The sequence below is a fragment of the Xyrauchen texanus genome, chromosome 11, assembly GCF_025860055.1.
Source record: "Xyrauchen texanus isolate HMW12.3.18 chromosome 11, RBS_HiC_50CHRs, whole genome shotgun sequence".
Classification (NCBI taxonomy): Eukaryota; Metazoa; Chordata; class Actinopteri; order Cypriniformes; family Catostomidae; genus Xyrauchen; species Xyrauchen texanus.
In genome coordinates, this window is record NC_068286.1 from 23,813,165 (window position 1) to 23,885,253 (window position 72,089).

At 39.8% G+C, this 72,089-nt stretch overlaps 2 protein-coding genes and 1 long non-coding RNA gene across 7 annotated transcripts in view; 1 reads left to right on the plus strand and 2 right to left on the minus strand.

Moving 5' to 3' along the window:
• LOC127651613 (patatin-like phospholipase domain-containing protein 4) overlaps positions 1–9,906 on the plus strand; it is a 14,353-nt gene extending 4,447 nt beyond the window's left edge. Inside the window, exons 5-8 of one of the 3 annotated variants that reach the window (XM_052137534.1) lie at positions 137–202; positions 592–744; positions 5,163–5,219; positions 7,128–9,906. In XM_052137534.1, the coding sequence (XP_051993494.1) occupies positions 137–202; positions 592–744; positions 5,163–5,219; positions 7,128–7,259 (408 nt within the window). In that variant the 3' untranslated portion in view covers positions 7,260–9,906. The remainder of the gene's footprint in view (positions 1–136; positions 203–591; positions 745–5,162; positions 5,220–7,127) is intronic. The other 2 variants (XM_052137532.1, XM_052137533.1) reach the window with 2 other exon arrangements.
• Positions 9,907–19,008: 9,102 nt separating this feature from the next.
• On the minus strand, positions 19,009–41,708 carry LOC127651708 (steryl-sulfatase-like). Of its 2 annotated transcripts, none has more exons than XM_052137667.1 (10): positions 41,570–41,708; positions 41,181–41,337; positions 40,698–40,819; positions 40,247–40,369; positions 35,540–35,954; positions 34,428–34,564; positions 26,306–26,443; positions 23,849–24,008; positions 23,225–23,346; positions 19,009–20,103 (listed from the first exon to the last, which is right to left on the minus strand). In XM_052137667.1, the coding sequence occupies exons 2-10, from the start codon at positions 41,327–41,329 to the stop codon at positions 19,721–19,723; spliced, it is 1,749 nt and encodes a 582-aa protein (XP_051993627.1). In that variant the 5' UTR covers positions 41,330–41,337; positions 41,570–41,708; the 3' UTR covers positions 19,009–19,720. The 2 variants fall into 2 exon arrangements, with proteins under 2 accessions (XP_051993627.1, XP_051993628.1); XM_052137668.1 differs by having other exon boundaries at positions 41,437–41,579.
• Positions 41,709–70,632: 28,924 nt separating this feature from the next.
• Positions 70,633–72,089, minus strand: part of LOC127652123 (uncharacterized) — a 2,277-nt gene continuing 820 nt past the window's right edge. For both annotated transcript variants that reach the window (XR_007971666.1, XR_007971665.1), the window contains 2 exons: positions 71,752–71,831; positions 70,633–71,446 (listed from right to left, as the gene is read on the minus strand). This is a non-coding gene — a long non-coding RNA (uncharacterized LOC127652123). The remainder of the gene's footprint in view (positions 71,447–71,751; positions 71,832–72,089) is intronic.

The window sequence follows — 72,089 nt, forward strand, 5'->3', positions numbered from 1 at the left end:
TGTTGACAACAACAGCATTTATTTTATTTCTTTGCACTCTCTCATCTTTTTTTTATCCTCATCTTGTTTATTTATACCACTTTTTTTTATCATCTGTCCATTCTACCTATGTATTATGACTGTGTTGTCATTAAAGGTGCTCTTGGCCAGCTGCTTTGTGCCTGTCTATGCTGGAGTGAAGCCAGTGGAGTTCCAAGGTCAGGTAATATTGTCTAATGCAACCAACTCTCTGCTCTAATACTGTCTCTAAACCCTGTTGGATTCATAGTCTGTGGCTCTGCTAAGAGCTGCTTTGTGCTGTTTATATTTATTTAGATTAATGAGTTACCCACTTCTCTGGTTCTGCTTGTCCTCTCCACTGACAGAGGTCTGATAGAACTACATTAGAGACAGAGTGCCATGTTATTTTCAGCCAAAACTATTTAGTAAAGTTCATGTGTTGAGTTGTGGGAAACAGCTACTTGCTCTATTCTATTAGCATGACAAATGCTTTTAAACTCCTGACATAAACTATACTTGGTGTTTCCCACAGTGATTTTCATATGTATGTTTTGATATCTGCATGATATTTTAGAATGTAATTTTTCTCAGAAATGGATAGATGGAGGATTCACAGACAGTCTTCCTATTCTTCCAATGGGACGCACAATCACAGTGTCACCATTTAGTGGCCCTCAGGATATTTCCCCGGCTCATAAGGGCATGAGTAAACTTCACCTCAGACTGGCCAACATGAGAATAGTGGTAATTATTTTTTTAATATAATATTTTTTTTTTAAGTATAAGGCAATCTAGATCTACACAACTGGCATTTACTTAGCATTTAAATACTAGTGCTAATTTATGATGTTTTTTTACTGCCACATTAATAGAAAAAATCATAATGTTTGGAGAAGAATGTTATAATAGGCCTTTTACTAAAAATTAAATCATAAAAGTTTCAAGATTCAATTAGTAACATTTTAAGAATAGAGTCAAAATTACAAGAATATAGTCTGAGCTTTATGAGAAAGTCAAAGCATCATGAGATTAACCCTGTAAAGCCTGATATATGAAAGAATTGTCATCAAATAATTTTTTTTGAGTCCCACTGTTTTTAGTACCACTCACAAACTATAAAAAGAATAGAAAAAAATTGTGTGTTTTCTTTTTTATGTATCATATTTGATGCATTAGGCTTTAAAGGTCATTATCCTCCTGAGTTCCAGCAATTTATTTTTGTGTAGGACATTTTTTATTTAAATTTGTCTCAGCACTGTACATGCTACAGTGGTAAATCTTGGGGTATTATCAGAGGACTCCCTGGGCTTTTCAGAGATTCCAAAAATTTTAGAGTTTGGCCATGACATCTTCCTCTCCATGGTCTTAAATATGGATTGAAATGTATCACAGTTCAATTCAGCACATCAAACACAATATGACAAAAATAAAAATATATATATATATATATATATATATATATATATATATATATATATATATATATATATATATATATATATATATACATACATATATATATACATACAGTGCATCCGAAAGTATTCACAGCGCTTCACTTTTTCCACATTTTGTTACGTTATAGCCTTATTCCAAAATGGATTAAATTAATTATTTTCCTCAAAGTTCTACAAACAATACCCCATAATGACAACGTGAAAGAAGTTTGTTTGAAATCTTTGCAAATTTATTAAAAATAAAAAAATCACATGTACATAAGTATTCACAGCCTTTGCATGACACTCAAAATTGAGCTCAGGTGCATCCTGTTTCCACTGATCATCCTTGAGATGTTTCTACAACTTGATTGGAGTCCACCTGCGGTAAATTCAGTTTATTGGACATGATTTGGAAAGGCACACACCTGTCTATATAAGGTCCCACAGTTAACAGTGCATGTCAGAGCATAAACCAAGCCATGAAGTCCAAGGAATTGTCTGTAGACCTCCGAGACAGGATTGTATCGAGGCACAGATCTGGGGAAGGGTATATATATATATAGTGGGTACGGAAAGTATTCAGACCCCCTTAAATTTTTCACTCTTTGTTATATTGCAGCCATTTGCTAAAATCATTTAAGTTCATTTTTTTTCCACATTATTGTACACACAGCACCCCATATTGACAGAAAAACACAAAATTGTTGACATTTTTGCACATTTATTAAAAAAGAAAAACTGAAATATCACATGGTTCTAAGTATTCAGACCCTTTGCTGTGACACTCATATATTTAACTCAGGTGCTGTTTATTTCTTCTGATCATCCTTGAGATGGTTCTACACCTTCAATTGAGTCCAGCTGTGTTTGATTATACTGATTGGACTTGATTAGGAAAGCCACACACCTGTCTATTTAAGACCTTACAGCTCACAGTGCATGTCAGAGCAAATGAGAATCATGAGGTCAAAGGAACTGCCTGAAGAGCTCAGAGACAGAATTGTGGCAAGTCACAGATCTGGCCAAGGTTACAAAAAAATGTCTGCTCCCCTTAAGGTTCATAAGAGCACAGTGGCCTCCATAATCCTTAAATGGAAGACGTTTGGGATGACCAGAACCCTTCCTAAAGCTGGCCGTCCGGCCAAACTGAGCTATCGGGGGAGAAGAGCCTTGGTGAGAGGTAAAGAAGAACCCAAAGATCACTGTGGCTGAGCTCCAGAGATGTAGTCGGGAGATGGGAGAAAGTTGTAGTAAGTCAACCATCACTGCAGCCATCCACCAGTCGGGGCTTTATGGCAGAGTGGCCCGACGGAAGCCTCTCCTCAGTGCAAGACACATGAAAGCCTGCATGGAGTTTGCTAAAAAACACCTGAAGGACTCCAAGATAGTGATAAATAAGATTCTCTGGTCTGATGAGACCAAGATAGAACTTTTTGGCCTTAATTCTAAGCGGTATGTGTGGAGAAAACCCGGCACTGCTCATCACCTGTCCAATACAGTCTCAACAGTGAAGCATGGTGGTGGCAGCATCATGCTGTGGGGGTGTTTTTCAGCTGCAGGGACAGGACGACTGGTTGCAATCGAGGGAAAGATGAATGCGGCCAAGTACAGGGATATCCTGGACGAAAACCTTCTCCAGAGTGCTATGGACCTCAGACTGGGCCGAAGGTTCACCTTCCAACAAGACAATGACCCTAAGCACACCGCTAAAATAACGAAGGAGTGGCTTCACAACAACTCCGTGACTGTTCTTGAATGGCCCAGCCAGAGCCCTGACTTAAACCCAATTGAGCATCTCTGGAGAGACCTGAAAATGGCTGTCCACCAACGTTTACCATCCAACCTGACAGAACTGGAGAGGATCTGCAAGGAGGAATGGCAGAGGATACCCAAATCCAGATGTGAAAAACTTGTTGCATCTTTCCCAAAAAGACTCATGGCTGTATTAGATCAAAAGGGTGCTTCTACTAAATACTGAACAAAGGGTCTGAATACTTAGGACCATGTGATATTTCAGTTTTTCTTTTTTAATAAATGTGCAAAAATGTCAACAATTCTGTGTTATCCGGTCAATATGGGGTGCTGTGTGTACAATAATGAGGAAAATAAATGTACTTAAATGATTTTAGCAAATGGCTGCAATATAACAAAGAGTGAAAAATTTAAGGGGGTCTGAATACTTTCCGTACCCACTGTATATATATATTTAGAATAAACAATATATATATATATATATATATATATATATATATATATATACACTAGGGCTGTCAAAATTGCTCAAAAATGACATTCGAATATTCCTCTAAAAAAACACATATATTCGAACTATTCGAATATCTGGTTGCAGCATTTGGTCAATGACGCGCATTACGTCAATAACAGGACAAATTAATACAAAGAGACATAACTATTTGTATAGGTAGTTTATTTAAGTTTAAACATATTTGACAACGTATTACCTACACAAAAACAAGTAAATCAACTAATGGCCAAGACCTCACTCTCGCCGCACGCCACGAGGCACTCTTTCTCTCTCTCTCGCCCTCACGCTCTCTAGCATAACGGTTTAAAAGAACAACAACAATAAACAAATGTTGAGTGCTGATCAAGAGTTTTGTGCAAGCAATATAAGGTCGCGACTCTTGTCCCAAATATAGCAGGCTTCATTCAGTGATTAAAACAAATTATTAACATTAATTGAAGTTTTACAGTATATAGAACCGACATTGAACGCTCCGAGCGAAGCTGTGCTGTGGTAAACATGGAACTTTTCCTTGCCATGAAACGGTAAATAATCAAACCAGTGGAAGCCTGCAGTGCATGAAACTGCTGTATCTAACCTACCTTATTCATGCAACATCTATTCAGTCAGTACAGTAGCCTTACATTTTAGTCATGTTTCTGTTTAACGTTAAATAAAATGAGGCACACAATTCGAGAAATGTGACAACAAAGACCCCTCAGGCAGCACGCCCACTCGCAAAGCAGACAGCCGCACATCTGCTACCGCGGGCGCGTTTTTTTTTCCACATTCGAATATTAATTTTCACCTTCGAATTTCTGTTTTTTAAAACTATTCGAATATATATTCGAATTTAGAATATTCGTTGACAGCCCTAATATACACTCACCTAAAGTATTATTAGGAACACCATACTAATACTGTGTTTGACCCCCTTTCGCCTTCAGAACTGCCTTAATTCTACGTGGCATTGATTCAACAAGGTGCTGAAAGCATTCTTTAGAAATGTTGGCCCATATTGATAGGATAGCATCTTGCAGTTGATGGAGATTTGTGGGATGCACATCCAGGGCACGAAGCTCCCGTTCCACCACATCCCAAAGATGCTCTATTGGGTTGAGATCTGGTGACTGTGGGGACCATTTTAGTACAGTGAACTCATTGTCATGTTCAAGAAACCAATTTGAAATGATTCGAGCTTTGTGACATGGTGCATTATCCTGCTGGAAGTAGCCATCAGAGGATGGGTACATGGTGGCCATAAAGGGATGGACATGGTCAGAAACAATGCTCAGGTAGGCCGTGGCATTTAAACGATGCCCAATTGGCACTAAGGGGCCTAAAGTGTGCCAATAAAACATCCCCCACACCATTACACCACCACCACCAGCCTGCACAGTGGTAACAAGGCATGATGGATCCATGTTCTCATTCTGTTTACGCCAAATTCTGACTCTACCATCTGAATGTCTCAACAGAAATCAAGACTCATCAGACCAGGCAACATTTTTCCAGTCTTCAACTGTCCAATTTTGGTGAGCTCTTGCAAATTGTAGCCTCTTTTTCCTATTTGTAGTGGAGATGAGTGGTACCCGGTGGGGTCTTCTGCTGTTGTAGCCCATCCGCCTCAAGGTTGTGCGTGTTGTGGCTTCACAAATGCTTTGCTGCATACCTCGGTTGTAACGAGTGGTTATTTCAGGCAAAGTTGCTCTTCTATCAGCTTGAATCAGTCGGCCTATTCTCCTCTGACCTCTAGCATCAACAAGGCATTTTCAGCCCACAGGACTGCCGCATACTGGATGTTTTTCCTTTTCACACCATTCTTTGTAAACCCTAGAAATGGTTGTGCGTGAAAATCCCAGTAACTGAGCAGATTGTGAAATACTCAGACCGGCCCGTCTGGCACCAACAACCATGCCACGCTCAAAATGGCTTAAATCACCTTTCTTTCCCATTCTGACATTCAGTTTGGAGTTCAGGAGATTGTCTTGACCAGGACCACACCCCTAAATGCATTGAAGCAACTGCCATGTGATTGGTTGATTAGATAATTGCATTAATGAGAAATTGAACAGGTGTTCCTAATAATCCTTTAGGTGAGTGTATATATATATATATATATATACATTGATATTTAAAATGTTGTAAAACGTTTTCCGCAGGGTCTCTTATGGTACTTATGGTAAGATGACATCATCATAGCTTGAATGAAAATAATTAGATTTTTGTAACGATAGAGCAGGCTGCATTTATAAAAATAAACAGAAATATTAGTTCACACTTTAAATATATCTTATAAAAACTATAATATGTAAGAATTTTCCAAGATCTGTGATTATTTTGTTTTTGATTTTTTTGTGGTGGGCATGAATGGAATGGAATGGTTATTGAGATGTACCCCAAAAGCCTGTTGTATTGTAATTGGTACATGTAATTTCAACTGGCTTTTTCAATAAAATAATATACACAAATTTAACCAAACACAAGTTGCTTATATTTTGCAAATACTAATTTTAAAATATCAATAACAGTATAAATATAACTTTAACTGTTACTTTATTAAAATAATCTGTAATTTACCCAACATAAGAGACAACATTTTAAATAGATCGATGTAAACATTGAAACCACATTTGTTTCACAGATAGACACTAGAAGGTGCCAAAAACATGTGAAACTTAGATACCATAAATTCTTTTGGCTTGTCAGCTGAAACAGGAGCCGTCAAAGGTTGTGTATCATATTTGATACACACTGCGTTATATTCATAATATGATTATAAAATCAAAGTAATATTAGAGATTGGAGTAATAATGTTTTGAGCATGAAGTTATAATGCTATGAGAATAGAGTTGTAAAATTATTAAAAGCATAATATTGTAGGAATAAAGTAGAAATATTGGGAGAATAACAGTATTACAAGAAAAAGTGTGATTACACAATACGAATAGGTCGCCGAAGCCAGCATCTTCATCAAGAGATTGTTGCTGAGGATTTAGTTAAATCATAAATTGGAAATTGAATGAACTATACTGACATTCAGGAAATTGCCTTTTTATGCAATTTGAAATGGCAACCAGTAGTAGACTCCAAGAGTATCGATAGTTAAATTTGCATCTTTTCTCCACCATATCACTTTAAAATTACTTTCCTTGTGACTTTATTCTCATAATATTCCAACTTTAACCTTGTCTTGCTGTGACTTTAATCTTGTAATGCTACTACTTTACTCTCATAACATTAGAGATTTCTTCTCAATACATTACTACTTCAATCTCATAATGCCATGGCTTCATTCTTGTAATTTCGTCTTTATTTGACATTATTCTCAAAATTGTACTTCTTAAATTTTGTGATGTTATTACCTTATTGTCATTACTTTCAAATTGCTGTTTATGTTGTAACCTGCGACATGTTTTGAAATCTCCGTTTTCCACCCTCAGCTCTCCAATGACAACATCGTAAGGCTGAACCAGGCCCTGTTTCCTCCCTCATTACCAAGACTCAAAGCACTGAACCAGGAGGGATACCAGGATGCTGTTTGCTTTCTTAAGACAGACAGATGGATGCAATAGTTGTTTTTCTAATTTTAGTTATGGAATGTCTAAACTGTGGCATGTTGACACCATTTTTAGGAACTTTTCCTAGTTACTGTACCAAAACATCTTAAGAGCAGTGCAATATTTAATATTTTTTTTATATATAATATATAAACACTCCTCACAAAATCTGAATGGTTGCAGCCTGGTGCGTTGGACTCAGGAAATATTATGAAAATAGAAGAAAACATCCCACACACAGCTGTAGCTTAAGATCACCAATATTTATTTGAACACCAGTGTTCCAGTCATGCAACCTTCATCAGACATTTAAAAAAGCGAGGGTCAAATAACCTAAATGATGCTGTTTCTATAAATATTGGAGTTCTAGACATCATCAACCCAAGCCAACATGTGATTGGAAGGATATTGGACAAACCAAAAAATATTGTGCTGAAATATTAAATGTTTTGGAGCTGAAATATTAAATGTTATTAAAGAGTGTTAAAGTGCTGACTTTTAGTTTTTCTGCACTAGAGAATAGCTTGGTGCTACAGTTGAAGTCAGAAGTTTACATGCACTTAGGTTGAAGTCATTAAAACACATTTTTTAACAACTCCACGGATTTAATATTAGCAAACTAAAGTTTAGTTGTAAAGTCGTTTAGGACATCTACTTTGTACATGACAAGATATTTTTCCAACAATTGTTTCACTTTTAATTGACTATATCACAATTTCAGTGAGTCAGAAATTTACATACACTAAGGTAACTGCCGGTTTGGAAAATTCCAGAAAATTAGAGAGACGTACGAAGCTTGTCCACGTGTTTGAGTGTTTCTCAAGTTTGAGTGTTTGACTGACGCAGCTGGCTGAAAAGCAGTGCATGTTTTTGTTTCTTTGTACGCTGAAAAGTGTCATTAAATGTGTTTGTCAAGCTGGTCCCAGTTTCTCACGTTCTTAAGTGTTACAGTATTTTAAGTATACAGTATTGTGGACCTCCAAAAGTCTGGTTCATCCTTGAGAGCAATTTCCAAATGCCTGAAGGTACAACATTCATCTGTACAAACATTAGTGCGCAAGTATAAACACCATGGGACCATGCAGCCATCATACAGCTCAGGAAGGAGAAGCATTCTGTCTCCTAGAGAGTAATGTAATTTGGTGCGTAAAGTGCAAATCAATCCCAGAAATACAGCAAATGACATTGTGAAGATGCTGGAGGAATCGGGTTGACAACTATCTATATCCACAGTAAAAACAAGTTCAAAATGTATATAACTTGAAAGGCTGCTCAGCAAGGAAGAATCCAATACATCAAAATTGCCATTGAAAATCCAGAATACAGTTTGCAAGTGCACATGCTGACAAAGATCTTACTATTTGGAGAAATTTCCTCTGGTCTAATGAAACAAAAATTGAACTCTTTGGCCATAATGACTATTGTTATGTTTGGAGGAAAAAGGGTGAGGTTTGCAAGCCAAAGAACACCTACCCGTGAAGCATGGGGGTGGCAGCATCGTGTTGTGGGGGTGCTTTGCTGCAGGAGGGACTGGTACTCTTCATAAAGTAGATGGCATCATGAGGAAGTTACACATCAGCCAGGAAGTTAACAATGACCCCAAGCATACCTCCCAAGTTGTGGCAAAATAGCTTAAGGACAACAAAGTTAAGGTATTGGAGTGGCCACAATGCCCAGACCTCAATCCAGCAGAAAACCCCCACCAATGAAATAGTTATTTACCTTATATGGGGGTGACATACATGTTTGAGCTATGTGTGAAATGTGAGAGTAGAGACAGGAAACACATTCCTATAGAAAACATCCTTTGAACAGGGAAGATGCTAAGTGGATCTAATTGTGTTTTTCCTTCTGACCATCCGGCCAGATTACTAATATAAGTTTCAGTATTGAAACCCTGATTATTGCGAAACATCCTGTTACGATCCCCTGTTGTCTGCCCAGTGTTTCTCTTGTCACCTGTCATGAACTACATTTCCCACAATTCCTGGCCCTCATCACTGCCAGCACTCTATCATTGTTCTCACCTGTTTGTCATTTGATCATCACTCTCCCTGTGTATTTAAACCCTGTTTGTTCCCCAGTCATTGTCGATTGTTGTTTGTGGATGTCTGAAGTAGATGTTACTTTGTTCACCCATTTCGTGTACCCTTGGATGTTTTTATGTTTTGGTTTCATTTTCCCCTCGTGGACGTTTCCTTTGTTCCTGTCTGTCTTGTTTTCACTTTTGCTCAATAAAGAACCCACGTTTAGATCCCCACTCCTCGTCTGCCTCTCCTACTTACGTTACACATCCACTGTTTTGGAGTTGATCTGGAACCGAATTATGTGCTGACTGGCAAATTGAGCCATTTAGAAAGTGAATCTCAATAATATCATTCAGCCAGGGCCGTATCAAGACAGTGTGGTGCCCCTGGGCACTATACCTCAAAAGGCCCCACCCCCAAAAAAAAGTTTGATCACGCGCGCGCACACACACTCCAGCTTTGCAATCTTGTTCAGACTGTTCATTATGCGAAATAGAGCGATATGTATCGCTATTTAGTTTTATTTATTTTTATACCGTGTATTCTCCGGGTAAATTCGTGCACCGAGACGTGACGCCCGTACCGTTTCGGTTCAATACGAATAACTTACATGTACCGTCCCACCCCTAATATTTATCTTCATTAATGTCCTCTTCCTCACCCGAGTCTTCCTCGCTCCTGTCTCCCCAAGGACAAGGAGAATATCCTCATTCGCCTGGCGGTCATCGCCGACGCCCTGACTAACATTAGCAGCTGCTGTATCTCCCCCGCTAGCAGCGCCAGCGGTGTCAGACTTAGTGCTGCTGGTGTCTGCAATTCCCGTGTTCTCCCAAAAAACTAGTGATTTAACAAAAAATTTGTCGATCCCTGGAACATTTTTTATTGTAGCTAAAGGTCTAGCATCCTTCTCTTTCTTTAATCTTCTTTTTGCGAAACCACTCAATTGCCGTCTGTCCATTTTGGATTTTGATTCATTTTCTGTAGTAGCCGTTAAAAAATGACACATTTGCGCTGTAATTGTTGTGGACCAACTCATCTGTGACAGATTGGGGAGGGGGAGTGATAGTGGTCATGTAATCTTCATTTATTTATAATTTATTATTATTATTATTATTATTGTTAAATTAGTGTTCATAAACAAGTTATGTATGGTCTTTCAAGAATTTCAAGTTAATAATATAACAATTTACGAAAAATATTTTTAAAGCTTGTGTCATGTGGTGCCCCCTAGTGGTTGTGAATGGTTGGTGCCCCTGGGCACTGGCCCAAGTGCCCTTATGGATAATCCGGCTCTGCATTCAGCTGTAAGAAAAACAGAAATGCACAAATCTCCATCACTTCTATTAACTGGTTTATGGACAAGAGCATTTTTTTTGTAATGCGTAGAGCTGATAATAGAGACGAACGTAACGGAGAAGAGAAAGATCAAAGTTTATACTTGGCAAGCTTTGAATCATATCTGCCAGGGGACATGGAGAGACTGAGTCAGACAACTGGACAGATAGAGACAAAAAAATATATTTTGGAACAGAGAAATGGAAAAAAAATCAAACTGGCATGAGAAACTCTTGAGTGCATACCGGATCCCTCTAGTATTACATCTTCACTTAGCATATGCCCATCTTTAATTTAATAAGCTTATAAGATTTCACATGCAATTGTTTTAAGTTTGTACATTTTATTTTGCACTACTGAAAATGTCAGGCCCATTATGGTACTACATCCCTCACCCTACCATAAGCATAGTTTTCACTTTTTATCTGGATTATCCATATTTATATAATCTATTTATATCAGTGGTCCCATTTGTGACAACATACCTACTTAAGAATGCCTTGTAATGCATTGTAACGCTACTGTGGTGTCAGACACAACAAATTATCTTTATGGTCCATGTGAGAACAGAACAATAAAGCTTAAAGTACGAACCATAAAGCATCGTATAGCATAAATGTGAGCATATTTTTCACTTTTTATCTGGATTATCCATCTCTGTATATCTCAGTGGTCCCCTATTTTATGTAACAACAACATACCTACTTGAGAATGCATCATACAGGTTATGTGGTGCCAGACACAACAAATAAAAGGTCTCTTTATGGTCCAATTGGGAACTGGCCTTGTCATGCAGTGCTGTGTTAATGTTCATTTCGGGTAAAATTGCCAGAGGCTGAAAGTGGTTACAGGAGAAACACAAAACCACAGGAGGATTAACAAAAGCCTCACTCAAATTAACAGCAGTTAATGTCAAAGGGGAGGACAGAGAGCTGACTATATCGGCTTCAGTCCTCAAATAAACAGAGACACAAATTAATCTGTTCCGTCTAAGTCATTCACATTGACATTGTCTGGCTGGGACACAACACTGAAGAATGTGAGGTCACAATCTTAAAAGTAAAAAGGAATGCATAGAATGTGCAAAACATAGGCAACTTAATTTTTCAAAGCATTGTCTAATTTCAATGCCATTAGCAGCACTAAACAGAATTACAAAAAAATAATGTCAGATTGTTTCAAACAGGTTTTACAAATTCTTCCAACGTATGGTTTAGACAAACAGATCTGTCCCACCTCAACAGGGTTTTCAGCTGCCCCGTATGGGACAGTCCGTATTTTGGATGGACATCCCATATGGGCCAACTATTCTCCCATATTTAAGTGGCATTATTGACAAAGGCACAATTTATCAAATATTTCTTGTCATGTATTTACCTGTGATTCCCATTTTTGCCCACTAGATGTCCCTAGTTCTCTTTTGTGCCCTGTTTTCCCGCCATTTTTATCCTCATTGTTTTCACCTGTGTCTTGTTTGGTACTATGTATTTAAGTTACCTCAGTTCCCTTGTTTGTCACTTGGTTTTCGAATGTGCTAGCTACCAGTCCCTTGTGTTGCTCTCTCAGCCTGCCCTGTAACTAGGAGGAGTGAATTCTAAGTTTTTTCCCTTGCTGGATTTACTGAGCTTTGTGTTGGATATCTCCTCTTCAAGTTTTCTTCACTGGTTTGAGAAGATTTGTATTCTGTTTTTTTCCCTTGTACCAAGTTGACTCTTTTGGGACATTACTTTTTATTATTAAATTTTTTGGCTCATCTTACGTGCTGTGTTTGTCTTCCTTCTGGGCCCAACCTACTGCTCTGTGGCTCAGTGGATAGTCAGTGCCACTCTCTCACCAGAGACCTGGGTTCGAGACCAGCTCTTGACAGGAAAACCAAGTCAATATGGATCCAGAGACAACCAGCACTTCTGAGTACTCCAACTGGCTTGAAGCTAGTGTGCAGAGACATGAGAAACGGATCGTGAATCAAGAGAAACTGCTGACCAAACATTCAGAGCTGTTGGCTGAGATTCTCCCTTCTCTGAAGCAAGTTTTTGAGAGGCTGGCAGTGCCTGCTCCCTCTGCCCCTGTTCCTCCATCAGTCAATGTCCAGCAGCCAATGTCTGCCATTGAGCCGAAATTACCTCCACCCCAACGATTCTCAGGTAACCCGAGTGCATGTAGAGGCTTCTTGACGCAGTGTTCCTTAACTTTTGATCTTTAACCCTCCAGTTTTCCCACTGATCGCTCCAAGATTGCTTATGTGATCACTCTGCTCTCTGGTACTGCCCTGGACTGGGCCACTGCTGTATGGGAGGCACAGAGCCCCTGCTGTGCTAGTTTCCAGACTTTCACAGATGAGTTTCGGCGGACTTTTCATCACCCCCTCACCAGTTGGGAGTCCTCCAGACGTCTTCTCTCCCTACGCCAGGGACAACGTAGTGTGGCGGAGTACGCCATCCAGTTCCGTACCATCGCTGCAGAGAGTGGTTGAAACAAGGAGGCTCTGATGGCCAGCTTTTCTTCTGGGCTCTCAGAGGATATCTTGGATGAGCTCGCTACACGAGAACCAGCCGTGAATCTTGAGACCCTCATCGAGCTCTCCATTCACCTGGATAATCGTCTTCGAGAGAGGGCACTCAACCGCAGGTCAGCTAGACCCATCTATCAAACCCCTATACTTGACTCTCCCTCTGACCAAGAACCTCCTGAGCCTATGCAGGTAGGTCGAGCCCGGATCACCGCAAGAGAACGAGATCGACGCATGCGGGAGCACTGCTGCTTGTACTGCGGCGGAACCGACCACTTCCGAGTGACATGTCCTGTTCTACAGGGAAACGCTCGACACCGTGCAGGTCAGGGAGGACTGTAACGGGAGCTGCCCTCACCTCCCTATCGTTTAACTCTGGTCTTTTTCTACCTGTTACCCTCAAGTGGAACTCTCACAGTCACCCCCTACAGGCTTTTGTGGACTCAGGAGCAGCTGGAAATTTCATGGATACCACCTGGGCTAGCAAACATGGAATCCCATCTGGACTCTTACCTGTACCCATTGCAGTTACAGCCTTGGATGGAAGACCCCTAGGCGTGGAAGGCGTCACCCGGGGCCACAGATCCTCTTTCTCTCTCAGTCCATCATCACCAAGAGAAGCTGACTTTTCATCTCATCCAGTCCCCAGAATTTCCACTCATTCTTGGTCACCCCTGGCTTCAACTGCATAATCCAGTTTGATTGGGCAACCGGATCCCTTATTCAATGGGGCCCATCTTGTCAAACCACCTGTCTACACTCTGACTCTCCTGTCTCACCTCCCGAGTTCCCAGAGTCCATTGACCTCTCCCGAGTCCCCAGTGTGTACCATCAACTTAAGCTGGTATTCAGTAAGCAGAGAGCCACAACTCTGCCACCCCACCGCCCATATGACTGCGCTATTAACTTGTTCCCTGGTACCTGTCCCCCCAGAGGCCGGATTTTCTCCCTGTCGGCTCCTGAGCGTGCAGCTATGGATGACTACATCAAGGAGGCCCTTGCTGCTGGTTTCATCCGTCAGTCCACATCACCTGCAGGAGCTGGGTTTTTCTTTGTGGGGAAGAAGGACGGGGGTCTCCTGCCCTGCATTGACTACCGTGGATTAAACAGCATCACCATCAGAAACCGGTACCCCTTACCACTGCTGGGAACAGCGTTCGAGTTGTTGCAGGGAGCATCTGTCTTCACCAAGCTCGATTTGCGCAACACTTACCATCTCGTACGCATCTGGCAAGGCGATGAGTGGAAGACTGCATTCAACACACCCACCGGTCACTATGAATATCAAGTGATGCCCTTCGGCCTGACCAATGCTCCAGCGGTGTTCCAGGCCTTGATTAATGATGTTCTCCGGGATATGCTCAACATCTTCGTGTTTGTCTATCTGGATGATATCCTGATCTTCTCGAGTTCCCTGCAACAACACATTGAGCATGTTCGACTAGTGCTCAAACGCCTTCTGGAGAATCATTTGTATGTCAAGCCAGAGAAATGTGAGTTCCACGCCACTAAGGTGCAATTCTTGGGATTCATAGTGGAACCTGGCCATATGCTCATGGACCCCAGCAAGGTCAAGGCTGTGTCAGAGTGGCCCACCCCAGCCTCAGTCAAGGAAGTGCAGCGATTTCTCGGCTTTGCCAATTTTTATAGAAAGTTCATCAAGAATTTCAGCTCTGTGGCGTCAGATCTCTCAGCACTCACCAAGGCAAGCCACACCCGTTTCCAGTGGACCCCAGGAGCCGAGGCCGCCTTCGCCAAGCTCAAGCATCTGTTTACCTCCGCACCCATTCTCTCTATGCCTGATCCTGAAGTTCCATTCGTCGTGGAGGTGGATGCCTCAGATGTAGGAGTGGGAGCTGTGCTTTCTCAGAGAGGAAAAGATGAGCGGCTTCACCCATGTGCTTTTTTCTCCCATCGCCTTACATCAGCCGAAATGAATTATGATGTGGGGGACCGGGAACTCTTGGCAGTAAAACTGGCACTGGAGGAGTGGAGACATTGGCTCGAGGGTTCTACTCATCCTTTTCAAGTTCTTACGGACCACAAGAACCTTGAGTACATGCAAAAAGCTAAGCGTCTGAATCCCCGTCAGGCCAGGTGGTCACTTTTTTTTAACTGCTTTGAATTTACACTTACTTATCGTCCAGGGTCCAAGAATCTCAAGCCAGATGCCCTGTCTCGAATCTTTGCCCCTTCTGTCCGAGAAGATTCTGTAAGATCCATCATCCCCGTAAACAGGATTGTGGCCCCGGTGCGGTGGAGGATCGTGGATGTGGTCAGACAGTCCGAGAACCTGATCCGGGCAATGGCCCCCCTGGCTGTCTGTTCGTTCCCCACTCTGTCCGCTCTCAAGTTCTCCAGTGGGCTCATGCATCTCCTCTCACCTGTCACCCGGGTTACGCTCGCACTCTCGAGTTTCTCCAAAGGCGGTTCTGGTGGCCTACGATTAAGACACCGAGACTTTTGTTAAGGCCTGCACCACTTGCAACCAGAGCAAGGCTTCTCACCGGGCTCCTCAGGGCCTTCTGTTTCCACTTCCTATCCCCCGACGCCCCTGGTCTCATCTCTCCATGGACTTCATCACAGGCCTCCCGTCATCCCACGGTAATACCACCATTTTTGTCATTATAGACAGATTTTCCAAGGCTTCCAGATTCATTCCACTTCCAAAACTACCCTCCGCTAAACAGACAGCTGAATTGGTCATTGAACATGTTTTTCGAGTCTTTGGTTTTCCCCAGGACATTGTCTCTGATCGAGGACCCCAGTTCTCTTCCCGGTTCTGGAAAGCCTTCTGTCGGCTGGTGGGATCGACGGCGAGCCTGTCCTCAGGATTCCATCCTGAGTCCAACGGACAGACGGAGAGAGTTAACCAGGAGCTTGAAGCAACACTGAGGTGCATGGCTGCCAGAAATCCATCCTCCTGGTCGTCATTCATTGTGTGGGCCGAGTATGCCCACAACACCCTGAAATCCTCCGCTACAGGCATGTCACCCTTCGAGTGCCAATTTGGATTTACGCCCCCCCTCTTTCCCGAGCAAGAAGAAGAGGTTGGAGTCCCTTCAGCCCTGCGGTTCGTCAGGCAGTGTCGGTCAACCTGGCGGAAGGCCCGGTCCAAACTTCTCCGGACCTCGCAAACCTATCAGCGACAGGCCAATCGCCATCGCAGACCTGCTCCTTCCCTTCGCCCAGGTCAAAGAGTATGGCTCTCCACGAAGAACCTGCCATTACGAGTGGAATCCCGCAAGCTCTCCCAACGGTTCATCGGACCATTCCGCATTGCCAGGAAAGTCAATCCAGTTACTTACCGGTTGTACCTACCTAGGTCATTAAGAATTAATCCCACGTTTCATGTGTCTCTCCTAAAACCTGTTTTGTCTTCTCCCTTTGCCCCCCCCAGACAGACCTCCTCCACCACCCCGTATTATTGATGGACAGCCGGCCTACACAGTCCATCGGATACTGGACTCCCGTCGGGTACAACGGTCCTTGCAGTATCTGGTGGATTGGGAAGGCTACGGTCCTGAGGAGCGCTCCTGGGTTCCTGCCAGAGACATCCTCGACCCTGAGTTGATTCGAGAGTTCCGCGCTCGCAGACCGGTTTGTCCTGTGGGGAACGTCAGGAGCCGTTCCTAGTGGGGGGGGTCCTGTCATGTATTTACCTGTGATTCCCATTTTTGCCCACTAGATGTCCCTAGTTCTCTTTTGTGCCCTGTTTTCCCGCCATTTTTATCCTCATTGTTTTCACCTGTCTTGTTTGGTACTATGTATTTAAGTTACCTCAGTTCCCTTGTTTGTCACTTGGTTTTCGAATGTGCTAGCTACCAGTCCCTTGTGTTGCTCTCTCAGCCTGCCCTGTAACTAGGAGGAGTGAATTCTAAGTTTTTTCCCTTGCAGGATTTACTGAGCTTTGTGTTGGATATCTCCTCTTCAAGTTTTCTTCACTGGTTTGAGAAGATTTGTATTCTGTTTTTTTCCCTTGTACCAAGTTGACTCTTTTGGGACATTACTTTTTATTATTAAATTTTTGTAATTTTTTTTTGGTGTTTGTCTTCCTTTAGGACCCAACCTACTGCTCTGTGGCTCAGTGGATAGTCAGTGCCACTCTCTCACCAGAGACCTGGGTTCGAGACCAGCTCTTGACAATTTCTGAATAATGATCATATATCTGGGGATAAAGTGATATTTCATTTATCTAAGTATTGTGAGTCATCTTATATTCTTTGCATATCACTCTGTGATCTCTATACACAAGCTAATAACATATGTCAACCTTGTATATGTAAAAAAATTTAACTTGTCAAATAGACTTGTATACATAAGCTAATAAAATGTCAAACATGTATATATTCCATTTTTTCAATTTGTCAAATAGACTTGAAACAAGCATAATAATGAGCAGCCAGGTGCAGTGTCTGTCTCTTTCTCCTCGAATAATATAACGTAATTGCAACTCAAATAATTTCATTTGCTATCATTTAGTTTTTTTGTATAAATACATGTGCGGTAAGAAGGATAAGTCAGCCTGCAAAATAACCTTAACCATTATTTTTTTAAATGAAAGAGCAGCTTACTATTTAGGTTCTAAATCTTCCAAAGGTTTTAGAAACATATCTTTAAAGGGGTCATGACATGGGTTTTTTTATTGTATTATGTTCCCTTAGGTGCAATTATAGTATTAATATATTTTTTTTTTAAGAAAAACTTTTAAAATCTAGTGATTTATATGACCTTTTCCCACCCTGTTTCTCATCCTCTGATTCAAACAGTCTGTTTTGGGGGCGTTTTCCATTTAAGACTTAAGTGTTAACGCCCACTGTTATGATTGGCTAACGTCAGTGCCTATGTATCAATTATTGACGCCCCCAGCCAGAACAATATGAAAGTAAACTAAGTAAAAACACTGTGATTATTCATAATGAATGAAATTGCGCTTTAAAAAGTAGTTTAAAGTTTAAAATAGATTACTTACAGTTTGCGTCGTCGTTGTTCCCAGAATAGTCGGCACGGACTTATCTTTGAGCAACAGTTTTCTGGCAAGGCCAGCATCATATTGAGATTTGTTCTCAAAACAGTCATCCTTAAAATGTACAGAACAAACGCTTAAGTTAACACTGCCGTGACTGGGACGTCCGCAAAAAATAAACTGCATCCATTTTTCCCTGACGTCTGGATCTTTCGGCAGCTTATTCAGAGGTTTTGTTTGACCACAGCCAGGAACAGCACATCTGTGTGGCATCGTAATTTTCCTGTGCACAAGTAGTCTCTGTCAGAGCTCGCTGTCCATCGACTGAACACTTGTGAGGCGCACGGCGATACTGAAATGAGCGTAGTTGTCTTGCGCTTAAAGCGTAGTTATCTTGTGCTGGAGGCGGTCATATGCAAACGCTGGTACGTCACTTCTAACCGTCACGTCACTTCTAACCATGAATCCAGAACGAGCTGTATTTTGAGCTTGATTAAATAAATGATTCGTTTAGAATGGGGAGGACGTCTTAAAATATTAAACTTGCAGGACGTTTTAATGATACAAAGACCTCTTATATACCAAAAGATCAAGGCAAATTTGGTTTCTCATGTCATGACCCCTTTAAGCAGAACACTGGTTCTTTTCTGGTGGTGTGCCTTTGATCATCTGCATTAAGCAGAACTCCTATACTGCAATTGACTGTTCTCTCCACACTGCAAAAGGGCCCAGAAACTCAGGATGATTGAACTTGCCTATTTTGACAGGCCTCAAGGCTCCCCTGGATACCACCATCTGTTCTTTATGCTATATCTTTAAATGTTATGATCAACATTCACAATGCATGATGTATTTGAGTAAATACTGTATGCTGTAAAAAATAAAATGGTAAAAATGAACAAGTAACCCAGCTGGATTCAGACAGATTCTAGTACAAGTTATTTAATGATATTTCAAGCAACACCCACTGGAAATACTTTTGAGAAACAAGGATTTCATGATTATCCACAGTCTTGAGTGAATAATAAAGAAATGATGCATCATGCTGTGTCAAATGGTAAACATCAGTTTTGGCTCAAAAGTGCAGCATGTTGACTCTTAAATGAGAAATGTACCTCATACAAATGACTATCCCCATTTGATTAGTAAATATGTTGAATGGTTCCAGAAACAGTGATGAATACACCAAGCCATAAAGAATAGCATAATAGAAAAATCGCATCTGGCTTTTAAAACATTAGGCAAAACATATTTTTATTTTATTATACAAATGAGATGTTTTATGCATGGAGATCCTCTTATGGTTGGCAGCAAATCATACAACTAACCCTATGTGCCATCTAGTGATGCAAATTCAGCAGTGCAGTGTAGAAAATAAATGCACTGCAGTATTTAAAATGCTTCTGTTGTCCCCTTATTTTCTTATCCTTCGATTAAACCCTATGGGTTTGTATAGCTCTTCACATTCTTTACAGAAGATCATCAAGCAGATTTTAATTGTGAATTGTGTTAGGTAACTAAATCATGTACAATTCAACAGTATGTCTGCACAAATTTAAGCTAATTAAGGATTTCTGGCCCTTTCTACGAGCTGAAACTCAGATTTTGAGACCTGGTTTCTGTTCCAGGTCTGTTCGTTCTAAAGCTTCTCATGTCTTGCCTGCCCTATTTGATGATCTCGTTCACATTTGCAAAGCTGACTGAGAGAAGAGCAGCAGGGCTGGAGCCAGGGCTTCCAAACCAGGTGTTGAGGTGAAATCTGTGCTGGGACAGGCTTCAAACTCTGTGTATGATGGCTTACTGCTGCCCTTATAGCCTCTAGAACTGAGTAGAACTTGGGATCGGTGTCTGGGGTCAGGGGGGTGCTCTCTGAGGGGTCCCTCGACAAGTCATAAAGCAGTGGAGGGTCATGGCGTATAATGAAAGGCTCATTACAGAAGCAGAGATGAGTGTGGAAACAGGCAGAGCTATTCTCTGGGTAGAAGATAGGGGTAAAGAAAAAGGCCTTCCAGATTGCGCTACCTGGAAAAACAGGGACAGTAATTTGGTGAACGTAACAAATCAATCCATCTTTCCACTTCTCAATGTTTTAATGGATGTCTAACAAAGGTGAAATAGTTTTTATCATATTCTTACAAGGGCTGTCAAGTTAACGCGTTAATAACACACGATTAATTATACAAAAAATAACGTGTAAAAAAGATTAACGCATTTAATCGCATGCTTGTAGTACCACCTGTATACTCCAGAGGGCTGTGAGCAACACACAGTTTATACAGTGAAGAAACCAACACAGATATGCGTTACTAAGGGTTCAAATGCGAACTAAGGGATCTCAATATGTGTTTAAAGATTGAGTATTACACTATATTTAACTTGACACAGTGACCTAAACATTTTATTTTTATGACGCAACACACCCAAGACGCGACACAAGCATGTCTGACGCAGGTTGTACGGTAGGGTGACCACCTGTCCCGCATTTTGCGGATATTGGAAGCTTTGTCCCGCGTCCCCCAAGTCATAAGCAGTGTCCCACATTTCAATTTTGTCTGTATAATTTTTTATCTTTATTATTATTTCGGCATCATTTTATTTCATCGTCCTTTAATTACAAAATCACTATAAAAAAACGTTAATAACAAAACACTGAACATGCACAGTGCAGCCTTTTTTTCTTGCCAGAGCGGGAAAATACTGGAAAAAAAAACTGCAACAGAAAAATGGGCCTATCCGGAGCTCCCAAGAAGAAAAAGTGTCTTTGTTCGTATAATAAAGAATTGGAGAAAATATATACATGGTTAAAACCAGTTACAGGTGACCCTAAAAAAGGAGAGTGCAGGGTATGCCACTGAGGTTTCACGGACAGCTCTGCTGAAGCATTTCAGTGCCCCAAACATGACAGCTCCGATATCTTTGGCTTTGAGCATTCCTGTCACCAACGCGTTAGTGGAGAGGGTGTTTTTTCACTGATGACCGCTGCATGGACAGAGACAAGGAACTGAGCATCTGTGGACCTTATCCAAAGTGAACTCCTGGTGAAAGTGAACACCTACACCTGCCAGGAGTTCTACAGTCATAATGAATGAGAAGGCCCTACTCGAAACAGCCAGATCAGACAAAAAAATTAAATTCAAGATGCACTAAATCCGGTAAGAACGCATTTAATCTTTCTAGTCTTTAATAATGGAATTGATGTACTTATTTGGAAATGTGCTTTTTAACGATTAGATTATTATTTTCACTTCATTATATTTACATTGAGTAGGTCTGTGCTGTTCAAATTAGTTTGTATCGTAGACCTTATGCCAAACTGAGTGACGTTCACAGCGCTGTCATTAACATCTAACATCACTGCAAAAATACATCTAATATAAAATCTATATTTATTCACCTAGTACAATAATAGTAAGTTATCTCTCCCTCGTGTCCCGCAAAATCAGGTCTGCTGACCTGCAACAGAGCAATAGCCAGGTGGTCACAGTACCGTATGGTCTTTACATCACAAATATTTAATTACCAGTTAAGTGTCCTTTAAACTGTTACACCGTTTTTAGCCAGTCAATCTTTATTTAAGAAACATGCTCCCTGAAATAGATGCACTTTGCTCCGTCTGTAATGCTGTAGATTAATCTGCCCCTCAACTTTTTTCGGAATGTGCCTACGCAGTAGTATTTTGGAGAATTTTTTTTATATATATTATTTAAATACTCTTTGTACCTCCAACAACTTTAAAGCATTGAAAACCATTGCACTATGTAATGAATATAATGTCTTGGCATTATTGTAAAATATATCTGTAGTATTGTGTACTATGCATACCCCTGGCTTGTTTCTAAAAAAAATATATAAAAATGTCTGACGCAGGTGTTCATTGACGGGTTCTTAAACAAGCCTTCATAATAAATCTCCAACTGATTGACAAATTCACTTGTGAAACGGATTGCTGTGAACTGTATGCCAATGATTGACTTAATGATCAATAATATGTTAGTAAACAATACATTGTATTGTAAAGTCACTTTTTGTATTGTCTTATCAATGATTAACTCTTCAGCCACAAGAATGTAATGCATTTTAATTATCTGAATATTTTTTAATTTTATATATATAATTTTTTAATATTTAAAGATAACTATGTATAATTATTTCATCATTATGTATTGAATTATTGTTATATGAGGGGCTTTCTCAGCAAATATTTGTATATGCGATTAATTAATCGGGACACCATGTAATTAATTCGATTACAATTTCAATCGATTGACAGCCCTAATTCTTCCACACATCAATTTCAGGAAAATTTTTATCAAAATATATTTACTATTGTCATGAGACTAAAAGACTTCAATCAATAAAGTCAATGTTCAATGGTGTTCAGAGGTTTACTAGGACATAACTTACATTTTGACATTTAAGATTATTGATATCCTATTTGTAACTCAAGCAATGCTAGTTAGATTACTTCTGAATTGTAATCTGATGATTACAAATTACATGACTAAAAAGATTATTTTATGGCATAATCTCTTGGATTACATTTGACATTTAAGATTATTTGAAATCCAATGTAACCAGTAAAATAACTAAAAAAGTAGTCCCTTACATTACTGATGACACAGCCCTTACATTAGCAGTTGATAGGGACATAAATGAAAGCCAAAAAAGTGTCATAAAATCAGTTCATGCAATTTTCTTTCCATGTATCCATGTGCAATTTGGATGGTCTTCTTAAGGCATACAATTACTATGTATGATGAACAGACCAAAATGTAAATTGTTAATCATTCTCAGATCAAAATAAATAATTGATAAATTTATGTACACAGAGCCCAAAACAAATATGGAGACAGGTCAATACCATCAAACCTCACTGTTTCTTGTGTCAATGAAGTTTAATCAAGAGTAGTGCAAAAAATAATGAGGCTTGATGTTTTTGACATGTCACAATCCTTTTATGACACTTATGTGCTTTTTTACGCTTTACTGTGAGTTACTATCTACTGCTTTTGTATGGAAAGCTGGGATTGTGACATTCTTTAAAATATAACCTTTTGTGTTTTTAAGGAGAAAGAAAGCCATATTGGTTTGGAAAGACATTAATGCGATCACAGTAGTTGAGTGAATTAGAATAAGAACTCACTGCCAGATGGATGCCATCTCACAGCGTTCAGGTGGGCATTGCAGTAATGGAACATAAATTCATGCTCCGAATGCTCCACTTGCCCTTGCAGCAATGGTAAGAGATCATGACCATCAATATCTCTGGAATACAAACAAGCGTTAATGCACTGTGATTACACTAGTAGCCTACAGTAGTTATTGAGTCAATTTAGCAGTTTAGGTGGCCATAATACAGAATAGTTATCATTATTCTGTATTAATGAGCTATTGAGAGTTTGTTCATCTTATTAAAGGGTTAGTTCACCCAAAAATTAAAATACTCCCATAACTTACTCACCCTCATACCATCCCAGATGTGTATGACTCTTTCTTCAGCAGAACACATTTGAAGAAAAATAGAAAAACATATTAGCTCAGTAGGTCCTTTTTTTCACCAAAAGTGATCGTGTCGCTTTAAAAGACATTAATTTAACTGCTGGAGTTACATGGATGATGTGCATGCTGACTGTCTGTGATTTTGGAGCTTCAAAAGTCTGATCACCATCCCTTGCATTTTAAGGAGCTACTGAGCAGAGATATTTTTCTTCAAGATTTACCCAAAGCCATGACTATCAGATCGTGTTGCTAAGTGACAGATGCTCACCTGTCACTGGGTACCGAAGCACCAACTAATTTCAGCACTGTGGGGAAAAGATCCATGTTGCTAGTGGGCTCATCAATGACCTTCCCTGCAGGTACAACACCTGGCCAATGAAGAATCCCTGGAACCCGAATTCCACCTTCCCAATTGGTTGACTTACCAGCTGCTCAAGAAAAGACAAAATGGCACAAGGAATGAAACTGCTGTTTATTGTTGTTCCCCCTTATATTTGTCACGATTCCCTTGTTGTCTGCCCTGGGTTTCACTTGTCATTGTTAAATGTACTACACTTCCCAGAATCCACCTGCCATCACCACTGCCATTTTGTTCATTGTTCTCACCTGTGTCTAATTCAGTCATCACTCCCTGGTTATTTAAGCCCTGCTTTCTGTTCACTCCTTGTGGTTCGTTGTATGTTGTAGCCTGGTATGTGTCCTCCTGCCCTATTGTTTTAGTTAATGTTTTGTTTCCCCATTGTGGGCTTTCCTTTGTGTTTTGCCTGTATTCTAATCAATAAAGAAACCTGCATTTAGATCCTCTCTCCTCGCTGCCTCATTCGTAACAGAACGAACCACCGACAATGGATCTAGCAGCGTTCCTCAGAGAGCTGACAGAGGCGGACTTATCAGTGCGGGAGTTCACCCACTTTTTCTCCAGCGTGGCCAGTTACTCCGGCTGGAACGACGAGGTCCTGAAGGTAGCGTACCGGCTCGGCTTACCAAAACATCGATGGTGGGAGTTACCGGAGACCGGAGACTACACCTGGCGGGAGTATGTGGGACTCATCTTGGAGGAATTCGCTGCCGGGGAGCCACCTCTCCTGATCCCGGCTCCGGCCTCTGGGCTTTCCACGCCTTCCACGGTCAGCGAACCAGAGCCAGCGCCTTCCACTGTCAGCGAGCCAGAGCCGACGCCCTCCACGGTCAGCGAGCCTGTAGCCTCAGACGTTCCTGAGCCAGCGCCTGTAGCCTCAGACGTTCCTGAGCCAGCGCCTGTAGCCTCAGACGTTCCTGAGCCAGCGCCTGTAGCCTCAGACGTTCCTGAGCCAGCGCCTGTAGCCTCGACCGTCCCTGAGCCAGCGCCAGCAGCCATGACCGTCCAAGAGCCAACGCCTCCCGAGCTTTCCAGAGTTCCGCCTCCCGAGCTTTCCGGGGTTCCGCCTCCCGAGCTTTCCGGGGTTCCGCCTCCCGAGCTTTCCGGGGCTCCGCCTCCCGAGCCTCCCGGGGCTCCGCCTCCCGAGCCTCCCGGGGCTCCGCCTCCCGGGGCTCCGCCTCTAGAGCCTCCTACGGCACCACCTCCCTCGGCTCCGCCTCTAGAGCCTCCTACGGCGCCACCTCCCTCGGCTCTGCTGCCTGAGCCTCCTACGGCTCCACCTCCCATGGCTCCGCCTCCCAAGCCTTCCAGGTCTCCGCCTCTAGAGCCTCCTACGGCGCCACCTCCATCGGCTCCGCCTCTAGAGCCTCCTACGGCGCCACCTCCATCGGCTCCGCCTCTAGAGCCTCCTACGGCGCCACCTCCATCGGCTCCGCCACCAGAGCCTTCCAGGTCTCCGCCTCTAGAGCCTCCTATGGCGCCACCTCCATCGGCTCCGCCTCTACAGCCTCCTACGGTACCACCTCCATCGGCTCCGCCTCCTGAACCTGTCCCTGTCCTTTGGCCGCCTCCCAGACCCCCTGAACCTGTCCCTGTGGCCAGCTCCCAGGCCACCTGACCCAGTACCCGTCTTGTGCTCCCCTTGGACTGTCTGTCTGCCCCTTGTGCCCCCGTGGACTGCTCGCCTGCCCTCTGTGCCCCCTTGGACTGTCTGTCTGCCCCTTGTGCCCCCGTGGACTGCTCTCCTGCCCTTTGTGCCCCCTTGGACTTCCTGTTTGCCCCTTGTGCTCCTCTGGTCTGTCTGTTTGCCCCCCTCCTAGGATGATTTTTTTTTTCATTTATTTTTTTCTCTGAGGAGCGTCTGGAAGCCGCTCCTTTGAGGGGGGACTATGTCACGATTCCCTTGTTGTCTGCCCTGGGTTTCACTTGTCATTGTTAAATGTACTACACATCCCAGAATCCACCTGCCATCACCACTGCCATTTTGTTCATTGTTCTCACCTGTGTCTAATTCAGTCATCACTCCCTGGTTATTTAAAGCCTGCTTTTTGTTCACTCCTTGTGGTTCGTTGTATGTTGTAGCCTGGTATGTGTCCTCCTGCCCTATTGTTTTAGTTTATGTTTTGTTTCCCCATTGTGGGCTTTCCTTTGTGTTTTGCCTGTATTCTAATCAATAAAGAAACCTGCATTTAGATCCTCTCTCCTCGCTGCCTCATTCGTAACAATATTTAATAAAAAAACGAATTAAGATAATAATGCAGACAGTTGACGCTTTGTTCACAATGGTTGGTAAATTAGCTCAATCTGTCACCACTGTAAATTGGCCCTCAGAGCTCTTGGAAAAGCCATTGGACAAGTATGTAATACCTTTGTATATGCCGCTACAACCCCTGTGCACCTCTCCGTGGATGGAAATCTCTTCCAAGTGGGGACCCTGATCTGAGGTCAGGTACACCAGAGTGTTTTCCTTCAATTTTAAGCGCTCTAGAGTCTTCATGATCTGACCTAAGTACAGCATCAAAACAGTGAAGTTAGATTGTCAGTTAGATCAATACTAAAATACCTTAACCAACCTGGTGGAGTATTTAGATGTAAACCACAACAGTATGTCTCCTGGTTGAAATAAAATAATAATGCAATGATGTTCTCGTTTAAGTTCTTGCAAGGCAGTTCTATATTTATATTCCTCTATATTTATACTCCAAACATTCTGGAAAGGATTTTTTTCTAAACTCCTAATCCTAAGTATTAAACTTTTGCAATTAATTCAACTGAAATGCTTAAGGTACAGACTCAATACAATTTTATAGATATTTCAGCACTCTAAACTTTTCACTCAAATTTAATTGGAAGTAATGATCTCATCATAATATTTACACATTGAATTGGAAAAGGTCTTTTTTGTATCTACTTAACCAACTATGGCTGCCATCAAACTGCAAAAACAGCAGAATCAATGTTGTGGGTTGATTCTCATGCACAGCAAAACTAAACACGTGCTGAATGCTATGACAATAGCAAAGCAGCTCTGATGCAGCATTTAATTTAAACAAAACCAAAGCCTAAAACCTAAACTTACCTCCCTAACGTTAACACTGTTCTTTTGCTGTTTTGCAAGCACTGGTATTTCCTTAAAGGTGCCTTCAGTGGGTGGTTCTCATTTCCTAAATTGTGCAATCTTGTTTCCTTGCTCCACTGTCCTCGAGCCAGTGACCCGGAAACCGATCAAAGTCCGCCATCATTAAGGACATATCAATTCACTAAATGCACCATAAGGAGACGAGGATGGAGGAAGCTTATCGAGGACGCTTGATTGAGGAAACAACGGAGCATCCTATGCGGAAGACATTTTGGTCCAAGCACCTGATGCACGTAGAAATTCTCCTCCCCCTTCACATCTCACACAACAGTTTTAATTCATGTTTCACATGTTGGTGATCACTCCACACACAGTATGAGTGACGTAAATTTCATCATAATCTAGTCCGCATGGCTTGACCGTGTGCCGGCAAGATTTTCTCGATTCGCTGACGCATTCATATGCAACAATTATGACAGTATCCATTATGTGCTTTATTGCATGTATATGGGAAGTATACACATTTTTTATCAGCTCAAAAGATTCAGAGACATTTTTTTTAATGTTTGTGCCATTATAAGGGATATGCCCGGTGGATTATGGTAAATTCTTTCTCAGTTCGTTTCTCATCTCATTAGGGGATAGATTTATCTGCTGAATATACTTTAACTAAAGGCAAAAACAGCATACAATGGGCTATTTCAGTTCCCTTACGACTTCAGTCCACTTGACATTGTGTTTACTAACGCATATGGGATTGCCTTCATACATGACCCATTTGAAAACTCTCTACAATAACGGCAATATTCTAATTTTGGCTATGGTGTTTGAGCCCCGCCTGTTTTGGCACGAAACTGACCGCTCGTTTCGGCGCAAACTGACCGCTATAAAACAAGTGCACAGTCACCATTTCCTCAGAATTTCTTCCTTCAAGACAGCGATTACCTCTTGTCTCGAAGCCCTCTACCTGCGCCGTTGTTACACACCAGTCAGTGGATGGAATCTAAACGGCAGCGAGAAGAATCTCCGCTCCCCTGCAGTGCTCCGGCGAACATCACTCTGCCTCGCCGCTTGACGTTTCGCTGGTGAACGGACCTCAGCATCCTGATTCTCTGCAGCCACGTCGGCAGGTGTAGAGTATCTTTTTAATATATCTAGAAGAGCTACATACGTGTTCAAGTCTTTTTCAAGATGTCGTTCCGTAAGTGTTCCTTGTGCAAGAGACACATCCTGCCGTCAGACATGCATAAGAGCTGCGTTTTCTGTCTAGGCCACGCCCACGCACAGTCAGCTCTCATCTTGAGGACGTGAGTCTAAAGTCGCTTCGCTCACGAATTACCCTTGTTCTAAGGGACTATTCAGCCTCTCGTGCCCTCCAACTCGCCTCTTCTGTGATACCTGAGGGTTCACACAAGGGGGCACGGCAGGGCCATGAGGTCGAGCAGGATGAACTTGAGGTGGATTTCGTGCTGGCACATGCCCCATATACCCCTCAATCTCCACGAAGCGCATGTTTCCCATTACGCTATGTGCGAGACGAGCTCCGGCCTCTGAAGGAGCGTGCGGCCTCGTCTCGTTTGACAGATCTGACGCTGGGATGATAACGAGTTCATGTCTCTCGCCGCATCAGGCAAATGGTCAGTGGATGATGCTGCCGCCCCTCCCCCCCAGCGAGGGGAACATGCACGGGCCACTGACAGGGAGATGCTCCACGTCCTTACAAGGGCAGTCGAAGAGCTTCACTTAAAAAAAGGCCCCATACCTGCTGCCTCACCTGCGTATCATTACATGCAGCTATATAAGCAAATGTGCTCTTTGAAACAAACACTTTGAAGCGGAAAGCAGAGCCCACGATTCCCTCCGTGTCTGCTCCAAAAAAGGCTTGATTGGAACAATCAAAACACTGTTCCCCATCTACCCACTATTGTTTGTTGGGAAAGGGATATTGTTGTTCAAAATTACGTATCGGTGTCTTGCACTCAAATAAATGCAATTAAAAAATGCAATAAGTGCAAAAAAGAATACAGCATTCGTTGGAAATGCACGAGATGCTCACACATTCTCAATAAAGAGCCCCTTTTTCCGCTTCAAAGCACACATATTATGAGCAACCGCTTCCCTAGCGAGCGTCGCAACATATACAGTGAGCAACCCAAATTGCCCTCTGTCCCATTATGTGGATGTGTGGCGAGCCCTAACGGGTATTTCAGAATTAGGGTTGCAGCGGTATACCGGTTTCACAGTATACCACAGTTTGAAAATTGACGGTTATCATACCATGTACATTTGCTTATCTATAGTATTGAGAAAAATGTTATGCTTATTTTGTGCAATCTGGCAACCATGCACGTCTCGCTTATATATTCTGTAGTGCAAGAATATTCTGTAGTGCAATATTCTGCTCAAGGAAAAGTGTTATACGGATACTCTGTGTCCATTCTTGAGGCTGCTTGTGATGTTTGGTGCTACAAATTTTGCAGGTAAACCTTCTCAGTGATTAAATTAAATATTAAAGTAGATCTCGGCATCATTGACATGCGAGCAAAAGCAAGCCAGAGACAAATATGTATATGTATTTTTTATTTGTGTAATTGAGAAATGTTGAAGCCCCTTTGCACCTGTATGTTAATATAACTCTTGCAGTATTCATTTTTCATAGTCATGCAGTCTGTGTTATTCAGTTGTGTGCTGAAAGGTTGACGTTGACATCAACAACAAAAATAATGCCACTTGATGCATGTCCTTGTACTAGAAAACCATGAATAAAACTATGCAACATAAAAGGAAATGCAACCCAGGATACATTAAATACAGGTTATGTTTAATCTATGGCAGGTCACCACTTGATGTCAAATGTAAAATCTGTATCCTGAAGCAAAACCAGTTGAGAAGCGCTGAGTTAAAGGTACAGACAGGAGCAGTCTACAGTATATGTTAATTATAAATAATCATAGGAAATAAATTCAAAATCTCACACAGCTGGTGTTATTTTTAATTTAGTAGTTAATTTAACATGTAAACTAACATGCTTTAGTTATATAACATGTTATAGTTACATTTTTATCATGTTTATAATTCGTTTATTATTATAATTCTGTTAGCTTTCTTATTTTTTGTATTTATTTTATATTCAAACGGGAGACTTTTTTTACACATACTTCAATAAAATAAATGGTTTCAAATTTCAATTATTATAAAGTGTTTGCTCAAAAATAAATAAATAAATAACCCTTCTGTTTTCAGTGATAATAGAAATTGTGTAATACCATATACCGTGAAACCGTGATATTTTCTGAGACGGTTATCATACCGTTGCAACCCTATTCAGAATGGATGCAAAAATGATCGAACATAGTTATATGGTCCAATTTTGCACACCGGCCACCCCGTTTCAACGGCGTTCTGTCTTCCACGGTTTCGTCCGATGACGTGAAAAACATGATAGAGATTGTGCCAAATTGTAAAGCACAAAAATGGTTTTACAGCCATTATTTTCTTGTTCCAAAGAAAGATGGCGGGCTTCAGCCAATCTTGGATCTGAGATATTTATAAAGCACCAATTCAAAATGATTACTCAAAAAAGGATCTTATCGCATGTACGCCTACACGATTGGTTTGCGTTGATAGATCAGAAGGATGCGTACCTTCACATTCAAATTGTGCAACATCACAGGATGTTTTTGAGATTCACGTTCGAGGGAATAGCGTATCAGTTCAAAGTCCTGCCCTTCGGACTGTCTTTTCTCCTCGTACATTCACAAAGTACATTGATGCGGTTCTCACTCCTCTGAGACTGAGCAGCGAACGCATCTTGTACTCTGTTACCACCGCAATCAGAGGCTTTGTTATGCCAGCACAGTTTTACTGCTTCAGCCATTTTACATTGTCCATCTCAGTTCAAACTGGGGAGAACATTTCTACTGAAACTTGTTTCAGAAAGCACTGGAATTTGTGGTGGTGGCATCCATTCCATTAGGTCTCTTAAACATGAGACCTCTTCAGTGCTGGCTGAAGCATTTACATTTATGCATTTGGCAGATGCTTTTATCCAAAGCGACTTACAGTGCACTTTTTACAGCGACAACCTCCTCGGAGTCAAGTGCCTTGCTCAAGGACACAATGGTGGTGACTGTGAGGATCGAACCAGCGACCTTCTGATTAACAGTTATGTGCATTAGCCCACTACACCACCACCACTAATTGTGCAGACCTTGTGCCGCGACGTATTTAGCACCAACGACGCATGCGCAACTCTATATCCAGCCGCTGTGTGCAATGGACGCCCAACTTTTGGCACCTGGACAGGGTGCAAGGAGGACGTGGCACATCAACCGCTTCGAGCTATTGGCTGTAATTCTAGCCTTAAAGGCTTTCAGTAAGAAATAGTGAGCTGTCATATCCTGGTTTGCTCAGCCAACATGAGAGTTATGGCATATATAAACAGCCATGGAGGAATTCATTCACCGCCACTGTCGAGAGTGACGCATCACCCCCTCCTATGGAGCGAGCATTATCTCTCCCTGAGAGTGACATATGTCCCAGGCTGCCTGAATTAAGGTGCGGGTCTACTGTCACGCTAAGGGATGATACCGGGCAAATGGAGACTTCATCCTCAAACTATACTGAGGATTTGGCCACTGTCCCCTCTGTTATTCGAAGCCCCAAGCCCCGCTGGAAAGGGATGCAATGGCACACAAATGGCCGGTGAACACAAATATGCGTGTCTTCCGGTATTCCTGATCCACTCTGCCATATGAAAAGTCAGAGAGGACATGGAAACGGTTCTATTAGTTGCACCGGAATGGCCAACCAGCCATGGTTTCCGGAAATGATGGAGATGCTGTACAGCTCACCATGGGAAATACCACTGAGGAAGGATCTCTTCTCTCAGGCGCAAGGCACAATCTGGCATCCCCAGCCCCAGCTGTGGAACCTGCATGTGTGGCCCCTGAACGGAGCGCACTACATGCACCAGAACTGACGTGTTCAGTCATGAACACCATTTTACAAGCCAGAGCACCATCCACTAGACGCCTCTATGCATTAAAATGGAAGGTGTTTGCTGATTGGTATCTCTCACACAGCAAGGGCCCAGTAAACTGCCCTATACATGAAATTGTAATATTTCTTCAAGAGCAATTAGGACTCAGTCAACGCTCAAAGTGTATGTGGCAAATATAGCTGCGTATCACGCACATGAAACAAGCACCTCTATAGGCAAGCATGATTTAATCATAACGATTAAACCGACCTCGGCCGGCTACTGTCCCGACTTGGGACTTAACTTTAATCTTAAAAGCTCTCACAGGGCCCCACCTTCGAGCCTTTGGACTCTATTGATTTGCGTTTGCTCTCCAATAAGACCGCTTTACTGCTGGCTCTGGCCTCAGTAATACGGGTCGGTGACCTATATGCATTATCAGTCGACAATTCATGTCTGGAGCTTGGCCCCGGTCTTTCAAGAGCCACTGTCAAACCCTGGAAAGGCTATGTACCCAAGGTCCTGACCACACCCTTCAAAGTGCTGGTGGTTCACCTTCAGGCCTTCTTCCCTCCTCCATTTAATTCAGATGAGGAACAATCATTGCATTTGTTATGCCCTGTGCAGGCGCAACATACATATATTGAGCGTACTTGCCAGTTCAGTCTGTCTAATCAGCTCATGCTATAGAGGACGCACTAAAGGAATGTCTGTCTCCATGCAAAGACTCTCACTGGATTGTCGATGCAATTACCCTGGCTTATGAATCACAGGGTCAGACTTGCCCAATTGGTATTAAAGCACACTCAACTAGAGGTATGGCCTCCTCATGGGCATGGACGAATGGTGTTTCCTTACAAGACATATGTTTTACAGCAGGATGGTCCTCGCAAAACATGTTCACAAGGTTTTACATCCTAGATGTAACATCTCTTTCTTCACAAGTCCTCTCTGTTTAGTGCACTTGGTATTCATTGGCGATATATATATATATATATATACACACACTTATGCCCCCTTGGGCTCCGCATCATTTACACAACTGCCAGCATTCAGGCTGTTATAATTCCATAAGTTACAAGCACTTCATTATACATAAACTCCCTTCCCGGCCGGGTTCATAAGGAGTAATTCATTTTATATGGCAATAGTTCATATTTTCATTATGAGTGCTCTCCTCCTGACCATCATGAGGATCACTCACTGCATCATACACATGTCGATCGCCGTCCCATAAGACTGTGCCGCCATGTTTCCTCTCTAGGAAGTTATGTTGTGTAGTGTGGCGTGATTGGATTCTGTTCCCCATATGCATTAGTAAACGCAATGTCAAGTGGACTGAAGTCATATGGGAACGTCTCAGTTACTTACATAACCTCGGTTTCCTGAGAGGAAGGGAACGAGACATTGCGAACGCTATCCGCACCACAAGACTCAGAGTTCTTGAGGCTCGAGCAATGCGCTCCTTGTTCTCAGTCAGAAATTCGGAGGAAATGTGTCTGTGCCCCTGTTTTATAGTGATCAGTTTTGCGCCAAAACAGGTGGGGCTCAAACACTATTGCCAATATTAGAATATTGCCGTTATTGTAGAGAGGTTTCAAATAGGTTGTGTATGAAGGCACTCCCATATGCGTTAGTAAATGCAATATCTTGTTCCTTTCGTCTCAGGGAACCGAGGTTACGTACATAACCAAGGATTTTGCCATGTGAAGTGAATTTTGGTAAACCTCCCGAACAAGATGAAATTGTTTCAAATACCCTCTAATAGCTAGTTACCATGACTGACTCGTCAATATCTTTAGACTATTTCTGTGTACATGGGGCAAAGCCATACCTGTCAACACTCCCGTTTTTCCCGGGAGTCTCCTGTATTTCACACCCATCTCCTGCCCCCCTCCCATTTTGTTATTTATCCCGGGAAACTCACGTAATTTGTATGGCCCAAAAAATATGAATAATCACATCAATATATTATTCCAAGGTTGTTCAGTTGCCAGATCTAGTATGAAACGCATCCTACTCAAACAATCTACACATCATGTCAACCCATTTGTAACCTCAACCTGGCAACCTACAACCCATTTGCGCTGTTGATATTTGCGCAGGTATTAAATGCGGGAAGATGAATCAAGCATCACTGGTAGGTGGTGCTCTGGAAAAAAATAATATATATATATATATATATATATATATATATATATATATGTAATTTTATTTAATTTCATATCTCAAAGCCATATCGACAATGCCCACGCCTTTTGCAATGTGTGTCACACTGATTTTAATATCGTACAAGGTGGGAAAAATGATGTTACATCACAACGGCACAATTTGTATGTATGTAGCCTGCCTCTGCCATCCAAACCCCCTCCTGGATTTTGGTACCCAAATGTAGACAGGTATGGGCAAAGCAAAGTGTCATTCAGTACCTACACTCCAGTCCACCTCCATTACAGCATCACCATAGATACCATGCTGGCTTCTACCTCTGAAGGGAGGAGAGGCAAAGAGCGCAGTGTGGACTTGGATGAATGAGAAGAAGAGCAAGAACGTCTTTTCTGAATTCCTGTGTATTCAAATAAAAAGTCATTATAAATCTTAACATTACTATCTGACAGACATATTAACCACATTATTTCATGGTAGTATACACTCTGAGTCAATCAGAGCTTCATTAGCGCTATTTACACTGAATCTGCATCTGACTGCTTATTGGACATTGGGCTTTCAATAAATGCATTTTGGTCCGGCCTGGAAGACCGACTTCTCTGTATGATGATCTGTTGGGACTTTGCAAAGAAAATTGTAACTATTCAAATGGTGATGTTCGTGAAAAAGAAATCAAGTGCAAATTGTACAGCGGTTTGGCGATACTCTTGCAGTTACTTGGATATTCTGTTTTGAGCTTAGTTCATTGTTTTATTTTTGATGAGAAATGTCACTGATTGAGTAGTAGTTTGATAAGCTTCTCCACTTTTGAAAAGAACCAGCCACCACTGGGCCAGGAGAAAGTGTTTTTCTATTAGGTTCAAATAATTACCAAAAATTAGAATTCAGTGGCTTAAAGCTGAAATATGTTATTTCTGCACCACCAAATGGAATTGCAAAAGCATACTTTGTTTTCAAAACGGCTTTCTGAATATGCGCCCTATCAGCTGTTGGTAAAACAAAGAGATAAGTCCCACCCCTAACTCACACCATTGGTCGAGTTTTGTGTAATGTAAAACAATAAAACAAACCAAGGATTTTCATAGCGCTATAGAGACACAGTGCTTACAATTTTAGAGAAATTTTACCTATGAATGTCTTACTAATATTTGTCTCTGCATATTATGTTTGGATAGGAGAAAATATTATAACTAAGAAAAAGTTACATGCTAATTTAACCTTCAATTTCAACATAGACATTTCAAGTAATGGACTAACAATTTCCAGTGAAATCAGTTAATTCACTGAATTTGTTGAGCAGAAATTGCAATGAGATACAGTGACCATAAAAGCTTTTTGCACCTTAACAAAAATAAGAAAAGTGGACACATACCTTTCCAGAAACTCTATCGCCTCATTGGTCATCTTCTGTGTGAGGTTCTCGGATGCAAATGGTTGCTCCACAATCTCGTCTCCTCTCATGAGAAAGCAATTTAAATTGGCGAATGTGTACAACATTAGCCAAAAGATACTCACCACAAACCCTACCAGGGCCAGAAGTCCAAAAACTACTTTCCTGGGCACTGTTATCACCCCTAAAATATGGAGCAAAGCCAGGGTGATTGGACCAAAACTAAGGGCCTTGTAGGGGATGTGAGCATGGACGCCATGGAAGACAGAGCCATGTTCAGTCTGGCAGTCTCGAAGGTTAGTCATAATGCTACCATAAAAGTGGTCAAAGCCGTGTGCGGTCGGATGGTGACAGTGGTCGGCATTATCTTCACAGTTGAGACCCAGGTGCCATTTTCCTACAAATGTTTGTAATAAAAATCAGTAATTGATGACTGGTATAATTGCCAACCACAAACAAAGCAAAAGCATTAAAGGTGCATGATTTTCTTTTTAACATTTGTTCGGTATCTTACAGTGTTAAATGCATTAGCCATGACTGTTAAAATAGTTACAAGATTTAGAGGCAGTAACGGATGAAAAGTGACACCCAGATTACACACACATATAAATGTATAAAGAAATATTAGAGCTGTCAATGGAACAAACGTTTTTTCAAACTAATTTCATGATATGTTGATTAATTAATCACATATATCAATATTTGCTGAGAAAAGACTCCAAATGAAGATAATTCAAAGACATTATTCTGGCAGACCAGTAAAACACTAAATAGACATTACAAAAATTGGCTTAAGAAGTCAATCTATTGTTTGTTTTATTTCCATATCATTGAAAATCATCACTGGCCTAACGTCCACAGCAATCCATTTTTCAATCGAGTTTGTCACTCTGTTTAAGGAAGAACTTAGGGGACGTATACACAGGGTGTGTTCTTGTATTCTGTCTATGAATTTTTTATTGTCTATGTCAAGGGTCGGCAACCTATGGCAGGGGTAATCACTGGCACGCCAGTGGCGAGAGAGGAGTACACTATTTTATGCATATGAAATTCTGCATCTGCATTCCAAAATACATCTTGATGTATTCATTCTTCATGATCACCCAGTGTGTTTTCATGAGCTGAATGGGAGGCTAAACAAAAGTTAAAAGGTGATGAGACTGCAGTGTACCCAACAGACTCGTGCAAGCCATTTGTGCATCCTGAGCAGGCAGTGCTTCACTTTCGTTAATCATGCGCGTAAACGCACCCGCTTTGCTTTGGTCAGGCTGCGTGGATGACAGCCTACATTCCGTGTTTCATATGTTTGTTTCTGCTTTCAGAACAACACACCATGTAATAAGGAAAACACCACTATTAATCCTTGAGATTTCCAACCCAGCATACAGGTATTGTCCTTAAACCATGGTCACATTCAAATTACATTAATAGCTTAAAAGAGAAAACATAAACTCATATCATGGGGTTGAAAAAATAGATTAAACCAGGAAATAAGGTTTTAGAAATTTGCATGAGTCTCGTCACATTTTAAGTGTTTATCCTCCCATTCAGCTGATAAAAACATGCTGCAGGATCCTGGATTTCCTGTCAGGCAGATGTCAGGTGGTTAGAATGGGCAGCAACACCTCCTCATCACTGACCCTCAACACTGGAGCCCCGCAGGGCTGTGTTCTCAGCCCACTCCTGTATTCCCTGTACACACATGACTGTGTGGCAACACATAGCTCCAATGCCATCATTAAGTTTGCTGATGATACGACGGTGGTAGGTCTGATCACTGACAATGATGAAAGAGCCTACAGAGAGGAGGTGCACACTCTGACACGCTGGTGTCAAGAGCACAACCTCTCCCTCAACGTCAGTAAAACCAAGGAGCTTGTTGTGGACTTCAGGAAGAAAGACAGAGAACACAGCCCCATCACCATCAATGGAGCACCGGTGGAGAGAGTCAGCAGCTTCAAGTTCCTCGGTGTCCACATTACTGAGGAACTCACATGGTCCGTCCACACTGAGGCCGTTGTGAAGAAGGCTCACCAGCGCCTCTTCTTCCTGAGACAGCTGAGGAAGTTTGGAATGAACCACCACATCCTCACAAGGTTCTACACCAGCACTGTAGAGAGCATCCTGACTGGCTGCATCACCGCCTGGTACGGCAATAGCACCGCGCACAACTGCAAAGCCCTGCAAAGGGTGGTGCGAACTGCCAGGAACATCATCGAAGGTGAGCTTCCCTCCCTCCAGGACATATATACCAGGCGGTGTGTGAAAAAAGCTCGGAGGATCAGAGACTCCAGCCACCCGAGTCATGGTCTGTTCTCACTGCTACCATCAGGCAGGTGGTATCGCAGCATCAGGACCCGCACCAGCCGACTACATGATAGCTTTTTCCCCCAAGCAATCAGACTGTTGAACACTTGATCTATCAGGATCAATAATTAGCACTGCACTTTATTCAGCTATAATCTCACACTGGACTGTCAACATATTCTCCTCAATATACTACTTCATATATATATATATATATATATATATATATATATATATATATATATATATATATATATATATATATACATATATACTCCTTACTTATTGTATTGTATATTGTGTATTCTATATTGTGTGTATTGTATATAATTATCGTGTTGTATAATTATGTGTACATTTGATATGTAAATTGTGTTGTGTAAGTATGTTGTTTATTGTAATTGGTATATGTCTCGTCACTGTCATGACTGCTATGTTGCTCGGAACTGCACACAAGAATTTCACCTACTGTTGCACTTGTGTACATGGTAGTGTGACAATAAAGTGATTTGATTTGATTTGATTTGAGGAAGGATTACATCAAGATGTAGATTGGATTGCAGGTGCGAAAAACTTGATGATTTTTCTTGTGATTTTGAAAAGTTTATGACATAATATAAGAAATATTTAAGATTCCACACAATTTCGTGATCAGTAATCAAATAAGCAAATTTGTGACATTAACTGTGTTAACTCATTTTGTACAAAAGAAAAGATTTTCTTTCATTAAAACACTTTCTCTGTTCAAATTCACATGCAAGATTTTTCACATGCAAGTTTCGCAAAACAATATCATTTGTAATGAAAAATAAACAATTAAAATAGAAAAATGCTAAATAGAAACATTTTCAGAAGTGGACTCAAACTTATAGAAAATCACATATATGCAAGTTTTTTTTATTCATCTTTGGCTGTTGCGTTACCTCTTCGGATTTTTAAGACGCTGTGTCAAATGATAAAAGTAGTTCAACTTTAAAATAGTGTCTCGATACCCTTGCTTTCTGTTGAGCTCCATCCAGCTGTTTTTGAAAGCAAGAACGCGTCATGGTCTATCTTGCAGCAAGTTCGGCTTGTCATGTAGGCTTTGACAGTGGGTCAGATCCCACTAATATCCCAAATGGGATTAGATAAAACATTCATTTGGAATGCCCACAGACCTTTCATGACCTGCCTGATGCATATTGCACACAAAAAGTACAAGACCTGGCAGAAAATCCTTCTGATTAGCTAACTGCAATAGGCAACATTGATAATCAGGGGTGTGAGCCATTTCTCCTGCTTCTCGGCTCACTATGCAATCTCTACAAGCAAGTGAATTAAATAATTTAAACTCAGATCTATGTTTTTTGTGCATTTACTTATTTATTTGGTAAGTAGTCCTGAAAATCCTTCTGATTAGCTAACTGCAATAGGCAACATTGATAATCAGGGGTGCAAAGTTCAATCAGGTTTATTACAGGGTTCCCTGGAATACTCAATTCCGATTGGTCAATGGCATCATCTAGCAGTCAGAAATTGCTTTGTAACTACCGCACATCCGGGGATTTAAATGTATCAGACCGCCCATCCGGGTTTTGTGAGCCATTTCTCCTGCTTTTCGTCTCACTGTGCAATCTCTACAAGCAAGCGAATTAAATAATTTAAACTCAGATCTATGTTTTATGTGCATTTACTTATTTATTTGGTAAGTAGTCAGTCCTGTAATAGGCTGAATATTGAGGAGTCAGATGGTTATTTTTACAAATTAAACACCAACAGAACTCTGACGCCAACAGAAGGTGAATTTCAGCTGTTCCGCAATTTCATTCTCACATAATTACATAATTTCAGTGCAAATCAATATTTCATGTCCATTTATATATTTATTTATTTGAGAAGTAGTCTTGTAATAGGCTGATTATTGAGGAGTCAGACGGTCATTTTCACAAAATAAACACCATTCCAAATCAAACCAAAGGTTGATTCCAGCTGTTTACCGATTTATTTCTTCTCAAACTACATCATTTCAAGGCAAATCAATATTTTAAGTCCATGTATTTATTTGGTTAGCAGCCATGTAATAAGTGGGATAATGTACAGTCAGATGGTTGTTAGAGCAAAATAAACCCTTTAGGGTGATACAAGACTCCTTGTCAGGGTTTATTGTGTGGTAACAAACAACTGACTGTACATTATCCTTTACTTAACAGGTCCACAAAGTTTTGTTTATGAGCTACCAGGCTGCTAGAATAATTGAAGAAGAAGAAATATTAATGTAACAGATTGTCAGATGAATCTAGAATTGTGGCGAAAATCACTTACAGTTAGATTTGAAAGAAATCACTCCCGTAGCAATTTATACTACAGTAATAACTCTTTGGATGTTAGAAATGCTCAGCTTACCGATTATAGAGGTGGCATAGCCTTTCTCTTTGGCAACCCTGGCAAAGGTGATTTCTTCACGTGGAAGACCCCCTGACGATGCAGTAAAGAGATACACTCCCAAATGCCCATGTCCAGCCATACCTACACCCTCAACAGGAAATGCAAATAAAAGAACCATTGTACATACACAATAAATATATACCAATGTTAATATAAAGACAAACTAATTAAGACAGGTACAGCTCTAATTGGATTGTGTTCATTCATTCAACATTTGCTGCATAATGTGAATAATATGACACCAATGAATCTTACTGTACTGTTTTAATCTCTGATATACAAAATGGTGCTTTCAAACAAAAGTCTCAGCATTGCTTTAAACACAGCACATTTGACTTATTTCAGTAGAAATATGAACACAATCACTTTTATTCATATTCTTTCCAGATGCGGGAGCTAACGTCCTGACCTGATCGGATGGGGTATCTTCCTGTGAGAAAAGCCGCCCTGCTGGGAGTGCAGAGTGTGGCAGCAGCTATGTGTTGGGTCAGTTTAACCCCTTCCAAGGCAAGCCTGTCAATGTTAGGCGTCCTGCAGGCAAAGAAAACCACAATCAAATACAGTTTAATTAAGAGAGATGCCAGCGGGTCTGCCTGTGCGAGAGATGTCTAATATTTTCAAACTTTGAAATAACTTTGAGAACTGTACAATCTCGCCAATCTCATTCATGGTAAATCTGCTAATCTTAAATTATACATAAACAGCTATATTTAGTTTAATTATATTCTATACTTATTTTACACTTGTGGCTTTATTGTATATAGAAAAAATACCAAGCTTACTACATGAGAATATTTAGCAATATTCACATAACCCTTTCAACAAGTTAGCTAGTGTGAATTTCCTAAAACAACTCAAAATAAAATAAATTAACAAAATTATATATATGAACCCGAGGGTTGTGTTTCCGTAGCATCCAAGGTCACCAATTCCTAAATCATCCACCATCATAAAGACAAAATTAGGTTTTCTGTCATTGTCTGCATCAGCTGAACAGAGAAGCAGGCCAAGAGTACACATTATCTGTTTAAGGGAGTTCATTGTACACACTGAAAAGAGAAGATAACAGAAATTAAGAAAAACAGAGAAAGTTGTATCCATCAACTTGTTTTGGCCATAGAAATGTATAAAGACAGTGGAGAACTTACACCATATGTCACTTTACTCACTAAAATAAGTGCAATGGTGGTCTGCTGCACAATATCTACAGTAGCATCCAGTTTCATGCATTATTAACTTTTGACATGGTTCACAGTCAAACAGTGGGTCTCAGTGTCTTACCCCAACCTAAAGCACCCGGAACAGAAGAGAAATCATCCGACCGCTCACAGACAAGAAATATGACTCAGCGGACGCTGACCTGCACTGAATTCAGTTTAACTGGCTTTGAATTTACGTTCACGACTTGAGGAAGTGCAGCGCTGGAGATCACGTGCTTTACCTATGGAGTCAAATCCATGCCACATATATTTGCAAAAATATAAAGTATTGCAAAAGAAAATAAAGTTTTGCAAAAGAAAAAAGTATTACGCAAAAAAAAAAAAAAAAAAATGAAGTATCACAAAAGTAAAATAAAGTATCTAGAAAAAAAAGAAAGTTTTGCAAACAAAAATAAAGAATTGCAAAATATAAATAAAATATAGCAAAAACCAAGATATAATTAATTGCAAAAATCAATCACTGTTGTAAAAAAAACTAAATAACTTTTATCCTTTTTTTTTATCTCTGCAACAGATTTTTAGGCAGCAATGATTTTGCCACACATCTTTTTCTTTGCAATGCCTACTAATTATTTTGCAACGCTCCTTTTAATCTGCATTTCGAGCTCATGATACCGTTTTGCCTTTATGCTTCACTTTTCTGTGCGTTTCACTTTATGGCACTGTTTTGACTTGGGGGTGGAGTCAGGGGATTGGGGCGTGTACAACAGGCTCAGTGATGCCTCCCTGGAAGTTACGTCATTAGCTTGATACACGGATCAAACATCATGGCCGAGCAGAGGCATGCAGGTGGATCTCAGGTATGTAAAGTTTATTGTTTCCTTTTATTTAATTAGCATTACATGTGTTTTAACAGCGTTTGCTTCAGATAAAGAAGTTAGAGATCAGTTAAAGCGGTGGATTTATTAGCCATACTCGCTAATGCGTCTGAAATAGCCAGCATCTGCAGTTTTTTTTCTCTCTCAATTGATTGGACTATTGATTGATTCTTATGTTTATTTTATAGATTATAATTGTCTATACCATAGTATGTTGTCTTCTAAAAAAATTTAAACTCCATATTTAAAAATATATAAATCAATAGATTTTACATTATCACTGTTAAAGGAGACAATAAATAGATTACAAATAAAAAGTTAAACGATCGTAACAAATAAGCATCCCAGGAAACGATCTACAAACAATAAAACAACATCACTTACAAAGTTAACTGTGCAAAAGCAAAACAAATTTATTTATTTGTTGTTTATTTGAATAGGGACAGATACAAAAAGAAAACATAGATTATTACATAATGAACAATCCGATGCCTTTGATTATTTTGCTCAATACTTTTTTCTTTTGCAAAACTTTATTTTATTTTGCAATAATTTATATGTTTGAAAATATATGTGGCATGGAATTGACTCCATAAGTTTCCGTAACCAAAGACTGTAAACAAATTAAAGTCCATTTTAGTGATCCAAGCATTGACTTAGAGGCATCTAAAATAATTTTTTAACAACGGACAAAACAGTTTGAACTTCTTTTTTTTCTTATCTATCTCTCAGTTTGTCGCTCGAGGATGTTACACAGCCACTTGGAATTGCACTGAAATTATCTCTTGTGACATTTATCTCGGTGTGTGTGTGTGTGTGTGTGTGTGTGTGTGTGTGTCCTCATCATGTGTGCCCTCTCAGAGGAGGTGGCATTCTCAATCCACAGATCTATGTTTTACAGGCAGCAGTAGTCTCACAATCCTTAATTTCTGTTCTCTTGCTCTCCCTACATTTCACTCCAGAGTAGGCCCTACCCATTTCCATCACAAATTTATTTTCTCTCTGTTGTAATCTTTTGCTCCCAATCCTTCTTCTATTGCACCGACTCATTGAATTCTTCCTCAGCTGCCTCCAACCCATCTCCATGCTTAATCCCAGTATGCCAACTGTGCCACCAAGCATTAATTCAGCATTAATTCATGCCCACTTATTAACTGTAGGCATACTATGCATTCTTTAAATGGAAGCCAAAGAGTAATCGGGGGTCATTTTCTAATATTCATGCTCGAGCGCAAGTGGACTCTGAGCTGCTGTCCATCAGCTGGTGCTAGTAGCCTATTCACACTGAACTACAGTGATGTGTGTGTGCTTCTCTACCAGTGTAAGAAATAGATGTTTTATAGGTCATCATTTATTTTAGGGGGCATTTTTATAGAGGCATTTTACTTTAAATGGACCAGAGATATAGGGAGGCTGAGGTTGTTGAATCTCTGATAATCTTTGATAAATATAAATAAAAAAAATTGTTTTAAGATAACCCAGCTAAGTTATTATTTATTTATAGTTATTATTCTTATTTATTTATTTTGCTTCTGCTGCTGCCTGTTTATATATTTTCATCCACATATTCCAAGACTGTGGTGGACCAAATGTAATATTTTAAGAATCAGCCATTGGAAAACCAGTCACTATTGTTTTGAAAACTAATATAAATATCTATGAAAATCTCTGGAATTACAGCCCTGTCATGTACCTGTTGTTCATCTGTTTGTTGTTTGTGTGTGTGTGTGTGTGTGTTTTCTTAAATAAAGGATTTACTTGAAGGTTGCCCACACCTAGGAAGTTCCACACATGTTAAAAACAACCCATATATCAAACTGATCCTGATCTCCCCTCAATTGGATCAAATAATTGAAATGGTCACTACTAAACCCATAACTAGATAATAATGGAATATCAAAACAATATTTGTTACAAAAACAAAAAAAAGCTAAACAAAATCAATGTTAAAGTTGCACTCAGTAACTTTTTGTTAGTGTCATCTTGGACTTACAGTTACAACAAGTGGTGTGGATGCAACATCATTCAATCCAAGAGTGAAAGTGTCCAATAACAACAAGACAGTTACTGAGATTAAGCAAGTATTATTCAGCTGGTCATGTGAATCTAAAATGGCAGCCCCCATGAGGGTGCCCCCGTTGCATGTAGTATGAAATAGCTTTTATAAGGTTATTGATTTGAGAGTCCTCATCTCATGTGAGTGGTCATTATTTTATATATATGTTTACAAATTAATTCATTTCTTTAGAAGCAGGGTCAGAGTGGCTAATGGGGGGGGATTGGGAGAATTCCTGGTGAGCCGGTAAATGTTTTTATTTTTTATTAATAAACTTTTACCTTGTGTCGCATAACAGTTGCCGACCGTCCGAATCATCCGGCATTTAAGGAATCAGAATTGCGTTCCTTATTATAGCAAATGCAGTCTCTACAGTATTTTATCATCTCGCACCCAAACAGTGGGCTTTGAGAGACAAAACACTGGCTATTGCACAATCACGGATGCTTCACTTGACAGCGAGGGAAGATTCACGGAAGATCCAGTGAGAACAGATACTATTAGTTGAATGGATGAATGTGCTTCAGGTACACCATCATCTCAAGTTTAATACTAACTGTAGTCTCACAATCTCAATCAGTTAATCTCGGAAAATACTTAAAGTAAATAATACAGATGCAACAGCACGACACGGTATGAAAAATATGGGACTTTACAGCTCTCAAAAGATTAAACTCAGCGATAGCCACAAACTGTGCAGATTGCCATCAATATTGTATTATACGCAAAAACTATTTTAAAGAGACAGTATCAACATTGCCGCTGTCCATAACATTTACATTCCAAGTAAAAGAAAAGTACAAATTTGTTATGTTTAGTCTTTTTTATCTTTTTTTAAACTCTTTATTGTTGGTAAATGTTACTTTTATTAAATGGCATGTGAAAAGGTAAAGACAATCACTCAACCTTCATTGTTTCCTGCGCATTTCATTGCGGCACATATTTTAATTGGATCTGTTGCTATATTAATTATCTAAAATACAAACCACTGAAAATTTGAATTGTGAGTCTGTACATATTGAAATATTTATGTACAGTAACAGTTCTATTGTGTTATTATTTGCCTAGGTATTTCAAATAAACTTAATTTTTTGGGATAGTTCACCAAAAAATAAAAGATTCTCTCATAATTTCTCACCCTCATGCCATCCCACATATATATTATTTCTTTGATCTGCAGAACACATATTAAGATTTTTTTTTTCAAGAATATCTCAGTTTTACTGGTCCATTCAATGCAAGTGAATGGTGGCCAGAAATATAAAGCACCAAAAATTACATAAAGGCAGCATAAGATTTATCCACATGACTCTAGTGGTTAAATCCATGTCTTCAAAAGTAATATGAAGTGTGGTGAGAGATAGATCATCATTTAATACTTTTTTTCTATAAATTCTCCTTTCTGCCCAGTAGGTGGTGATATACACGAAGAATGCAAATCAACAAAAATAACTCTTCGGAAAGAAGAGGCCTTAGAAAAGGTTAAGTGGAGATTTAAAGTAAAAAGGACTTAAATATTGATCTGTTTCTCACTGCTTCTCATTCACTTGCACTGAAAAGATCAACAGAGCTAATATATATTTCTAAACATTTTCATTTGTGTTCTGCAGAAGAAAGGAAGTCATGCAAATCTGGGCAGGGGCATGCCCAGAAGGGTGGCAAGGTGTGTTAAAACCACTGATCTATATATATAGATCAGTGGTTAAAACACACATTCCGCTCACTGACAGCGTTCCGCCTCCAACCCCGCCTCACCCCGGTGGAATCATGGGGTTTATAATTCTGGGGCTGAAAATGAATCCCACTCTGGACCTGTTTCTGTAAAACAACTTTAAAAAACAGAACCCTGATTCTGAAAAACAAAACTAGAAGAATTCACATTTGGGATAATGTTAGATAACAGAACACTTGTTAATTTCAGACCCTGCTCTAAGTATATAAAATTAAAATGACTGGAGGAAAAACTAGTGTAGCCATTATTGACCTGTGTGCCCATAACCTTGCCAACTGCTTTTACCGTCTAGCACAATTCACTGATTAATTGTGTAGGCTATTATAAAATGCCAATTCCCCGGCTCTCTGCCACACATTTCTGCACACGCAGTTATGTTGTAGCTAAGGCATTCCGCTCTCTTACAACTGTCTCGCAATGATATTCTCTTCTCGAAGGCCTAACGTGACACTCTCGATTAACGATTCGGATAGATACTGCCTAATTTACGCTCCCATATGTGGACTATCTAAAAGCGAATAAACAAGGTAATAATAGATAATAGAAATATAAAATAGAAACATTTAAGCCACAGGCATTAAAAGCCAAAGACTGGAGATGGATCCTCTCGTTCAAGTAAAGTGCTTATGGGCAGTTATTGACAGAACTTGTCATACACAGATTTAGATGGGTTTGGTGGTATAAAAGAAAAATCCAACATATATTAGTAACTAAGTAATAAAGATTATGTTGTATTTAAATACGGTTAATGGCATCTTCTTTAGATAAATCTTCTTTAAACAAATTCTAAAACATGATTATTTGTTTCTTAATGTTTTACAAAAGACGTACACCTCAATAATTCTTGAGATAATGGAAAAAACATGTCCTACATACAAAAGTCCTCTGCATGTTAAAAATCAAGAAATTCTTAATAATAAAAAATATTGAAACATTTAAATCGTATGGAAATGTGTATACTCAGGCCAATTATTTCTTACGGTATATATTTTTAAAAACTATAATTATAATTTAAAAAATGCATGCTATTTACCAGGAAGCAGATGTAACTTAACCTGTCCTCATCAAGAGGTCAAATTGCCAAACAAAGTGTCTAAAAATTCAACAAATTAATATGAATATCAAATGAAATGCAGGGATCTGTAAGATATCAAACATATAAAAAAAAAAAAAAAAAATTATAATCCTGAATAATCCGTTTTATAGCCTATATTTGAAAGGAAATGGAAGTGGAGCGTAGTTCTAGTGGGAAGACCGGCAGGTGTACATCATCACATCATTAGCTGGGTAACTCCTAGCCAATCGCACATAAGCCAATGCTTTATAAGTCCGCTCACAATCTATCACATTGCTATTTCCGTGTGCTAACACTGCAACTAGACGCGCTTCAACTTCTCCAGGCCACAGCACATCTCTGGAGGCCCGCCTTCCCTTTCCAACGACGTCGTCACTTCATCTCAACTCCTGCCAACATCAAACCCATGGGGAGTAAACAACCAGCAAACCCGGATCTTCACCCATATCTCATTCACTCAGGAGATCTCTCTCAATCGCATTGTACGACCCGGCGCGGAAGGAGCGCGCACCCCACGAATCCTGCAAAATCATCGGCTCAGGCAGCAGTCGGCTTCCATCAGAAATAAGCTAAGTCATTTTCATATCCATCAAATGCATTCAGATCTAGTCATGGGTCTAGACCTTCCGTTGCCATGCTACCTGTTCATCACAAAGTTGCAACGCTGCCTGTTCATCATAACGCATTCGCATCAATATCAAAAGCCAGTATTTCATGTCAACAGTGCATTCACTCTTATAGTATGAGCAGGCAATCGCGTAATCTCCAGTGTTGCCAACTATTTTCAACGGAAAGTAGCTAAAGCCTGCTCGAAAAGTAGCTAAATGTCGCCAGATGACGTCATGCGTCATTACCATATTAATGACGTCATCGCGTCGTATTTGCATTCTGCCTAATTTGTCGGTACTGTAGCCTACTTCAGTTTATAATAACGGTTATCTCCCCTAAACCGTGCTCATACTGTTTTTATATAAGTATATAGCCGAATGTCCAGTAAAACGGTTCTCAATTACATATTTTCTGTTAGACAACGGAACGGAACTTAGCTAACGTTACATGTTTATGAGTTTGAAGAAGGTTTATTGTTGTGTTTGGATAAGTAAAATGTATAGAGTCTGTAAATATAGGATCTGAAGTTGGAGAGTTCAGAAACCGAACCGGAATGAATTAAAACTCTGATTAGTAGTGAATATAAGCGCATGCCAAGAAAAAACGGTGAAATTAAATGTTTTGAATTAAAACAAAGGAGAAGGCAGCTGCTATGTGATCACTGATTGGTTCCTGCTAACACAGCGTGCACATGCGCAGCTCATTCATGTCTATGTCCGCTGGCGTGCAGTCAACGGAATGTGCTGCTCCTCTCATCCGCTCACTGAACAGAGCAGACGCCGCGGGGAAGACCTCACGCTTGCAGTACTGGCGATATTTGGAATTTGGAAAGTTGCTAAGGTTTGTCCAAAAAGTCGCTAGATTTGTCGCTAGTCGCTTTTTTGAAAAAATGTCGCTAAAGGGGTCTGAAAAGTCGCTAAAAATAGCGACAAAGTCGCTAAGTTGGCAACAATGGTAATCTCATGAGGGCAACTCGGTCAAGGTTCATTCACTTGTCATTCACGGTCTGCATGCCCGAGCGTTCCCCGTCGGGGAATTATGATAATTAATCAGGCATATCATCATGTACAGTCAACGCTTATCATACGGGCTCTCATTACTTCATTCAGTAAGATTCCCCCATTTTGCGGCCGCCTTCGCCCAAATCACGTAACGGGTGCGTTCCAATCCAATTCATCATCCCTATGCCCTACTCACTAGGAAGACCGAGCCCACGATGTGAGCATTCCGAGGGAGCATGACATCACCGTGTCACCTGTTGTGCCCCCCTTCCCGAGCACAAACCACAAAATGCAAATTACATACCCAATTTAAATGGCTGTATCTACTGGCTCCCCTGGAGTATGGACACAGTTGTAGTATCATTTGAAAGAAGACACTTTGGGCTTCACTTCAGAATTAATATATGTTGTTATTTTAAAGCAAAAAACTACAATCTCAAAAAAAAAAAGTTTTGGACTTTGAGATGGGCTCATTCTGTTTAGAAGACTTCATATATAAGATAATATACAGTTTTACAACAGGAATGCTGCTCAGATTGCTTAGTCTGTCGAAAAACGATGATGAAGTGTAATTCTTCCAGGCGATATCTCAAGTAAACATGTCAAGATTTATAATTACGTACAAATTTGCTACTGGACGTTATATGAACTCTGACTCGGAATGAACTCTGTCACGGACAATTGACCAAAGCAGGCTGAACTGGATTCATCTGGCGATCGCTATTTCATAATAGGGTATGAAGTCCTGTTTTTGATATTGCATGTTGTCATCCGCACTTCCGGCACAAATAAACAAATTGCTATCATGCAACAGAGATCGGATATCAACGTCGAACACTTAGACCTTCGAAAAGACGTATAATCTGTTAACATTAATCGCATATCCATGCATGCATATATCAGAATGCAAATATATTAAATGTAAGCAGAGTGACGTCACTCCCGAGTGCAAACACATACATATCAACGGGTTAATATAGCCTTCACCAAGTCTTGTGAAAGAATTTACTTCGTTCAGTACAACATTCGATGAGGTTCCCAGAGCGCCTCCAAGGGCGCATTTACGCGATCCGTAAAACGCAGCATTTTCTTACTCCAGACTACGTACTTCCATGTTCTCATCGCTAGCACCACTGTTGCGGCGGGCCTCTGACACCTAGCGGTAGGCTCCGCACCGCTTCCCCTATTCATCAGATTATCTACCACCAGCGTAAGGCATTTTGCTATGATCAGGTCATACAGCGAGTAATTCCCATCTCATGGCATACTTCAGTTTTATTATCATTCAGGCATCATCAAAGAGCAGAAATTCATTGGCATGTCTTCACAAATCATTCACTCATCGTAGTCAGACCACTACAGCAACAACTAATCAGAACCAATATGATCGACAGCGTAAATGACGGAATTCAGCCACAATGGTAACTTGGCACATCTGCCGTCGATTCAGCTATCAAGCACATTCGGAAGGAGATTTGCAAATATTCACAAAATATAAAGTGCGATACTGCATCTTCAGGTCGTAAAGGTGGGACATGACCAGCCGGAACTGATCCATGCTCGAGAATCACATTCTTGAAGATCCCGATTCATATCAACACACATTCACAAAGCAGTCTCGTGCAAAATGATTTGCACAAACATGCACACATTTTTGTATGTTTTGGGGCACACCTCCTTCAAAAACAGGGCTCTATGCCGGGAGTACATGAAGACTCATGTTCCTTTTACAGCCAACAACTAAACTCTCGAAGCTGAGACATTTTTCTTCTCATCGTATTTGCTCCAGCTCGAGGAATGAGAGAGTGTGTGTGTGTGTGTGAGAGAGAGAGTGTGTGTGTGTGTGTGTGTGAGAGAGTGTGTGAGAGAGTGTGTGTGTGTGTGTGTGTGTGTGTGTGTGTGTGTGTGTGTGTGTGTGTGTGTGTGTGTGTGTGTGAGAGAGAGAGAGTGTGTGTGTGAGAGAGAGTTCCGATGGCAGTTGGCAGCAAAAAATATCAGCTCCTGCTGTAACTTTCATTTTTGCCAGAAAATGTATGTTTTATGACTCAAACGATACTTAAATTATTGGAAACTAAACTAATATCAAAAGAGGCAGAAGATTTTTAAGGTAAGACCTCTAAGAAATTTAAAGATCACATCAAATATTACATATAACCTAAATATCAAGCTAACTGCTAGCCAAGCTAACATTCCATGGCAGTTAAAACAGTTGATCACAGCTCGGGCCTGTCTAAGGCAGTTGCATCTTTCAAAACTGAAGAGGAGCTGGAGATCATATATCCAGCAGAGGTTTTAACAAACAAAGATAGGAAGAAGATGAAAGAGATGATCCTTAGAGAGAATCCAGAGATGCTGTTGTCTGATTACAGTGGATCAGAACCAAACAGAGTCCGGTGTAACCTGCTCTTCTTCACTGATCACCCATTAGCCTGGCACAGCACCCTCATAACTGCCATGCACTGCAGCAGAAAAGGTGGCATCAGTAAAGGTAGACAAATCACTCTAGAAGGAGAAAAGGAGATAAAGCTGACTGTAAACCTGTATCACAATGGTACAGTCATGGTCCAGGGGTCAGAACCCAGCCTTGATGAATTCCAGAAGAATTTCATGGACTTTAAAATAAAGGTGATGTTTAAGAAAGATCCTGAGGTGAAGAGCCGTGAAGAGTCCTACAACAAAACAGCCACAAACACTGACCTCAGCTCGAGCACCCCTGTAGCATACAGAAACACTGTCTCTCCAGCATCTCCAAAGATCAAGGCCTTGAGAGACAACATCGCTGAGCTGGAGCAGGACTACTTCCTGTTTAAAGAGGAAACTACCAACAGCCTCTGCCAGCTCAAAAACCAGACCAGCCACCTCAGCACACAACAACTTCAGCAGCTCTTCTCTGCTGTCAGACAGCTGGAGAAGAACAATCAGGAGCTGCGAGAGGAGCTGATGAGGGTGAGAGAGGAGCTGATCAAGAGAGATCAACACAGCAATATGCTGGAGAAACAACTGGAGGAGATGAGACAACAGCTACACATAAACCCTGAACATATCACAAACAGAGTCACTCAACACCTCTCCTCCTGAACACATCACAAACACAACATCAGCAGTGTGTCAACACACAAACACACACCATCCCATCCCCTGCATCCACGCAAGTTTCTCAGGTCTCTCAAGCTTCTCAGAACTCCAAGAGAAAAGACATCAGCACCAGACAGAGATCTCCTCAGACCACAACATCTATCAGCAGCAACAGAGAAGAGAAGAGACAACACATCATCATCCTCTGTGACTCCAACGGCAACCACCTCGACCAGAGACGACTGTTTCCAGGGAGAACTGTGAGGAAACTCTGGTGTCCCACCTCTCACTCTGCTTTGAAACTGCTGAGAGAAGGAGAATTGGAGCCCCTCACACATTATACTGCACACTGGGACAAACGACCTCAGCACCAGGAGAGTGGACGTCGCCAAAGCTCTCATCAACGTGGTGAAATCAGCTAGAGGGATCTACCCTAGTGCCAGAGTCATCATCTCTACACTTCTGCCTCGCAGAGATGTCCCACAAAACATCATCAATGCAATTAATGCAGAGATAACTGATGTGTGTGCACTCATGCCAAATGTTCATATAGCAAACCATCAGCGCATCACTCATGCGCACCTATATGACCATCTCCACATTCATCGAGATGGCATGAGACTGTTTGCAAAATCCATCAAGGACGCGGCTCTGAGGAGCCCCCAGATAACACGTCCTGTCAGAGAGGAGAGGGTCACACGGCATCCCGGCAGACAGTCGGACAGCTACGCTGCTGTTGTGGCTGGTAGAGGTAGTTCAGACACCAGTGACCTCAGCCAGATCAAAAACATGCTGAAAATTATATGTGATAATCTATTAACTTAATTACCCACAATGTGAGTTTAGTCAAGCATATTCTTTAATCCTTTATTATTACTGTTATTATTATTATTTTGTGATGCATTTTAATTGATTTTAATTGATTTACAAAACACTATTGGGTTGTAAAATCATATATTATTCTTTCTGGTAAATAGAAAATTTCTCAATGTCGTCATTTAAAATAACATGCTACAACATTCAGGGATGATCTCTTCATCTTTTGGAGAGAAAAGCACTAACCCTGATTTATTAAATATTGTATATAGTTCAGATATAATTATATTACTTGAGACATGGAGTCGTTTAGAGTCTCAAACTTACACCCCTTTAAACTACAGAGAGTTATTTATACCTTCAATCAAAACCCCTCATGTTAAGAATGGAAGAGATTCAGGAGGAATTATAGTTTGGTTTAAAGAGCATCTTTCCCACTATATTCAACCTGTAAAAAAAGGGAAAACACATATCTGGATGAAAATGAATAAGGAAGTCATTTGTTCAGATGAGGATATGTATCTATGTGCAGTGTATATCCCCCCATACGAGTCCCCCTATTATAATGAGGACACCTTACCCACACTACAGTCAGAGATCGTTCAGTTTCAGTCTCTGGGCTCTGTGCTGGTAATGGGGGATCTGAATGCAAGAACCGGAAAGGAACCAGACTACATTAGTTCAGCTGGCGATAAATATATTAATAGTGCACATATACAGCAGAATCAACTCTGTACTAAAGCCCGTCAGAACTATGACAGCACGATAAACAGACATGGGAAACACATCCTGCAGCTCTGTAAAAGTCTGGGGTTATATATATAGTTAATGGCAGGACAAGGGGAGACTCTCTGGGTCGATTTACTTACTGCTCACCTCGAGGTAGCAGCACAGTGGACTATGCTATTACAGATCTAGACCACAATAAGATCAACTACTTCATGGTGATGTCACAGCTTCCCTTCTCAGATCACAGCCATATAGTCATGAGTATAAACAAGTCAGCAAATCTGCCATCTTCTGATCAGAACATTCAATTGTATTCCCTCCCCACCAAATTTATATGGAAAAATGACAGTCCTGCACGGTATGAGGCAGAGCTCCACAGCATTCATGTCCAGAATATGATGGACACATTTATCTACACCAAATTTAGACAAGACAAGACAAGTATCAATTCGGCAACAGAACAGTTAACCAAAATATTTCATACAGTAGCCGGCAAAGCCCTGAGAATAAGACAAATGTACAGGAGAAAGAAAGAAATCATTAAAGCCGATTGGTTTGATAAAGATTGTCAATCATTAAGAAAGGAATTACGATCATTATCAAATAAAAAACACAGAGACCCCGCAAACCAGCACACACGCTCCACATATCACCAAACACTGAACATGTACAAGTCACTACTGAGAAGGAAAAGAGCTGATCATATGACAGCTAAACTCAACAAGATCGAGGAGGCTGTCAATGAAAACTACTTTTGGGATTTATGGAATCATTTAGATCAATCAAAAAAAGTCAAATCCACTCCCATCTGTAACCCAAAACTCTGGACAGAACATTTCAGAAACCTCTATTTACAAAATGAACCAAACCCCAGCCAAAAACACCTGACCTCTCAACTAAACAATCTGGAACACACAATAAAAGATCAATTAAACCATTTGGACGCCCCCATATCTTTAAATGAACTGAATGAAAGGATGAAATCCCTCAAAAATAACAAATCTTGTGGCTTGGATGGAATATGTAATGAGATGCTGAAACACAGCTGCCCCAAACTCAAAGATGCTATTCTGAAATTATTCAATCTCTTATTAAAATCAGGACACTTTCCTCAGAACTGTAAGAAAAATCAAATAACCCCAATCCTCAAACAAGGGGACAAGTACAACCCCAATAACTACAGGGGCATTACAGTCAGCAGCAACCTCGGGAAACTCTTCTGTTGCATTATAAACAACAGATTAGTGAACTTCATCCAAGAACACAAGACACTAAATACATGTCAGATTGGATTCATGCCTAAACAGAGAACCACTAATCACATCTACACACTCCACTCACTTATACAGAAATATGTTCAGCAAACAAAACAAGGCAAAATATTCGGCTGCTTCATTGACTTTAAAAAGGCCTTTGATTGTGTTTGGCATGACGGACTCTTCCTGAAACTCATCCAGAGTGGCATCGGAGGAAAGACATATGATGTCATAAAAGACATGTACACTGAAAATAAATGCTGCGTGAAGATTAATGACAAAAGAACCAATTATTTCAATCAGACCAAGGGAGTTCGTCAAGGCTGCAGCCTCAGCCCAACTCTATTTAATATCTATATTAATGAACTGGCCACAACTCTTCAAAAGTCATCTTGCCCTGGACTGATCTTAGATGGCAGAGAAATCAAATGCCTCCTTTACGCTGACTGACCTGCTGCTGCTGTCCCCTAATGAAGAGGGACTACATCAAAGCCTCTCCATTTTAGAAACATATAGCAGAGATTGGGCTTTACCATTAAACATGGAGAAATCCAAAGTCATGATCTTTCAGAAAAAAAATCGCATTTTGAGCAATAAATATATATTCACAATCGGGGAAGAATCCTTCATCATGTCAACCACTATAATTATTTGGGTCTTACAATCTCTGCTTCAGGACAGTTTGATTTGGCAATAAAAGATCTGACAGACAAAGCCCGTAGGACATATTATAGTATAAGAAAATCATTATTTAAATTCAACCCCCATTAAACTGTGGCTGAAAGTCTTCGACAGCATCATCAAACCAATACTCCTATATGGCTGTGAAATCTGGGGCCTCAAATATAAATTAAATTATGAATCTTGGGACAAAAGCCCTGTTGAAATTTTCCACCTAGAATTCTGTAAAAACATCCTGGGAGTTCACAGAAGTGCCCCGAATCTGGGCTGTAGAGCAGAACTGGGCCGGTTCCCTCTCCTCACTGAAATCCAGAAGAGAGCAGCTAAATTCTGGTTCCATTTGTCAGACGCACCTCCAGATAATTACCATCACTGTGTCTTTACACACAGGACAGGACACCCAGAGAGTGACCCTATGCACTATTTAGTAGAAAAATATCAGCTAAATTCATCCATCCAGTTCAGATTGGCCAAACTGAAACAGACAGACAGAATAACGCAGGAAGAATACATTCATGATTGGCAGCACAAAGTCACTCAGGTACATAAATTAAACTACTTCCACAGAATTAAGACGGATTATAAATTGGCACCATATTTGAGCCATATTAAAGATTATGGACAAAGAAAGCTACTGTCAAAGTATCGTCTGAGTGAGCACAGTTTGTCTGTAGAGACGGGTCGACACAGGCAGAACCGGAGACCCAGAGAGGACAGACTGTGTTCACACTGCACTGAAGGAGTTGTGGAGGATGAACTTCACTTCCTCACTCACTGCAGTAAATATGAGACCATTAGAAGCACTCACTTTACAAAAATAGCTCATATTCTACCTGAATTCCAGGACATAAATAACTTAGACAAACTCTCGTATCTAATGGGAGAGAAAGTCGAGTGTGTTCAGCTGGCAGCGCAGTATGTGTCGTCCTGTCATCACATGAGGGCGAGAGACTGACCCCTCATCATATTACAGCTCTATTCAAACTCATATTTTAATTGACTTCTTTTTTTTTTTTTTCTCCTCCCTTCCTCATTGCTCTCTGTTTTTCCTTTTCATTTGTATTTATTTTTATTTGTTTATTATTATCATTATTATTCATTTATTGTATATACATGTTGTTGTTTTTTATGTTTGTAATGTGTTTATTACTGCTTTGGCAACATTGTACACTGTATACAGTCATGCCAATAAAGCTCATTTGAAAAAAGAGAGAGAGAGAGAGAGAGAGAGAGAGAGAGAGAGAGAGAGAGAGAGAGAGATATTAAAGTGACACTTTTAAAAACTTAAAGTGTCTATGACTTTAAAATGGATTCATATCAACACACATTCACAAAGCAGTCTCGTGCAAAATGATTTGCACAAACATGCACACATTTTTGTATGTTTTGGGGCACACCTCCTTCAAAAACAGGGCTCTATGCCGGGAGTACATGAAGACTCATGTTCCTTTTACAGCCAACAACTAAACTCTCGAAGCTGAGACATTTTTCTTCTCATCGTATTTGCTCCAGCTCGAGGAATGAGAGTGTGTGTGTGAGAGAGAGTGTGTGTGTGTGTGTGTGAGAGAGAGTGTGTGTGTGAGAGAGAGTTCCGATGGCAGTTGGCAGCAAAAAATATCAGCTCCTGCTGTAACTTTCATTTTTGCCAGAGAATGTATGTTTTATGACTCAAACGATACTTAAATTATTGGAAACTAAACTAATATCAAAAGAGGCAGAAGATTTTTAAGGTAAGACCTCTAAGAAATTTAAAGATCACATCAAATATTACATATAACCTAAATATCAAGCTAACTGCTAGCCAAGCTAACATTCCATGGCAGTTAAAACAGTTGATCACAGCTCGGGCCTGTCTAAGGCAGTTGCATCTTTCAAAACTGAAGAGGAGCTGGAGATCATATATCCAGCAGAGGTTTTAACAAACAAAGATAGGAAGAAGATGAAAGAGATGATCCTTAGAGAGAATCCAGAGATGCTGTTGTCTGATTACAGTGGATCAGAACCAAACAGAGTCCGGTGTAACCTGCTCTTCTTCACTGATCACCCATTAGCCTGGCACAGCACCCTCATAACTGCCATGCACTGCAGCAGAAAAGGTGGCATCAGTAAAGGTAGACAAATCACTCTAGAAGGAGAAAAGGAGATAAAGCTGACTGTAAACCTGTATCACAATGGTACAGTCATGGTCCAGGGGTCAGAACCCAGCCTTGATGAATTCCAGAAGAATTTCATGGACTTTAAAATAAAGGTGATGTTTAAGAAAGATCCTGAGGTGAAGAGCCGTGAAGAGTCCTACAACAAAACAGCCACAAACACTGACCTCAGCTCGAGCACCCCTGTAGCATACAGAAACGCTGTCTCTCCAGCATCTCCAAAGATCAAGGCCTTGAGAGACAACATCGCTGAGCTGGAGCAGGACTACTTCCTGTTTAAAGAGGAAACTACCAACAGCCTCTGCCAGCTCAAAAACCAGACCAGCGACCTCAGCACACAACAACTTCAGCAGCTCTTCTCTGCTGTCAGACAGCTGGAGGAGAACAATCAGGAGCTGCGAGAGGAGCTGATGAGGGTGAGAGAGGAGCTGATCAAGAGAGATCAACACAAGAACCGGAAAGGAACCAGACTACATTAGTTCAGCTGGCGATAAATATATTAATAGTGCACATATACAGCAGAATCAACTCTGTACTAAAGCCCGTCAGAACTATGACAGCACGATAAACAGACATGGGAAACACATCCTGCAGCTCTGTAAAAGTCTGGGGTTATATATATAGTTAATGGCAGGACAAGGGGAGACTCTCTGGGTCGATTTACTTACTGCTCACCTCGAGGTAGCAGCACAGTGGACTATGCTATTACAGATCTAGACCACAATAAGATCAACTACTTCATGGTGATGTCACAGCTTCCCTTCTCAGATCACAGCCATATAGTCATGAGTATAAACAAGTCAGCAAATCTGCCATCTTCTGATCAGAACATTCAATTGTATTCCCTCCCCACCAAATTTATATGGAAAAATGACAGTCCTGCACGGTATGAGGCAGAGCTCCACAGCATTCATGTCCAGAATATGATGGACACATTTATCTACACCAAATTTAGACAAGACAAGTATCAATTCGGCAACAGAACAGTTAACCAAAATATTTCATACAGTAGCCGGCAAAGCCCTGAGAATAAGACAAATGTACAGGAGAAAGAAATCATTAAAGCCAATTGGTTTGATAAAGATTGTCAATCATTAAGAAATGAATTACGATCATTATCAAATAAAAAACACAGAGACCCCGCAAACCAGCACACACGCTCCACATATCACCAAACACTGAACATGTACAAGTCACTACTGAGAAGGAAAAGAGCTGATCATATGACAGCTAAACTCAACAAGATCGAGGAGGCTGTCAATGAAAACTACTTTTGGGATTTATGGAATCATTTAGATCAATCAAAAAAAGTCAAATCCACTCCCATCTGTAACCCAAAACTCTGGACAGAACATTTCAGAAACCTCTATTTACAAAATGAACCAAACCCCAGCCAAAAACACCTGACCTCTCAACTAAACAATCTGGAACACACAATAAAAGATCAATTAAACCATTTGGACGCCCCCATATCTTTAAATGAACTGAATGAAAGGATGAAATCCCTCAAAAATAACAAATCTTGTAGCTTGGATGGAATATGTAATGAGATGCTGAAACACAGCAGCCCCAAACTCAAAGATGCTATTCTGAAATTATTCAATCTCTTATTAAAATCAGGACACTTTCCTCAGAACTGTAAGAAAAATCAAATAACCCCAATCCTCAAACAAGGGGACAAGTACAACCCCAATAACTACAGGGGCATTACAGTCAGCAGCAACCTCGGGAAACTCTTCTGTTGCATTATAAACAACAGATTAGTGAACTTCATCCAAGAACACAAGACACTAAATACATGTCAGATTGGATTCATGCCTAAACAGAGAACCACTAATCACATCTACACACTCCACTCACTTATACAGAAATATGTTCAGCAAACAAAACAAGGCAAAATATTCGGCTGCTTCATTGACTTTAAAAAGGCCTTTGATTGTGTTTGGCATGACGGACTCTTCCTGAAACTCATCCAGAGTGGCATCGGAGGAAAGACATATGATGTCATAAAAGACATGTACACTGAAAATAAATGCTGCGTGAAGATTAATGACAAAAGAACCAATTATTTCAATCAGACCAAGGGAGTTCGTCAAGGCTGCAGCCTCAGCCCAACTCTATTTAATATCTATATTAATGAACTGGCCACAACTCTTCAAAAGTCATCTTGCCCTGGACTGATCTTAGATGGCAGAGAAATCAAATGCCTCCTTTACGCTGACGACCTGCTGCTGCTGTCCCCTAATGAAGAGGGACTACATCAAAGCCTCTCCATTTTAGAAACATATAGCAGAGATTGGGCTTTACCATTAAACATGGAGAAATCCAAAGTCATGATCTTTCAGAAAAAAAATCGCATTTTGAGCAATAAATATATATTCACAATCGGGGGAAGAATCCTTCATCATGTCAACCACTATAATTATTTGGGTCTTACAATCTCTGCTTCAGGACAGTTTGATTTGGCAATAAAAGATCTGACAGACAAAGCCCGTAGGACATATTATAGTATAAGAAAATCATTATTTAAATTCAACCCCCATTAAACTGTGGCTGAAAGTCTTCGACAGCATCATCAAACCAATACTCCTATATGGCTGTGAAATCTGGGGCCTCAAATATAAATTAAATTATGAATCTTGGGACAAAAGCCCTGTTGAAATTTTCCACCTAGAATTCTGTAAAAACATCCTGGGAGTTCACAGAAGTGCCCCGAATCTGGGCTGTAGAGCAGAACTGGGCCGGTTCCCTCTCCTCACTGAAATCCAGAAGAGAGCAGCTAAATTCTGGTTCCATTTGTCAGACGCACCTCCAGATAATTACCATCACTGTGCCTTTACACACAGGACAGGACACCCAGAGAGTGACCCTATGCACTATTTAGTAGAAAAATATCAGCTAAATTCATCCATCCAGTTCAGATTGGCCAAACTGAAACAGACAGACAGAATAACGTAGGAAGAATACATTCATGATTGGCAGCACAAAGTCACTCAGGTACATAAATTAAACTACTTCCACAGAATTAAGACGGATTATAAATTGGCACCATATTTGAGCCATATTAAAGATTATGGACAAAGAAAGCTACTGTCAAAGTATCGTCTGAGTGAGCACAGTTTGTCTGTAGAGACGGGTCGACACAGGCAGAACCGGAGACCCAGAGAGGACAGACTGTGTTCACACTGCACTGAAGGAGTTGTGGAGGATGAACTTCACTTCCTCACTCACTGCAGTAAATCTGAGACCATTAGAAGCACTCACTTTACAAAAATAGCTCATATTCTACCTGAATTCCAGGACATAAATAACTTAGACAAACTCTCGTATCTAATGGGAGAGAAAGTCGAGTGTGTTCAGCTGGCAGCGCAGTATGTGTCGTCCTGTCATCACATGAGGGCGAGAGACTGACCCCTCATCATATTACAGCTCTATTCAAACTCATATTTTAATTGACTTCTTCTTTTTTTTTTTTTTTTTCTCCTCCCTTCCTCATTGCTCTCTGTTTTTTCCTTTTCGTTTGTATTTATTTTTATTTGTTTATTATTATCATTATTATTCATTTATTGTATATACATGTTGTTGTTTTTTATGTTTGTAATGTGTTTATTACTGCTTTGGCAACATTGTACACTGTATACAGTCATGCCAATAAAGCTCATTTGAATTGAGAGAGAGAGAGAGAGAGAGAGAGAGAGAGAGAGATTAAAGTGACACTTTTAAAAACTTAAAGTGTCTATGACTTTAAAATGGATCTATAAAAGACACTCAGCCCACTTAAATTCAGTTTGTCAAAGTCCATCATGAACAAATGGCGATCCAGCCCCATGTTTCCAGCTCTTCTTAGTAGGGCACAGGCTACTCCAGCCCAGCTCACATCTACTCCATAGAGCAGTCTTTGTGCCGTCTTCAATCTGAAAGTCCTGAGTCTCGCTCTGATATCCACCAACCCCTGGCCTCCTCCTTGTGTGGGTAGATATAGTACCACCGCCTTCAGCCAGTGCTGTCCCGACCAGAAAAAATCCACTAGTCGCTTTTGTATTCCTCGCACTAGATCCTCAGGAGGTTCAAGTATTTTCATTCTTCCAAAGTGAAGAAGCAATCAAATTGTTGCATATTAGGACCCTCCCCCTATATGACAACTGGGGTAGCAACCATTTCCATCGAGACAACTTTGCACACACTTTCTCCAAGAGGCCCTCCCAGTTTTTCTTTTTAAACTCTTCTGTCCCCAAAAACACTCCTAAGTACTTAATCCCTGCACTTCCCCACTGTAATCCACCAGGAAGATTTGGACCTTTTAAAAACACTACCACACCAAAAAGCATCACTCTTTCCCCAGTTAACTACTGCTGATGAGGCTTTTCCATAAAACTCTAAAGCCTGTTTAAGCACCTGAATGTCACTTTGATCTCTGATAATAACTGTGACATCATCAGCATAGGCAGAGAGTTTAACAGAACAATTTAAGGTATTATCCTTTATCCCCTTTAACTCTCTTATCATTTTTCCTAACAAAGGTTCAATTACAATACTGTATAATTGGCCAACCTGGTCTGATTCCTCTTAACATTAATTGGGACACTCAAACCACCACCCATTTTGATCATACATGTCGCTTCGGCATATAAAAGTTTGATCCTTGAAATAAATTTTTCCCCAAAACCAAAAGCATTAAGGGTGTCAAACAGAAAACCATGATCAACCCTGTCAAAGGCCTTTTCCTGATCCAAGGACAACAGGCCCATATTAGCATCTTTACAATAATCACAGTCAACAAAATCCCTGATTAAATGAAGATTATCCATGATTGATCTATTTTTAACACAATACGATTGATCCTTGTGTACCACTTCATATAACACCTTATTTAATCTATTTGCAAGAACCTTAGACAAAATGTTATATTCTGTACACAAAATTGCCACAGGTCTCCAATTCTTTAAAAGTGTTAAATCTCCTTTTTTCGGGAGCAATGATAGAACAGCTCGTTGACAGTTTGTTGGAAGAGCACCTTCACTAAAGCATTTCTGAAGTACTTCAAAATAGTCATCTCCAATTATTGTCCAAAAAGATTTATAAAACTTGGCCGGTAGTCCATACAAGCCAGGACTCTTATCTGAGGAGAGACCCTTTACAGCCAGAGATATCTCCTCAAAGGATATATCAGTCTCTAAGAGCTCTTTATTATCTTCAGATAACACCGGTAAGTCCTTTAGCAGCTCTCTACTGCAATGCTCATCAGATGATTCAGCATCGTACAAACTGGAGTAAAACTCAACAGCAATCTTTCTCATTTTCTGTGGATCTGAGGTAACATGTCCAATATTGTCCTTCAAAGAAAGCATCAATTTCTGCTGACCCTCTTTATGCTCTAAATTAAAAAAGAAAGTAGTGGGAGCATCCATGTCCTTCAGGGTTAAATAACGGCTTCTTATGAGAGCTCCTTTAACCCGTTCATCCAGAATTAAACTTAAATGATTTTTCTTTTCAGTCCAACATTTTTTTAAATTGACATCATCATTAACAGTCATTTCCATTTCAATATCAACAATCTCTTTTTCAAGCCACTTTAAAGTATTTTTTAAACCCACAGAAGAATAAGCAGAAAATTTCTGAGAGAAATCTCTTATGTGCACTTTACCAACTTCCCACCACTTGCCATACTTCCCAAAAAAAACTTATTAAAATCTTTTAAAAGTTTAATGTTAAAGTGCCAGTAACAGCTCTTCCGTGTGCTTTTAGACAGTGTGAACCCAACCCTAATGAGTTTGTGATCAGAAAGTGTATTAGGAATCATTTCTGTACTAACAACTCTATTTTTCAAGTTACAAGATATATAAAACCGATCCAAACGAGCAGCAGAAATCCTATTGTTACAGACCTTCACCCATGTATATTGTTTTACAAAAGGATTGTGTTCTCTCCATACATCCAAGAGATTCAGATTTTTTTTATAGCACCAGCTAAAGAGGAAGCTGACGATGCATGAGATTCTTCCCCATTTCTGTCAAGAGTAAAATCAAGAGTGCAATTCCAGTCCCCCACACAACAATATACACATCTTCATCCTCTTCACTAACTATTTGTTCAAACTTCTTAAAGTAAATTCCTTTCTACTCCAACATTAGGAGCATAAATATTTACAAACAAGAATTTAAAATGACTAATTTCAGCTTTAACGGTTAAAAACCTTCCTTGCTCTACTTCATTTTTTGATAGCACTTTAACATTTACAGTAGGAGAAAAAAGAATAGCCACACCAGCACTTAAATTGGTCCCATGACTGAGAACATACTCTCCTTTCCACCACAAACCCCAATTAACTTCATTACTACAACTGCTATGAGTTTCTTGCAAGAATATAACACTCGTCTTTCATGTTAATGATTTCTGATAAAAACTCATTCATTCTCCCATCCCTCATCCCATTAATATTAAGAGAACCAACCCTTAAGATGTCCATAAGAAAAATTGAAAAAAGGGGAAAACAGATCAGATAGAAAGAGAAACTTTCAGCCATCGTAATTATTTAGATTTTCCCTTCGCTTTTCCCATCCTTTTTCCTGATCTAGCAACCGTTAAGTACTTTTTAAGACGAAATCTTTTCTGTTGTGAAAGTTCATCATAGCTACTTTTTTTCCTAACCCACATTACTGAAGCAATAAACTTTTCAAAATCAGGGAAATAATCTCTTATTTCAACACCTGCCTTTCCTTTTGTCTTATCCAGAAAAGAATTAATCTGCTCAAGGGGATATAAATCTTCTACACCCTCCTTAATCTCTTCAGACCACTTATCATCTCTCTTTCCATCATCAGTGTACTGTGATAAACCTTCAGTCTCATCCATATTTTCATCAGAAACACATTTCTGTACAATATCATCAGCATCACTCTGATCAACTTCATCATCACTCACCTCTGAGAGAGAGCGAGAGCGAGAGCGAGAGAGAGAGAGAGAGAGAGATATTGATTTACAGAGTTGAGAGAGAGAGATTTACAGAGTTGAGAGAGATACCTCCACAAACTCTCAACCTTTCTGCTCCTTGGCAGAAACAGATCAGATGCTGGTGTTACTGGGGGAGGACCATCAGGTGCAGCTAAATTCATTTTTGAGTTGCACACCCTCAGAAACCAATTACTGCCTTAATGTACTACATTCACAGTACTTTTATTCTCTTATGTTCATAATGTCCTGTTAAATGCACATTTTATTTTATATTGTATAGTGTATATTGTTATTATAGTTTTTTATTTGATTCATTACCTGGCATCTTATTTTAATTCTATCTTTATTGTTATTTGTTACTATTTTACTATTATTTGTCTTGTCATTATCTGTTTTGTGTATTAATGCTTTGGCAATATTGTATATAAACACAATCATGCCAATAAAGAACAGAGTGAGAGTGAGAACACCCACAACTCTAGAATTCTAGACATCACACACATTATCTAACCATGCAAGCTTCCCCCCCTAAAGAAACATGACAGGATCAGGTCTATTTTCACATCGTTCCCTGGTCAGTTTGTGTCTCCTAACGTAATCTCCAGCCCCATCAGGCCACCTCATTTTGCCATGCTTATCATTCCTCAAGACCACTTTCCGCCTCACACTAGCTCATTCCATAGACAGACTCTCCTGCCCACCAATCGACTGGCTGGTGAGAATTTCCGGATGACACGCCCCTATTTCTTGGACATGGCTCCCTCCATAGGATTCAGGGGGTGCCGTCTAGGACCATGGTTCACAGGGGAATGGCCAGAATTATACTTTCTTCAATATAGCTTCCTACGCTCCAGACGCTCTCTTCGTGAGTAATCCCATTGCTAGATATTTCATAATTGAATGTATTTAACAAATGTTCTCGATCTACAATCCCAGTCTCGATGTGGCTCAGCGGAGGGAAGAAAGAAATGACACCGAGACTCAAGCTTCAAATCCTTCCTCGCCATTCGTACAGCACGGTCATACGGTCCAGCAAACAACCTTCCCCTCTACCCTCCAATGAAATGGTTCATTTATTTGTCAGGGACCATGCACAAAAAACATTAATCTCACAAGAGATGCTTTGCACCAGATATAGCTACTAGCTAATTTCCATCTGCAGTCCCTGGGCAGGTAGATAAAAATAAAATATGCACATAAATACACACATGTATATTAACAATAAAATTCTAACATTGTACAAAATTAATGATGACAGGTTTGAATTCCCAAAAGCCATTGTTTAACATTTCTGGAGAATGTATAAAAATCTAAAGAAATTAAGATCATCAGGTAGTTTATTCCATTCTTTAATTGCCTTGTATGAAAAGGCAGATTGTGCAAATGCTGATATTCTTTTAGGAATTCTGCAATCTCTCCCTGCAGTAGATCTAGAAACCCTTGTCATCTGTTCTGAACAAAGATGTACAAATCTTTTAAAAGGGGGAGGAGCAATGTTATTAACCATTTTAAAAACAAACCTTACATTTGAAAAAAATAATTACATTTTCAAATCTTAATAACCTGTATTTATTCAATATACTGCAATGATGATACTACAAAGATCTCCTATCTAATACTTTTATGGCCTGTTTATAAAGTGATATAATTGGCTTTATAGTTATCTCGTTTGCTTGCGACCAACAAGAAATACAGTATTTAATATGAGAAAATATCATTGCATTTAAATAAACCCATGATGCCTCTAATTAAGAGAATTTCTAATGTGTCTAAACGTTGCTATATTATATTTCAATGTATTAGTCATTTTTTTAACAAAGAAAAAATGATTTTTTAAAAGAAAGAGTTGAATCCAGAATAACCACTAAATATTGAACTTCTTGTACATTGTTTAACTTCTGACCATCAACATAAACATACAGAAAGGCTCTAGGTTTACTCGTCTTATTAAAATATATGGTTACAGTTTGAGTATTTAATGTAAGATCTGAATATTTAAGCCAAATTAAAACTTTTTGCATGATACATGAGAGCTTTGCTGCTACTTGATCAGCATTACTACCATGTGCATATATGACAGTATCATCTGCATACATCAAAATACCTACATCATCATCATCACACACAGATGGAAGATCATTTATATACAGGCTAAATAACAAGGGCCCCAGTATTGATCCTTGAGGGACTCCCAGATTACATGATTTAAATTGAGATAATGTATTTTTAACCTTAACACACTGAGTACGTTCCATCAGATACGAATGGTTAACTGTATCAAAGGCCTTACGCAGATCTAAAAACACTGCTCCCACTGTCCCGCCTTTATCTAAATTAGTCTTAATGTTTTCTATAAGGTAACGAGCAGTTTCTGTAGAATAATTCATGCGAAAACCAAATTGCATTGGATGTAATAAATTAGCATTTTTTTAGATGCTCTACAAGCTGCCCAACAATCCATTTTTCCAATACTTTTGAAATTATTGGAAGAATACTAATAGTTATATAATTACATACTTCTACTCTATCACCTGCTTTAAATAATGGAGTTACCACAGCTGTTTTAAAAACTGTAGGGAATACACTCTCTTTCACTGACTGGTTTATAATATAAGTTATAGGAGTAATTAAACCATCCTTGTTTTTTTTTTAATGACCTCACTATTTATTCCCCAACTATCTTTTGCCTTCGAATTTGTTAATGATAAAATAATTGTATTAGCTTATGGCTCATCTATTTCCATAAAATGTAACATTAAATTATCATTCAATATTCCTCTACTACTCCAATCCTCAGATATTTGAGATTCAGTGAGATTCCCACCTAATTTATTAGCAGACTCAATAAAAAAATTATTAAAATGATCTGCTATTATAGATTGATCATTTTGAAGCATCCCATCTATCTTAATCTCTGCAACTCTATTGTTTCAATGTCCTTTGCCTGTTAATTTATCTATAGATTGCCAAATCACTTTAGTATTCCCCTTTTGATTATTTAATTAAATCTAGATAAAACGTTGCTTTAGCCTTCCTAAGCTCCATTGTAACTTTATTTCTAAGACTTTTATATAATAAACTATCCATATTAAGACCAGATTTTAATGATTTTTTTAGAGCTACATCTCTCAATTTCATTAATTTCCACATCTTTATTCAACCATGGTAAAGACTGTGTACGTTTATTCTTCATTGTTACTTTAGAGTATTTATTTACAAGTTGCTGAAACACTTCCATAAAATCTTCACAGAATGTCTGACTATTTTTACCTCGAATTACATCATTCCAATTGATTTGCTTCAAATCATTACTAAAGAATTCTAAATTTCTTTTCGATATATAAGGATTTTTCACATTTCCATTTTTATTGGATAAGGTTTTGTACCGAGTTTTAGACAACTTTCTTACAACTAGTGTAAGATTGTGATCCTACAAACCTGTTAATAAATTATACGTTTTCAATATACGATCTACTTTATTTGCAAAAACGAAGTCTATCAGGGTTTGATATAATTGTTATACGTGTTGCCCTTTTAATAACTTGGGTCAAACGAAACTTATTAATAACTAACTTAAATCTTTTCCTACCTCTTTTATCTAGCCAACTAATATTAAAATCTCCCATTTAAAATAATTTCTTTAGCATCAGAAGATTTTGAAAGTTGATCGTAATGCAGATGGAGGTCTATATAGTACAATTATTGCAAAGGACATTTCTGCGTTGACGCAGCACCTGCCAAGCTGTGTCCTTCCTGCGCCTCCTTTTTATCCTATGGGGTAAAATATATGTTTGAGTTCAGAAATAGGAAATACATTCCCAGAACCACTGCAGCCTCGATCCGCGATGACACAGCAAGCTACATCTACAAAAGAAGTTTAAAATAGGCCTTTCTTATTCCACACCCATCATCATGGCCATTTTAAAAAATGGGTATTGTTTAAACCAGCCGCCCTCGCCGGAAGCTCGCACCATAACGAGATGGCTTTCAACAAGGTATGGCACAACAACATCGCCATTATCGTATGGCGTTATGTATGCTGTTCACTCTGGCAAAGATAACCATCAAACAACTTTCCCTCGTAGGAGGGTTTTCATACCAAATGTCTTTCAACGAAGGGACTGCACGCAACGTCGCCATTATCGTATGGCTCTACACACGTTGTCCCCTTTGGCAAAGATACCTCAAACTACTTTCCCTCGCCGGAGGGTTTTCATATCAAATGTCTTCAATGAAGAGACTGCACGCAACTTCGCCATTATCGTATGGCTCTACACACGTTGTCCCCTTCGGCAAAGATACCTCAAACAACTTTCCCTCACCGGAGGGTTTTCATATCAAATGTCGTTTATCTTTCAACAAAGACACTGCACAGCAATGCCGGCCTAAAGCAAAGATTCTGCTCAACCAGGGGCTCTCGACGGAGTGCCCAAAATCACACTCGAGGACAAAGAGGAAATGCACAGGGATGAAATCAAACTCGAGAAAAATAAATAAAATAAAACTGCTTTCTCATCGCAAAGGCTTCACACAACCACGCCAGAGGTATTTCAAATTTCACGTCAAATTCTGACGCTCGCATCTCTTAATTCCTCAAGAATGAACGCCCAACACAAGACCTGGTTCGTACCAAACTGGATCATCTATTTTGGGGTAGTATACTACTTTCTCTCTTTTTGGTAGTAGGCTCCTCGCCCCTGCCTCCTATCTCCGGCAGGACATGACGGTTCCGGGTACAACTCCCTCGGACTGCCGGACGGGGCCTACGCCAAAGAGACACATCACCTCCCGTTTTACATCTATCAAATAAACGGCATCTCAAACTTCACTCAAGCCTGCGTGTCTTCCCGATAGAACAATGTTTACGTTTCTGCGGTCACAGCTTCAACATGTCAGCTCTGTCATCCCATTGTGATAATTTCTTATATTTGTTTAGGTAATATAGGAAGCTTTAACTGGGGAAAAAGCTAAATGTCTCTAGTGAATAACGCATGGTTAAGATGAAAAAATATTCAATTTTGTCAACTCTATTCTGAATTTTTTCACAAAAAAAAAAAAAAAAGTAAAAACAGAGAAAATATCTGTACTTTCTCTCTTTACTCCTTTACTGAACACCATTATTATATAATTAAAGACAATGCTTTTTAGTGTGTCTGACGGAGTTAACACAAATTACAGTAATTTGTTCTGGAAGTTATGAAGTAAATAAATGTAAATTTTCAGAAGGTTTTTTTTTTTTTTTAATAAAAACATGTTCCCTTATATGGCTCATTAGAGACCTTTGCAAACAAATATATCCATTTCAAATTAATTGAGTATAAAAAAATGAAAACTAATATTTAAAACATGTTTTGTCCTTTATCTCAAGAATCAGCAGCCTATCAAGGCAATTTTCTGGCATTAAATAAATCTTCTATGCTCATATCTATACAACTCTTTTAGAGTGCATCACTATTGGTGTTGTATATGTTGTTTTTTGAAAACCACTTTTAGATTGTAACTGTAACTTGTTTTGTTCATTCAAGTAATGCCATCAAACAGTCAGTGTAACTCGTTGACCAGTTGATGGCAGTGTGATCATTCTGACATGCACTCTCGGAAAAACAAAAGTACAATTTTGTACCAAAGAAGGTACAAACCCTTGTCACTGGGGCGGTACCTTTTACTGGTACAGAATTGTACCTTAATGTAAAGAAACAAATTTGTACCATTACAGTCTGTACCTTTAAAGACACTATTTGTACCATGGAGAACCAAAATGTACCTTTTCTTTTTTCTTCAACTTAATGGTACAATATTGTACCTTCATCTTTGGTACAAATTTGATCCTTTAAGGTACCACCCCAGTGACAAGCCCTTTTGTACCTTTAATGTGTCAAATGTGTTCCTTCAAGTATTCAACAATTAAAGGCCATTTTTCTATTGAATAACATTCAACAACTGATCCCAAAAGGCATCGATTTAATGTCAGAAACCATACACATCAAATACATGTTTTTGAATTAATACTTTGTTCCAGGTTAAAATATTTCTTTTTGTCTAAAATCATCTTTACAGTTTACAATGGAGACTTCAAACATATTTTTAACAATATAAAAAAAAAAACATTTCTCCATTTGCTACAAAACATTTCATAAAAAAATTACACTAAAATGTCAATTTCATTCTCCCATCTACAATAAAAATTCACAAGCTATTTAATAAAACAACATTCAGACTTTTAAATTAATTTTTACCTTCCACACAATACCCTTGCACCCTTGACATCTTGCAAGATTTCTTGCTGAACAGACTGCGGTAGGACATTTTTTTTCTCTGCATTTCAATACAAAGGAAACCAGATTTCCTCTGAAATTAGTCAAAAGATCATTCATATCCAGCACAACATCTTCAGGAGTATCCTCTGCAGTGTCAGTGTTGACTTCATTGTCACTAATGTCAACTTCATCCTCTCCAGTGACGTTATAATGACTTGGCCAAATGTGAGTTCTGTGTTTTCTATATACATGACGCCTGAAAGACTCGTATTTGAAAAAGTAATTTTGGCATCCATCAAGTCCGCAACAGATGGAAAAGTCATGCTCATGAGCATGAATCAATCCTATATGTTTGATTAGTTTCACTACAGTAAAGTGTCTGCGTGAACACTTTGGACATGCATAGGGCCGTGGCATCCTCTCAATCTAAGATAAAAGATTAATAATCCTGACGACAGCAGTTGGCAATGGCTTATCACCAGGTGCAGTTACCTTCAACACATGCCTTTGGAGAAAGAGTAGAGTGTTCCTGTTGTACGAGGGATACGCAAGGTTGAATACAAAATACGCGCAAAAAGCAGAGAGAACACCGTCCTCTACCCCAACTGCTCTGCAAACTTCAGATCCCTCCATTTTTACAGTGCTGAAGATTCTCTTCTCACTGAAGACCTGTTTCCAGTTAGACGTTCCCAAAATCTGTACAGTGGGATATGGTGTGGCTGGTTCTTCCTAAAAAAAAAAAAATAGAAGAACCAATATTATAAACATCAGAAGTAAATCTGGATTAAATTCATGTTCCCAATGACTAGTTACAACTGTCCATCTACACTTCTTATTTAATCTCATTTCACTACATTTCTTATTTTTTTTTTATTTATTTATTTTTTTTTGTTGTATAATTGTATTATAAGACTTTAAATTCAATAATGTAATGAATCTGAATTTAAAAAATACAAGCAAATAAATGAAAATAATTTTCAAAAGCCGAAATTTCGGTGCATCCCTACTTGCTTTAGATTCTTTGCATTCAATACCTGTCCGATTGTGATATAATCATCCACTTTCTCCCTGAAAATCACCGGAAGTAAAACCAGAGCAGCACGAAAATCCATATCTAAAAAGACATTGAACATATATTAGGGGTGTAACAGTTCAAATTGCTCACGGTTTCGGTACGTGTCATGTTCAGAAAAAAGGTCTACTGACAAATAAAAAAAAAGAAAATAAGAACAAATAATCAAACTACAAGCAATCGCACAAATAAATACAATAAAGCAAAGATACAAATAAAATAAATGGTGCTTTTCAGGTTTTTCTGGTAAATATTTTGGGTAGCGGAACTTTTTTACACTTAATTTTTCTTCAACAAACC

Bases quoted from the DNA above. Each gene is read 5' to 3' on its own strand.
- LOC127651708 (XM_052137667.1), bottom strand. From the start codon at position 41,329: ATGAACTCCCTTAAACAGATAATGTGTACTCTTGGCCTGCTTCTCTGT. The intron at 40,370-40,697 runs GTCAGGACGTTA...TTGAGGGTGTAG, and splicing joins AAGATACCCCATCCGATCAG to GTATGGCTGGACATGGGCAT. The intron at 34,565-35,539 runs GTATGTGTCCAC...TTGAATACACAG, and splicing joins GCGATAGAGTTTCTGGAAAG to GAATTCAGAAAAGACGTTCT.